We start from the raw sequence: 72089 nt of genomic DNA, 5'->3' as shown, positions 1-72089 counted from the left end.
TGTGTTTCCCACTCAGGAGAATCCTGTTCTGAGATTGTGGAACCTTTTTTCCCTCTTGATTGAGCTCAGATATAAGACTCAAGCTGATATTTAATTACCCTTTACCTATGAAATTCCTTAATATAGTACCTATTTGCAGAGTACGCCCACATTCTGTTAAATGCAGTGATCATTTTCTCCAGCTAGCTTCATGCCCAGAATGGTCTCTTTCTTTGTAGCTTTCCTACATCCTAGGCATCTTCACTCTTCCCAAATCTCTTTGAGTGCGCCTGTCCTGGACCAGTATCCACAGTGTGAAGGGTTTTGGTTTTGTACACTGAGGACCCTGATTTATGGGTCACATTTGAATTTACCTATTTTAAAGTTTCACATTCCTTACTGTAATAGTAATAGTATTTTAGGTCCACTGATTTATTTTCCTTCTGCTTTCTATGTCTTTCTAGATAATCTGACACTAAGTTGCTTAATTTTTGTAAGTGAACTTGAAAAAGGTCAATACTTCTAGGATAAAAAAAAATCCCTCAAAACTGTCTTTTCCTGGATAAAGTGTGTGCATGCATTTTGCAGATGCAACAGGGTAAAGGACACATGAGACATCAAAGAAACAATTCCTAGATGATATGTCAGACACGATTGCCTTTGAAAGAGCAAGGTGAGTCGTATCCTTTCTAGAGTTCAGTAACACTGGAGTTCAGTAGAGATCCCTAGGGTCTTAGCAAGGAAGCTTCCACTTTCCCATTACTTTAGTTTCTCTTTGGGGACTAATTATAGCAAGAGTGGCTTTAGTGCATTTAGTAAGAGAGCAGAGCGAAACAGTTGGCTTCTCTGCCAAGGCCCCCTCCTGTAACCCGTTCTTGACGGGTTGCAGTGGCCAGGTGGCATGCATTCCTGTGAGTTTCAGGGCAATGGTGGGGAAAGAATCCATGGGCTATCTTCCATGACCTGTTCAGTGAATGGATTCTATGTTGTATTTGATGATAGAAACAGTCTTGCGACCTGGTGTCAATCCAGACATGATGGAGAAGCATGACAGGATCCTGCGCAGAATCCTGGTGGCAGGTGTTTTTGTTGCCTTGTCATCCTGCCTTTAAAATGTTTGATGCTGTGTTTCCTTTTGGGGTTGCTCTGATCTCCTCAGGAAAGGGGCCCCATCCTAAATCCCCCCAGGACCGTGACTCCTCTCACACCTCAAGGGGGATCTATGCACACCAGTTAACATGCCCCTGTTACTCCTACTACAAGCATGGATGACAGCACAACTCGTGACTCAAGAAGCCAGCTATCCACTTTTGACTACCAGGAAGAAAAAAGCCACAAATCATGCCACAGTGATAGGGCTAGGGGCAGTTCCCCATCAGAATGTCATGTCGTCAAAAACTCAGGGTATATATCAGGATGGAGCGGGAGCAAGTAAAGTCCTCGAAAAAGAAGCAGTTGACCTTTGCCACCTTCCCTGTAGCACTTGAGTGTCCTCTGTGTATTCTCAAAGCCCCTCTAGTTACATCTCATCCCACGCTGGACTGCTGGAAAGGCACTTCTAAGTCATTCTCAGATGCCAAGCAGCATTTCAGACACATTCTGGGGCCAAATGCATCTCTGGCTGCTGCTATTTTTGTTGCCTTCACACATAGATTCATTTAGCTCCAAACTTTATTTCAGTGATATTATAACTGTAATATCATGATTATTTTATTCTTTGGGAACATAAGGATTATTTTCAAATATTAATGATGGAATTGGACTTGATGCCTCATAATTGATATGACGTTAATTGTGAGTAAAAGCTGTATGATTTAGTGCAACTAGATTTTTGGGGAGCTGGTCTTCTCAGAAAACACTGGGTGGGGAGGGGGAAAACAAGACAGGAAAGGGAGGGCACCCACCAAAGGGTCTGTCATCAAGCCAGGTTCCACTGAGGATAAATGGAGCTTAATGCCCCACGGGAACTCTAGGAGTCAGGAGCATGCACCTACCCAAGGAACAAAGGAGCTGGGGCATTGATACACCAGCTTCCATCTGCCATTGGTTGAGGGCTGCTGGGGGGTGGAGCTTAATTCCCTAGCTCTTCAGGCCTGCAGGTGCACATTCGAGTCACTAGATAGAGCCCTCAGGTAATGAGCTAGCCACTCATGAGGCTAAGGGGCTATAGATGGGACACAACTAGCATCTACTACAACTCCTTACAATAAGTCCCTCAATTTAAAGTTTTTAAAAAGTAGGAGAAGCATTGAACAAGTCAAAAAATGACTTGTTTTAATGAGACAGACTACAAATGGAAGTAGGAACTCTGCGAAGGGATTTATAATGACTGCAGTGTTTGCAAAGGCTCCTCAAGGAATGGACATTGGATTTGTGCTTTGAATGAAGCAAAGACTTTTTTCTCTGATTCAATGATGTATCTTTTATTGGAGTATAACATGCCTACATGGTAAGTACTTGATAAATGTGCTGAATGACCAAATGATTCCTAGGATAAACTAATCAGCTGAAAGTCCAAACATGGGGGCTTGGGCTGGTAAGCCACTTAGGCTTTGAATCAAACAGCTACATCTGAAAGTTTTGTTGGAATAATAATCCCATACATTACATTACTGTGGAATAAGTGAACCCATCTCTAGGTCCTGTCCCTACCATAATCACAGCAGTCAGATCAAGTTGAGGAGTTTATTAGGGAAATTTGAGAGGCATAGACACCCCAAGTGACAGAAAGAAATGTCTGAAAATGTCCCTTTAAGCCAAGTGGGAGCCTGGCCTTGACCTCCCCAAATCAACAGGAAACCGGCGGATTAGCAACAACATTCTCTGGTAGCCACATTGCCAGAGCATGAGTGTCTTGGCCAGGACTGCCTCACACTTCCCACCAAAGGTGGGGAGGAGACAAAGACTGTTCACAGAAGCAGTGCAGAGGCAATGAGAACTTTAAGGAAAATCTGAGAGAGAAAGAAGGATAGGGGTGGGGAGGACCTTCACAAAGAATCCCAGGCTTTTGGCTGTGAATGTCTCAAATACATTGACAAGTAATTCTACAAAATGTTACTGGAAAGGTAAAATACCTAATGTTGTTTCCAAGAGTTCCTCTAGACTTTTCCTCATATACCACATCACACCCTCAGATGTACCTGGAAGAACCCAAAGGCCACACTTTTGAAAAAGAAAAACAAGAATAAGCCCTGTTGCTCTTCAAGGAGAAAGGAAGGAGCTGAAGGCTGCTGGGGCCTTTCTCACGTGGCCTGTGTTCTGTAAAGCAACTTCCCAGCAGCAGCATGGCACTGTTCTAGGTAAGCGTCTCACCTTTTGTCACCCATGCTTCAATGTACTCTATTCTCTGTTCAAGGGCTGTCAATTTCTCCCTTAGTGTTGCAAATCTTGAATAAGACATATTGAACGAGTTGAGAAAGTCTGCAATTTTCTTGATGCTGCTGGTGATTATCTCAATGTACTCCCAGTTCGCCCAGTCCTACTGAATCTCCTGCTGCACCAGATCCTCTTGTCCTGCCATGGTGAAAGCCTGAGGAAGACTGAAGTAAAGACTTTGGATCTGTGAAGGGGACAAGGAGAAAACTCCAGGCAAGAGAAATGGCAAGAGCAAGGAAAGGAAAATGAGTGGAGATCTACTGACTTCTTATTGGGAAATATTAATAACCCTCCAAGGGTTTTCTGTGTTTCAGCATGTCCTGCACATGTGGCACAAAATGCCATTTTATTCCAGACTATCTTGGTGTTTATGTCCATTACAGTTTGGAAGATGAGATAGTGTCTCTGTCTAGAGCATGCAGCAGATTTGTTTGCTTACTCTGCAGTATTGTAGAGATAATGTCTCTCTCCAGGGCAAAGATCAGGCAGGTGTACTGCCTATTATAATATACTCAGTTTCTCTCTCCTGTAATGTAATGCACTGTGTGTGCAGGGGTCACATGGCCTTTGCATTGCCTCTTGAAATTGGAGATTGAGGAATAGGCTTAATTGATGATACTCTGGCCGCTGATATTGCTGTGAGTAGTAGAGTCATTTGTCTCTGACCCAGGAATTTCGTGTCTTCTGCCAGCATCCCTGAATCTGTGGCAAGCTAACTTGTTTGCTAAAATCTCAGACCCTTCACAGTGGTTGACACTTCTAAGTATGATGCTCAAATAAATACTCTAATTCAAGCCTCAGGTCATCCCCATGAAGTAGGAATTATTATTGTGGTTCATGTTTTATATCTAAGGAACCTGATATCGATCAGCTGTTTACCCATGTTCTCTCTTATTTTTACAGCTATGAGCAGGCACTCATGTTGCCGTGAACTACGCACTGAGTACTGGGTGAGTCAGAACAGGTACCTGTGTGTGAGGTTGGGGCTCTGTGCCCTTTCCATTCAACCCTGTTTCGCTGATTCCACTGTAGGTCCTGTTGACTCTCAGGCAAAGAGATTGACCCTTGTTAATTTTTTTGAGCAGCTGCCTAGGAAAGCAGAAATCTAGAACAACTTTGTTAGTCAGACCCTGAGTCTACCTTGGTCCCAGAGCAAAGGGTTTAAAGGATCTTAAATGATTTCTAAACCCTATTAAAAGTAATGGCAAAAACCACAATTAATTTTGCACCAACCTAAAATACGAATCAGATGCACACAGATCTAGGGATGCTCATGAATTTCAACTTTTGGAAGGACAGCTAGGATAGATCTCATCCAAACTAGACTTGCTGATGGGATTCTAGAGCTCGTTTCAAACACGGTCATAGAAAAACAGGCTCAAAACAAGAGAAAAGCCACAACCCAATGCAGACAATTTATCAGAGCATGGTGGTGGCCTGGGATAAGAGAGATGTGTGAGTAAGTCAGTCATGGGACACTGAGAAGGAAATACCACCTTGAATTCTTCCTTTGGTGATAGAATTGTGCATGATTTTGGATGTCTCCTTTTCTTTGGTGCTCACGTAACTGCAAGATATCTCAACAAATAAGACTAGCTTCATTTTTCTCCTCTCCCATAACACTATCTTCCTCCTTTGCTGTATTAGTGTGACACTGGAGCATCGGGTCAAAGGGAGAAGGAAAACTTCTGGTAATCATGTTTTGTCTGTGGCGCCAAAGATGTAGATACATGAAACTGATTGAGTGATGATTAACGTTTTTACTTTACATCAGGATGTTGGATATTGTGTGGACACTTGAGGAAGAATGAAGAATTTAGCCATGATGAATTTATACTAAGATGTAAGTCCTTGCAACTCAAATGCCTCAAAAACCTGCTAACATTTGCAAGATCAGTACTGAGAAGGTAACTTTTTAAAACGATGAGAACTATTGGAAATATTTGAGACTAACACAAGTACTTCAAGTCTAATGCTAAGGAATAACGTCCTCTATTTTATAAACAAAAGTTAAAAGAGAAGTATAATCACATATTCAGCAATGTTTCAAAAAGTGTGATTTAGTTTAAATGAAAACATTGATAAGCATAATTGTCTGTTTAAATATTAAGATATTTCAGGAATTATCTAATGTCAAATTTATATTGCCAGTATAAATATAGATACAAACAGAAAATGCATCAAAGGATTGTTCTTACAATATAACTGAATGTCATAAATTGACATTTTAAAACCATTTATCCACCCTTATGATTACTGATAATCATTATGTCTTAATCACATTTTATGTATTGTCATTTAATGACGTTTATTCAAATATCTGTTGATTAATTGCTCCTGAGTGACCTAAAGCCACTGATTTTCATCAGCCAATTTGTCTTTGCAAAAAAGAGAAGAAATATTTCTAACACTTTGGAATGCTATTTAAAATTTGATTAAAGTCTAAAAGCCAGCCAAATCAGTTTCTCAAGTGGATCGAACATAATTTATTAATTTGCAATTTTAGAATCATTAAATTATTAAAATTGGTAGTTTAAAGCTCACTATAGGATATTATCACTTAGCAGATTTAGGTTTGTTTTTTTTTTTTGAGATGGAGTCTCTCTGTCACCCAGGCTGGAGTGCAATGGAGCCATCTCAGCTCGCTGCAACCTCCGCCTCCCAGGTTCAAGCGATTCTCCTATCTCAGCCTCCTGAGTAGCTGGGATTACAGGTGTGTGTCAACATGCCCAGCTAATTTTTGTAATTTTAGTAGAGATGGGGTTTTGCCATGTTGGCCAGGCTTGTCTTGAACTCCTGGCCTCAGGTGATCTGCCCACCTTGGCCTCCCAAAGTGTGGGGATTACAGGCTTGAGTCACTGTGCCCAGCCAGCAGATTTAGTTTTAATCAAACAACTAATCTGAATGTTCTCACACTCCTATGCCCACTGACCGAGTTGTCTCTGTCAATGTACACACACTGAGTCTTTTGACCAAATTTTCTAAAAGCATGGAACTGACATTTTCCCTTTGATCACAACACATGAATATTATTGAGTCCCCGCTCTGTGCCTCATGCTATGCGAGGTGAGTTAAGAAACAAAATGATTGTGAAGTGAATTTGGAAAAACATGGAATAATAGGACAGTAATATACGCAGTGCTATAGTGCTAAATTGTACCGTTTGACCTCTCAGGTTAGAATATATTGCACATTAATTAATATTAATATTAATGACTATTATATTATTGATAATATTGCATATGAATACTGTGGCTCTCAGCCAAGGGCCATTTTACCCTCCAGGGGCTACTTGGCAGCGCCTGGAGACGTTCATGTTTGCCACAAATAGGAAGGGTGCTGCTGGAATCCAGTGGGTAGAGGCCAGGGACACTGCTCAACATTCTGCAATACACAGGACAGCTTCCTCTCACTCAACAAAGAATTCTCCTGCAAAAATGTCAGTAGTGGGGCTGGGCGCTGTGGCTCACGCCAGTAATCCCAGCACTTTGGGAGGCCGAGGCGGGCAGATCACAAGGTCAGGAAGTCGAGACCATGTTGGCTAACATGGTGAAACCCCGTCTCTACTAAAAACACAAAAAATTAGCCAAGCGTGGTGGCAGGCGCCAGTAGTCCCAGCTACTTGGGAGGCTGAGGCAGGAGAATGGCATGAACCCGGGAGACGGAGCTTGCAGTGAGCCGAGATTGTGCCACTGCACTCCAGCCTGGGCGACAGAGCAAGACTCAGTCTCAAAAAAAAAATGTCAGTAGTGCTGAGGATGAGAAACCCTGGGCTAGGTGGAAGGAAAGAAAGTAGAAATTCTAGGCAGGGAAGAAATTTGGATTCTGAGAATAAAAGTGATCCTGAGTGACCATGGGGCCACTTAGGAGACTTTCTGGTTTTGGGGAAACGTGGAGAAATAGAAGTAAGATCAGGAAGCAGATGGGTCATTAGTAGAGACATTTTAATTTCTTATTTGACTTGATTTTGGTTTTAGTTTTGGCAATATAATGCACTAGATATCAAAAAATTCCTTATTAAAAAACCTGAGTAGGATGGATAAATGAATGACAAATATATTTTAAGGCTGGTGTTTTAGTCTGTTTGGTGCTCCTATAACAGGATACCACAGGCTGGGTAGTTTATAAAGAGCAAAAATTTATTTCTTACAGTTCTGGAGGCTGGGAAGTCCAAGATCAAGGTGTTGGCATCTTGTGTGGGCCTTCTTAGTGTGTCATCACACGATGGAAGGTGGAAAGGCAAGAGAGGAAGTCTGTCTTCATACGGCAGAGAGTGGAAGAGTGAACCCACTCCCCAAAGCAGCCCCCTTTTTCAGGCGTGATTTCTTTTCTTTTTTTTACTTTTAGTTTAGGTTCAGGGGTACAAGTGCAAGTTTGTTATATAGGTAAATTGCGTGTCATGGGGGGTTGGTGTACAAAATTACTTCATTGCCCAGATAATAAACATACTACCTGATAGGTAGTTTTTCAATCCTCTCTCTCCTCTCATCTTCCACCCTCAAGTAGGCCCTCGTGTCTATTTTTTTTTTTTTTTTTTCAGACAGGGTCTTGCTCTGTCACCCAGGCTGGAGTGCAGTGGAGCGATCTTGGCTCACGGCAACCTCTGCCTCCTGGATTCAAGTGATTCTCGTGCCTCAGCCCCCCAAGTAGCTGGGACTACAGGCATGTGCCTCCACGCCCAGCTGATTTTTGTATTTTTACTAGATATGGGGTTTTGCCATGTTGGCCAAGCTGGTCTTGAACTCCTGATCTCAGATGATCTGCCCACCTCGGCCTCCCAAAGTGCTGGGATTACAGGTGTGAGCCACCACGCCCGGCCCCTGGTGCCTATTGTTCCCTTCTTCATGCCCATGTGTTCTAATCATTTAGCTTCCACTTATAAGTGAGAACATGCAGTATTTGGTTTTCTGTTCCTGGGTCAGTTCACTTAGAAGAATGGCCTCCAGCTCCAACCATGTTGCTGCAAAGGACATGATCTCATTCTTTTTTATGGTTTTATAATATTCCATGGTGTATATTTTCTTTATCCAGTCTACTGTTGATGGGCATTTAGGTTAATTCCATGTCTTTGCTATTGTGAATAGTGCTGCAATGAACATACACATGCATGTGTCTTTATGGTAGAATGATTTGTATTCCTTTGGAAATATACCCAATAATGGGATTCCTGGGTCAAATGGTAATTCTGTTTTAAGTTCTTTGAGAAATTGCCACTCTGCTTTTCACAATGGCTGAACTAATTTACATTAACACCAGCAGTATATAAGCATTCTCTTTTCTCTGTAACCTCGCCAGCATCCCTTATTTTTTATTATTTATTTATTTATTTTTTGAGACGGGATTTCGCTCTGTCACCCAGGCTGAAATGCAGTGGCATGATCTCGGCTCACTGCAACCTTTGCCTCCCGGGTTTAAGCAATTCTTCTGCCTCAGCTTCCCAAGTAGCTAGGATTACAGGCTCCCACCACCACGCCCAGCTAATGTTTGCATTTTTAGTAGAGACGGGGTTTCACCATGTTGGCCAGGCTGGTCTTGAACTCCTTACCTCAAGTGATCCACCTGCCTTGGACTCCCAAAGTGCTGGGATTACAGGCTTGAGCCACCACACCTGGCCAGCATCTATTATTTTTTTTTGACTTTTTAATAGTAGCCATTCTTACTGGTGTGAGATGGTATCTCATTGTGGTTTTGATTTGCATTTCTCTAATGATTAATGATGTTGAGCATTTTTTTTCCATATGCTTATTGCCTGCCTGCATGTAAATCTTCTTTTTAGAAGTGTTCATGTCCTTTGTCCATTTTTTAATGGGGTTGTTTGTTTTTTGCTTGTTAATATGTTTAGGTTCTTTAAAGATTCTGGATATTAGACTTTTGCCGGATGCATAGCAAATATTTTATTCCATTCTGTAGATTGTCTGTTTACTTTGTGGATCGTTTCTTTTGCTGTGTAGAAGCTCTTTAGTTTAATTAGGTCCCATTTGTTAATTTTTGTTTTTGTCACAATTGCTTTAGCCAAAGCCCTTTTCATAGCAGCATTAATCCACTCATGAGGATGGAGCCCCCAAGACCTAAACACCTCCCAAAAGTTCCCCCCCCCCCCGACACTGTTGCCTTGGGGATTAAGTTTCCAGCCTATGAATTTTGGGGGATACATTCAGACATAGCAGCAGGACTCAGCTGACAAGAAATGCTCAGAGTTCAAAACCAGTAAGATAGCAAGGTAAGTTGGTTAGTGACAAAAAGTATGAGTGGTTCTGAACAAAATGAGTATCAAGACAATTCTTTGATGACATCAGATTGCAGGAATTCAAGGAGAAAGTGGATGGACAGTTCAGAGAATTGACAGTAAAAGAAGAATACTGTTTTCTTGACACTCATACAACTTCTGATACCAATGTGTGGGTTTTTTCCCCACACCAACCAATTCTCCAATTCTTGGTGGACACCAATGGGTGTTCTATTACTTACTCTATTATGACACTAACTTCCCATAGTTGGCACAGACCCCACAGGTTAAGGGTTGAATTCCACAAGACTTTCCCCGACATCAGATGACAATTACAAGCTCCAGGTTGTCACCTGTGCTTCTGACCCACTGGCTATAAATTAGAGGTTCCTCCAATCACCTCCTCATGTTTGATAATTTGGTATAATGGCTCACAACACTCAGGGAAACATTTACTTATGTTTGCTGGTTTATAATAAAGGTTATTAACAAGGGATACAGATAAAAAGTCAGATGGAAGAGACGCGCAGGGCGAGGTGTTGGGGAGGGGTGTGGAGCTTCATGCTCTCTCCAGGAGTGCCGCTCTCCCAGCTCTTCCATGACTTCACTAGCCTGGAAGCTCTCCCAACCCTTTAGTTTAGGGATTTGTAGGGAGGCTTCGTCATGTAAGCATGATTGATTATTAACTCACTCTCCAGCCCTCTCCTCTCTCAGGGTCAACTGCATATCTATATGTTAACCACATAAGGCAGTTTCTATTTTGTCCCATTTAACAGATGGAGAAACTGAGTCTTAGAATATAAGTAGCTTGCATCTGAAGTCACAGTGAGCAGAGATAGGATTCGACTCAACCCCAATTCTCGGTATTGAACTCTAGGTTGTAAGACTCAACTGTCGACTGCTGCTTTGCTAATTTGATAATGAATGTTTTAAAAGAAATTATTAGAGGGCATTTTGTGCACAATAAACACTTCAGTGGAGCCTGAGATAACACAGCATGAATCGTGGGCAGGAGAAAGATTACCTGATCATTTTTTTTCTCCCTCTGAAGGTTTTCATTTTGTTGAATCATCAAGCTGAAAGAATCATATTGCCTTCCCAAAATCAATTCACATAATTACTTGGAAAGTAGCTTTTACAAATGCTGCTGGTCATAAAATACATGATTTCCTTCTTTTGAAAACTCCCCTTTGGTCTTGCTCTTTGCACTGTGCGTCAGGCGATGCTTCGCATTGCTGGAGTAAGATGCACTCAGGGCCAAGGGCTCCATGCACATTCTGAGGATGCTGTGGCTTAGTCACGCCTGTTTAATCAGGCAATCATTTTCCTGATGAGCTGTGAGAATTGCTAAGAGCAGAGCTATGTGATGGATTGGAGAGAGTTGCATTGTTCTTCAAACAAATGGCAAACATATATTTTTACAACTGGGAAATAAAAATGGTAATAATCAGACAGAAAAGAGGAATATAGCCTATTCAGGCAAAATCATTTTTAAAAGCTTACAATAATATAAATAAAAGCTTTTCTATTTTCCCATAGCATTTTTTTACCCCAGCAATGAGAAGGTTTACCTTCTCTCTGGAAGTAGTGAGGACAGTGTAATGACATGAAAATTATCCCTTACAAATAAATGTACAATGGGCCGAGGCTTCCCAGGCTCTCTGAGTGAAGAGAGGAGACGCCTAATGGTCAGGGGAGCTGAAGGCTGCTCTCAGTACGTCCACCCACCCCATGGCTGAAGCCTTAGCTTCTTGTGAACTTGCCTTCCTTAGTTATAAAACATCCTGAGTAGTGTTTGCTCCTGCCTCTGTGATTGGGAGGGTCAAATGGGAGTGCTTTCTAAGCAGTGAAGGGCATTGATGATGATGATGATAATGATGATAGCAATAATATCATCACTAGAATTTTGCCATGTTACTTTCACAATGGTGTATGGCGGAGTTCAGCAAACTACAGTCAGTGGAGCTGTCACCTGTTGCTGTAAATAAAACTTTATTGGGACATAGTCATGCTAGTTGTTTTGTACTGTCCATGTCTGCTTTCACATGATCACAGCAGAGTTGAGTGGTTGTGACAGAGACCCTGGGGCTCCCAAAGCCCAGTGTGTTTACCAAATTACTCTTTACGAAGAAAGTTTGTTTCTACAGGAGGCCAGGTAGATGTTTGGATTTCCTAGATAAGTTCAGAGAAGTTTACTCACTTCTTCAGGGTCTGGCAAGTGAGAAGTATTGATATCTAATTTCAAATTTAGCTACCTAGTGATTCTTAGTTGTGTGTGAGTGTATGCACGCATGTTTTACTATGGTCTACTTTGACAGAAAAAAAAAAGACTGTATTCATTCTCTCATCTCTACTACCAACCCTTACTTTCCAGTAGCGAGCAAACCAACCAGCAACCTCACCTCTTCCCCCTAAAAACCAAACACTGGGTGCCAATAGTGAGAATATGAGAATATTTTGGGAGATTGTGTGCATGTGTACTATAGCCATCAGAATTTGAATGATTCCCATTGGAACCATGTTATACATATACAACTTAAAACTAAATCGTTGGAAAATTATAGGCCAAAATATGATTGATACTATTGTTGTCCTCAGGTCCATTGAATGACTCTCAGTAAACAAAATTGATAATGATGAAACCAATTATAAAATATAAATCATCAAAGTTAAGAGTAACAACAATCAAAACCATCCCTCAGTCAAGACAATGCTGATGATGCTGTGATAACAAACATCCTTCCTCCAGTCTAGAAGATGCCAAGTATCTGTAGGCATGAGATGCAAGTATCTTGTGATATTGCCATGGGTTGTTTGGCAGCAGAGTCTGAGTAGAAAACTAATTAGAGTCATGGATAAAATCAAGTAATGTGCTAATTTTAGTTTGGTAACTCTTAATAACTCAGTCAATTACCAGTTGTAGCCCATAGTCATACATTAGAAAATGAAAGTCTATGGAATTGCACATAATTTGCTTTGATAACATTGCATTTCTGGATCTCCCAACAGGAGGCACTTCAGTTGACTTCAGTGGATTGCAGATGACACTTTGACGATACTCTATAGAATCCAAATTTCTAAGGAGGCTGACTTAGAAGCCTTGGAAAATGGCATGAGTCAATTTTTCTTTCACCCTCTAGGTGATACTTATTGAGGCCTTCCAGTGACAAGGCATGATTAAATCCTAGTAGCACTTTTTTTTAAGAGTCAGGGTCTTTCTCTATCACCCAGGCTAGAGTGTAGGGGTGTGCTCATGGCCAAATGCAGTCTCAAACTCCTGGGCTCAAGCTATCCTCCTGCCTCAGCCTCCCAAGTAGCTGGGACTACAGGCATGTGCCACCACAGCCAGCTTATTTTTAAAAATGTTTTTGTAGACATGGGGTCTGGCTATGTTGCCCAGGCTGATCTGAAACTCTTGGTCTCAGGGATCCTCCCACCTCAGCCTCCCAAAGTGCTGGGATTACAGGTGTGAGCCACTACGTCTAGCCCCTGGCAGTACTATTATTTGCACTTTGTGGATGAGCAAACAAAGGCAGAGAAAGGAAAAATACATGCCCAACGTCATACAGCCGTTAAATAGCAGTGCAAGGGTTTGAACCAAGGGTTTCCCTCAGGAGCTTGTGTTCTATATACCTGGAATCCTGAAATCCACAGGACTCAGAAAGCCCTTGAACCTCTGACATTGTCACCAGAATTGCGTATGTGGGGGTATTGCTATGGTTTGAATAAAGGTGTCTCCTTTAAAATTTAAGTTGAAACTTAATCCCCAATGCAAAGGTATTAAGAGGTGTGGCTTTTGGGAAGCAAGTCACAAGGGCTTCACCCTCATGGACGGGATTAGCACCCTTTTAAAGGGCTCAAGGTTGAAGAAGCACTCTCTTACTCTTACATCCTTTCTGACATGTAAGGACACAGTGAACCTCCCCTCCAAAGGGTACAGCAACAAGGCCCCATCTTGCAAGCAGAGAGCAGTCCTCACCAGATGCTGAACCTATTGGTGCCTTGATCTTGGACTTCCCAGCCTCCAGAACCATAAGAAATAAACTTGTATTATTTATAAATTACCTAGCCTCGGGTATGCTGTTACAGAAGCACAGATGGACTAAGACAGTATTTATGGTCTTGTTTTTGTTTAAACCTTTTCAAATAGAGTTATAGCTTACATCGTATTCTCAAAGGAGTACATCACCCTAAAAAGGTAAAAAACACTACATGAGAGATATTTTACTGGAAGTTTTTGGAACAAAAGAGATTGTAACTAAACAAGGAATTATTTGAAGGATCATGTCTTTCTAGACAGTCCAGATGTCACAAGAACAAGCTTTGAGGGAGAGAAAAGGATACGTAAGAGATGGTGTTTATCAATGATTTCACCTTTAAATAAAAAGGAAGTTTAAAATATGATCAGCAAAACTTAAACAGTGAGATATAGAAATACGGAAAAATAGACTGGTCTATTTTTCTATTAACTTTGCACTTCCAAATGAGAGAAAAATTAGAATGCCTGAAAGCTAGCTGAATTGTCAAGGAGATGAAATTCCAAGACATTATTTTTACACTCTTTTCAGGGTTTTCTGTCTCTCCACATTGTCTTTGTGTTATGAATTTCATAGTTATTCAGGTTTATCTTTCCTAAAGAAAAATTATAAGATTTTTTGTGCCACATGTAATACAAACCTATTCTAGTCCTTGGGAATTTATTACTATTTGTTTTTTAAAAAGTGAAAGAATCTTTTTTTTTTTTTTGAGACGGAGTTTTGCTCTTGTTGCCCAGGCTGGAGTGCAGTGGCCTGATCTCAGCTCACCACAACCTCCACTTCCCAGGTTCAAGCAATTCTCCTGCCTCAGCCTTCCAAGTAGCTGGGATTACAGGCATGCGCCACTTGCCCGGCTAATTTTTTTTGTATTTTTAGCAGAGACAGGGTTTCTTCATGTTGGTCAGGCTGGTCTCGAACTCCCGACCTCAGGTGATCCACCCACCTCAGCCTCCAAAAGTGCTGGGATTACAGGCGTGAGCCACTGTGCCCGGCCACAAAAAGTGAAAGAATCTTTATGTTTCTAGAACTGGAAAGGATCACAGAGATCTTTGATTGATGACTTCACTCTTCAAAGTGATGGATATGTTAATTAGCTTTATGGTAGCAAATATTTCACAATGTATATCAAAACATCACGTTGTACACCTTAAATATATACACTTTTTATTTGTCAATTATACCTCAAGAAGGCTGGAAAAAATTATTTTTAAATTTGCATACTATAAAATATGCGTTTGGTGGTATACAATTCTGTGGGTTTTAAAAATGCATAGATTTGTGTATCCAACACTACAATGATGACACAGAGCAGTTCCAATATCTTCTAAAATTTCCTCATGCTCCCGCTTTTTAGTCAACCTCTCTCCCTGCCCCAGTCCTTAGCAACCTCTGATCTGTTTTCCATTCCTTCAATTCTGCCTTTTCCCAGAACGTCATATACATGGAATCATGCACTGTGGAGGTTTTTGAGGTTGGTTGCTTTCACTCAGCATTGTGCCTTTGAGATCCACTCAATTTGATGCATGTATCAATCGTTTGTTCCTTTTTTATGGCTGCATAATATTCCATTGTATGGATGCATAATAGTCTCTTGCATGGATGTACTATAGTTGATGAACATTTGGGTTGCTTCTAGCTTTTGAAGACTAAAAATAAAACTGCTGTAAACACTTATGTACAGGTTTTTTTGTAAACGTAAGTTTACAGGGTTTTCTGTCTCTCCACATTGTCATTGTGTTATGAATTTCATAGTTATTCAGGTTTATCTTTCCTAAAGAAAAATTATAAGATTTTTTGTGCCACATGTAATACAAACCTGTTCTAGTCCTTGGGAATTAATTACTATTTGTTTTTTAAAAAGTGAAAGAATCTTATTATTTTTTTTTTTTTCGAGACGGAGTTTTGCTCTTGTTGCCCAGGCTGGAGTGCCTGGCACTCTTGGATAAGTACCTAGGAGTGGTATTGCTGGGTTATGTGGTATTGGTTAAGTGTATGTTTAACTTTATGAGAAACTGCCAAACTGTTTTCTAAAGTGGTTCTACCATTTTGCATTTTGTATAACAGCAATGCGTGAGAGTTCTAGTTGCTCCATATCCTTTCCAATCTGGTATTGTCAGGTTTTTTAAATTAAAGTTTTAGCCATTCTAATAAATGCACAGTGGTATCTCACTGTGGTTTTTAGGAATCTGAATATCCCTGATGGCTAATGATCTTAAGCATCTTTATTTTTGTTCCTATTGTTGAGTTTTGAGAGTTAAAAACATATATTCTGGATATAAGTCCTTTGTCAGTTATGTGATTTGCAAATATTTTCTCCCCATCTCTGCAGCTTGCCTTTTCTTAATGGCAGTACTCCCATCTTATCTAAGAAGAAACTGACACATCTACAGCTTTTGTTGGCTCTGCAGTAAACTGACTGCATGTGACATTGGCTAAGTCACTTAATTTATTCTGTGCTTCTGTTTCCTATTCCATAAAACAAGTGTGGAATGAGAATATTTCTGAGATTCTTTGCAGCCAGAATAGTCAATGATTCCAAGAGACTGGCCCAAGTTCACCCAGTTAATTAGTAGCAGAGTTGGGCTGGAGCTTGGGCTGCCTCCCACACTGCTGCCTTTGTTTGCAATATAATTATTCTCACTTTCTTAAATCTAATTTTTAAAATTAGGTATTCCATTTACATGGTTCAAAATTTAAAAAGTATAAAAGGATAAGCTGTTAAAAAGCATCCCTGTCACCCTGAATAAGCAATGCATGTTCTGGAGCTTTTAAAAATATCTATGAGCACATTTTTATGTGTTGTTATGTGTATGTGTGTGTGTGTGTGTGTGTGTGTTTCCCTCCTTTTTAAAGTGAATTATACACTGCAGCTTTTTTTTAACTTCTAATAGAAATGCAAGTTAAAACTACATGGCAATCCATTTTTTCCATTACTATGTTTGTAGTTGAGGATATTTGTATGGGACTAAAAACCATTTGTCTTCTGTTGAATTATTTGTTCGTATTGTTTTCCATCTTTTTCTTTCATTGTAGCTATAAGCTACTTATTTATTAGAGAAATTAACTTTATGAGATCTCACAATCTTCCCCCAGTTTGCCACCTGTCTTTTGAGTTTGCTTATTGTGGTTTTGCTTGAAGAGTTCTGACGTTTTTGTGGTTGAATTACTCAGTCTGTTATCATGTCTGGCATTTGAGTCATAGTTGAAAGGATTTTTCCCCCTTAGTATTAACAGAAGAATTATCCCATGGTTTCTTTCATTTATCACTGAATTCTACATATTTATATATATTTAAATATTTGATCATTTGGGAAGTTATCCTGGCATAAGGTGTGAGGCATAGAACCAAATATATTCTTCCAGAAGGCAGCTCATTTCTCTCAAAACTATTAAATAATCCATTTCTTCTCTTCTGACCTGAGTTGCCACTTATAACATATACTAACTTTCCATATGGGGGGTTCTATTTCTGAATTTTCTACTATGTTTCATTGATCTTTCTGTCTACTTAAGTTAAATATTAAGGTTTTATTTATGTTTCAGCATGTTATATACAGGGCTAATCTTCCTTCATTACTGTTTGAGTTTCTTCGGACTTTTTCCAACATTTTATTATACAGATTTTTAAGCATATGGAAATGTTGAAAGAATTTTACAGTGAACACCCATTACACACCACCTAGATTCTACCATTAACATTTTACTAACCTTCCTTTAACATGTATCTATCCATCTATTCGGCCCTCTATACACTAATCCATCTTAGTTTCTGATGCGTTTCAAAGTAAACTGGAGATACCAGTGTACATCCCATTAAATACTTCAGCATGCACATCATGCACTAGAGTTTAGTATTTGTAGTATTTTTTATTTCCAGCTGAAGTTTATATGCAGTGAAATGCACAAATCTTAAGTGCACATTCACTGGGTTTGGACAAAAGCATACGCTTGTGTAATGCTTATCAAAATACAGCACATTATCATCACCCTAGAAGGTTTCCCCATGCCTCTTGCCAGTTAATCCCTATGCCCACTCCCTCAGAGCCTACCACTGCTCTGACCTTTTACCACCATACATGAGTTATTTGTTCTAGAATTTTGTGTAGTATGCACTCTTTTTGTGGACGCCTTCTTTCATTCACTAAGCATAATGTTTTTGAGACTTCTTGTTGTTGCTTTTCACTGGCGAGTGCTATTCCATTACATGACTATCCTATGTTTGGTTTCTCTGTGTTCCTATTAAGCAACACCTGGGTTGTTTGCAGGTTTTGTTGCTTATGAATAAAGCTGTTATGAACATTCTTGCACAGCTCTTTTTCATGGTCCCGTACATTTTGTTTTCCCTTTTCCTTGGCACGGGATGGGGCAAATACCTATGAGTAGAACTGCTGGGTGATACAGTTTAGATATGTGTCCCTGCCCAGATCTCATATTGATTTGTAATCCTTGATGCTGGAGGTGGGGCCTGGTGGGAGGTGTTCGGATCATGGGGGCGGATCCTCCATATCTTGGTGCTGTCTTCATGATAGTGAGTTATCGCTGGATCTGATTGGTTGTAAGTGTGTGGCACCTGCTCCGCCCCCACTCCCCTTGCCCCTGCTCTGGTCATGTGTTGTGTATCCTCCTGCTTTACCTTCTACCGTGAGTCAAAGCCCCCTGAGGCTTCCCCAGAAGCAGATGCTGGAGCTATGTTTCCTGTACAGCCTGCAGAACTGTGAGCCAGCTGAACCTCTTTTCTTATAAATTACCAGTTGCAGATGTTTTTTCATAACAGTGCAAGAACACTCTAATACCATGGGTCATGGGGTAGGTTTTTAGCTTTTGAAGAAACTCGGACTTTTTTCCAAACTGCTTGTACCATTTTACACTCCTACCAACATGCATGCCTGAGATTCGAGTTGCCCCAATTCCTCAACGTCATTTGGTATTGTCAGTCTTCAATTTTTGTCATCTGGTGGGTGTATGGTGGTATCACATTGTGGTTTTATTTTGCATTTTCCTGATGACTAATGAGGCTGAACAATTTTCTTGTGCTTACTGGTCCTTGGAATATCTTTTTTTTTTTTTGAAATGGAGTCTTGCTCTGTTGCCCAGGCTGGAGTGCAATGGCGCAATCTAGACTTACTGCACCCTCCGTCTCCTGGGTTCAAGCGATTCTCCTGCCTTGCCTTCCTGCGTAGCTGGGACTACAGGCACCTGCCACCATGCCCGGCTGATTTTTGTATTTTTAGTAGAGACAGGGTTTCCTATGTTGGCCAGGTTGGTCTCGAACTCCCGACCTCAGGTGATCTGCCAGTCTTGGCCTCCCAAAGTGCTGGGATTACAGGCATGAGCCACTGTTCCCAGCCATGTATAAGTTTCTTTAGCTTTTGTTTCTCAGCCAACAAAGGCTAGTTTTTCAAATTTCTTTGCTAACAACTTAAATTTCTCCTTTTCTTGATGCCATAAAGACAGAATAATGCCTGCAAATATAATTCATTTAATTCACTTTTTCTGCTTCTGGAACCTAATTGGGTGCAGGAGGCTTCCGCTGCAGCTGGTTCACCCTGACTTCTATTCTTGCAAACACATGATTAAAGTTGTGTGCCTCTGGCTGTGCCCCTTGTATTTGGGAAGCGTGCTTCTGCTGCTCTTTGGCAAATCTCCAGCTGCTGTTGGATCCCCGTGATGTTTGTTTACCTCTGTCTCCTCTGCAGCACACCCTGATCAATCTCCACTGACATTTGTAGTCATTTTGACACTGAGGTCTGGGGTTTTAACTCCTTGTTTTACTAAAAATGAATTTAAGAAAAACTTTTTTCTTCTTCTCCTTTATTGCTTCTGTATTTCCATGAAGAAAATGGTAGAAATGCTGAGTTTACATTTCCTGTGAAAACTTGAATCCTACTCGGAAATGTTGGATTGTCAGGAAGTGACTAACAACACTTAGAAGCCAAGTTATTTTGTCTGATTATCTGAGATTTTAATCAGTCTTTTTTTCTTTTTCCAAGAATGATATACTTCCTGCTACACTCAATATAACTAGATTGGCTGGTGAAATAAATGGGCTTTAAGATTGTCCTCAATGTTTTTGAAAATTAGAGAATAGTTTTTTAACAAAATATTTAAACAACATTATCAGTTATCATTTTGGTACTTAATAACTCTTAGACATCAAGGTATTCTCATCGCCAGCACACTTAACTTTATTTTTCTTTTTTAAAAGTATATTTTATTGATACATAATAGTTGTACATATTTTCACACTTTAAAATGCTGACCATATATTTGCTTGGTGTTTTGTTGATGATGAATACTAGACTGATAATGCAGTCTCTTTCATATCTGCAGGCAGATGGAGTTATTGCCATGGTGTTAGGACAAGCTGATTGTGTTAAAGCATGTGACACACCTAATTTCAGAAACCAGAGGGGAAATCGCCGCTCATTAAAGTTCAAGGTAAGCGTGTGAAACTCATTGCCTGCTACTTATTTTCTATATCAAAGCATTTGCCAGTGGAGTTAAGGGGAGGCTTACATATCACAGCAACAAAGTCAAAATTCCCTTAAAACTGAAGCTGGAATGAGTGTGGAAGAGCTTTGGTTTTCCATACACCAAATTCACTGTGATAACTCCCTGTGAGCAGAGATGTTAGCCCCTCATTGATCATCTTTCGGCATACTTCTTTGATATTCATTTATCATCCTAGAGATGAGTTGGGGAAGATTCACAGCCCTGTATTTCGTATTTTCCTTCATGGAGGTGACATAGCACTTTGGTGAAAACATTTTTTTTTCCCTTTCAGGTGTAGATACTGGTTTCTAGTGATGACTAAATCACATTTGGAAGGCATTCCAAGGAAATAGGATTGGGAGTACAGGGAGGAGAAATCTACATCTTATCCCTGTAATAAGGCAGGCCCTATGTATATGTTGATTGCAGGATTTGAAGATTATCATGAAGAAATATTCCCCCAACTCCACCATCTGAATCACTGAATCATAGTTACTATTCTAGACTTTTGAAGGACTGTGTCTTCAAGAGGCCCTTGTTAAAATGCAAGTACCTCCAAAGTGGGTGGCCTTTTAAGTTTATATGGGTCATTACTCCTCAGTGGATATTATCATGACTTACCAAGGTTCTCAGGTAATAGAATTTGAGAATCTAGGGTATAGACAAGTGGACAATGAGGCTGAGAGGCAGGAAGGGTGCACAAACTAAGAACATCATGGATGGTTCTAACTGGACCCAGTGCATGGGATCTAGGTTAGAAAACAGGATTTTCTGTCAATTCAAGACTTGCCCAACTTAGTTGACTCTCTCTCTCTCTCTCTCTCTCTCTCAGAATTCCTGTTTGTAGCTTTGACCACCCTCGCTGGGTGAGAATCTGCACAGTTTAGAGGGAAAAAGTGTGGCACATTGGGATGAAAGCAATCCTAGAAGATAGAACTCTGGGAATTCTTGGTCCGGCTCCAACATGCAATGGCCAAGCAACCTTGACCTCTTGGTAGCGTGGAGATGAATGTACCTCCCAACCTAGCCCACAGACTGTTGTTAACGTCCTATAAAATAATAGGCAACGTGGTATATCTATTAGTTTGACCTTTACATTTATAGCTCTATTCTTGGAACCCGAGTCCCAGCCTTGATAGCCAACAATCAATCATCCCAATGTCAATGCCCCCATGGCATTCATTGTTGTATCTATGTACCTTCCTCCCTAGTTACTCCAACTCAAAATTGGAGTCATCTTTATTTTCTATTTCTGATGTTCACTTGGTGTCTTGTCTTTTAGACACAGTACTACCACCCTGGTGGTTCATCATTATACATTTAAGCTAATTACATGTTGTTTGGCCATTTCTTCTCTTTCTGATCCACCTCATGTACATGTCTAAAATGTTCTCCTTATACTTCTCTCTCTTTCCATACCATTCTCTGTCTCCCTGTTGCCTATGGGATAAAGTTCTAAGTTCTCATTCTGGTTGTTAAGGCCCATCACAAAGAAGTTTGTCCAGTTGCTACACCCTCCTCAACATAAATGCAAAGCTTTGGCAAGTCAGCTCGTACGACTGTCTCAGTCACAAGCATTATACTTATTTCAGCTCTGAGAATTAGCTTACTCTGCTTCCCACTTCCGTCTTATGCATAACATGGTTTTTTGTTGGTCTAAGTTCTACCTTTATTTCCATGCCCAAGTATGGCACCTCACTGATTCTGGTTTTGACTCTGAACTCTCATTTGGAATTTGGAATATCCCTGTTCATTCTCATGTTTCAATATGTAATGTTTTCAACTGTCTGTCCTGCCTTTTAAAGTGGATCTTTAAGAAAGGACCTGTGGCTTTTTCTCTACCATCCAGCCCTGCCCCTGTTGTGCTGTGTTTAGAAGGGTTGCTAGTCTGATGAATAATCATTTTAACAGATCTGCCTAATTTTTGTGCTCTTCTCAGGTTTATTCTTTTTAATGAGCAAGATACTGTGCTTGACTCTCCTTGGAAATATAATATTTGCTTGCTGTTGAAAGCCCTGTTTCTTTGCCTTCCAGCTTTTGAATTTGTCGACTTGGACAGTTTGCTAAGGGGTCAATTCCTTACCATTTGGGCATAAAGGAAAATGCATCTCCATGCTTCATTTGCTTCATCTCAGCTTGGTTTTATAATAAACAGAAATAGGGAAACTTTAATTTGTACTTCATGTATCTTTGATCCGATTAAATAACTTGGCACTTTTATTTACCCTATAAGAATATAGCTAATGGGTGCTTTTTGAATTTAAATTTACTTTGAGAGAACTGCTTATCGCAATGTGGGTTACATGGATAGAGACAGCACATCATCAAGGAAACAGAAGGAACCCCCCAGCCTAGTATTGTCCAGAGGGAAATGCAGGGCAGCCACATATGTATATTACATTTTGTAGTAGACATTAAAACAGTATAAAGGAAGAGATGAAATTAATTTTAATAATATAACCCTTCATCCAACCTATTATTTTAATATAAAATTTCATTATAAAATATTAAGGTATCCTACATTCTTTTTTCATACTAAGTCTGAAATCTGGCGTGTATTTTTTACTTAGAGTACATCTCAATGTGAACTGGCCACATTTTAAGGGCTTGATAGCCATATGTGGCTAGCGGCTGCCACATTGAATGGTACAGATCTAGAAATTACATCTGCTAACCTTCTATAAGGCAGGACTTCTCAACCACCAGCACTATTGAAATTTGGGCCAGGTAATTTTTTGTGGTGGCAAGGGGCTGTCTTGTGCATTGTAGAATGTTTAGCGGCATCTCTGGCATCTACCCACTAGATGCCAATAGCACTGCTCTTCCAGGATACAGCAACCAAAGATGTCTCCAGACATTCCCAAATGAGAGGTGCTGCTGCAAGGAATAGTCACAGACATCATGATAAACTGTCTTCTGTTGTGCTTGTTAAAAGTCATTGATAGCCTGAGTGTGGTGGCTCAAGCCTGTAATCTTAGCACTTTGGGAGGCCAAGGTGGGAGGATTGCTCAAGCCCAAGAGTTCAAGACTAGCCTGGGCAACATAGCGAGACCCCATCTCTACAAATAATTAAAAAATTAACCAAGTGTGGTGGCATGCGCCTGTAGTCCCAGCTACTCAGGAGGCTAAGGTGGGAGGATGGCTTGAGCTTGAGAGGTCAAGGCTGCAGTGAGCTATGGTCATACCACTGCATTCCAGCCTGGGCAGCAGAGCTGGTTCTGTCCTCTGAAGAAGCCAGTTGGTAGTGATGAATTAGTTATTGATCGGAAGGCACAGTGGATTGTTGCAGTCCTCTTGCCAGCTCCTTTCAAAGTGTGTTGGATTATCATATTGAAAGTCCCAGTAAATGCTTTAAAGAATAGAGCTGCCAAATGCTCTTTCTGAGAATCACTGTCATCGTGAGTTTAATATTCATTGAACTTATTGTAATGCATTGGGAAAATGGATATATTCTTTTGGAGAAAAGCAGGATCATTGGTTTAGTTTTGATTAATGGATTTATGATTAAATGCTTATTTTCAGCAATGGCACTATATAAACAAGTCCCTCAAACATAGTCTAGCTGCCTGTAATTTTACACAATGAACGGTGAAAGACAAATGTACAGTGTATTTGTATTATTAGGCAGCCATGGGTTTGCTACAAGCAATTAACTTACAAATGAGCATTCAGTCACCCTGTAACATTTTATTCTGGAGCTTTGTTAGGGGTGAGCCTGAGAAGGAAAGTTACCAGCTTGAATAAAACTGAGAGTTTCAATTTGGAGTAGTCAGTCTCCCATGGGGTGACAATGTTCCTTAAATGTTAAAAAATATATCCTGACCCACAAAATGCGCCAGCTACAATTTCTAGTTTATTTCTGGTCCGTATAATGCATTTTTTGCACTACAAAAATCCCAGAGAAAATCAGATGATCTCCAGATGAATGGGCAGATGGTGAAGATTGAGTCAGAGCTCACGTGTTTGATTTGAACTTGTAACTCTCCATGAGCAGAGCGTACACTAAGTTATATTTTTTAAACAGAGAAAAAGTGGGGAAAGAGAAAATGCCTACATAGTATGGTCAGTATCAGTGTGTCACGAAGGATGGGCTACGATGTCTAAATCATTCATCCAGCAGACATTTACTGAGTTTTTGCTGTATACACCTGTCTAGGGATTAGGGGTGCAAAGGTGAGTAAGAAGAACAGGGTCTGTGCTGTCAGAGATTATAATGTGAGAAGAAAGACCAAAGACAGTTTCCCAGTGTTTAACAGGTGCTATGCTGGGAGAATTCAGGGGCATGGAGACCTAAGGGAACACCTGGCATTCTGGGTTATGGAGACACTTCTAGGATACAGCAGTTTGGAAGAATGAGCAGGAGTTAGCCCGGCACCTGATAGAGGTGGGTTTATGGCATAAGGGATGAGAAAAGTGTGGGAGGTTACTGTTGGCAGAAAGACGACATGCTTCGGCGTTCAGCAACCCCGGAAGCTTGTTTTGGTGCCTACTGCTGAGCATTGGCTTTAGCCATTCTTGGAGGTCAGCAAAACATTCGCCTTTCAGGCTTTCTGGCATTAAGAATAACAAGAAAGATTTTATGTATTCCTACGAAAGGATGGGCCCATTCAAGGAGGTATTCCTACTCCTTTACAATTTATTTGCCACTTATGTGTTTTCCTTCCAAATATGATCAGTTTAAATGTTTTAAAGAATGAGAACCAAAAAATTATTTATTGATGTATTTCAAAGACCTTAAAGTTCCCTTTCTCCTGTAAAGATATATTTGATTTTTTAAAATTTTTTTCTAAAAATGCCCCCAGTCATGACTTAATGTACAGAAAATTCAGTTTTTTTTTTTTTTTTTTTTTTTTTTAACTAACTTGGAAAATACTGATTTGGCTAATAGTTGATAAATTTAATCAAGCAACTTTATTTATAAAATGCAACCATTTTGACAAAAAAAGAGCTAATCTTGTAGCAGCCAAGTCAAGTGTAGACAAGAAGTTGGGGCCATGCATTAAGATTTTCTGCTACATTAGAAATTCCAGCTGCTGGAGAACGGTGTGAACCCAGGAGGCGGAGCCTGGGCGACAGAGCCAGACTCTGTCTCAAAAAAAAAGCAAAAAAAAAGAAATTCCAGCTGCCTAGGGGTCAGACCACCCCCCACTAATCTTATTCTTTTTGGTTGAATATGGCAATTGATTTTTTAAAAATAACACTAGTTATTTCAATTGTATTCTTTCAAATTTACAATCAGTATTGTCATTCTGTAAATCCTAACAAATTGTGGATTCCACTGAGCAACTAGCTAAGGTTAAGCAGCTATTTCTTAGGTCAGGAAATTTCCTGTTTTGAATGCCATTTTTACCACGAATTCATGCTAACAGAGTTAAAGTTCAATCTGATTACGTATCAGATGGTGGAGTAAAGGATTTCTTAGTAATTTATGCTACCACAGCCTTTAAACATTACGAAATTTTGCTGAAGAATTCTTAACTTTTTATTCGGAAAGACTAAAATTTATAAAGGAATCACAAAAGGCCTAGAATGTATTCGCAGGAACCCTCAGCAAATTCGCCAAATGATAACATTTTGCCCCATTTGCTTGTTATCTGTGCGTTTTCTGAACCATCCCACCATCCTTTTGAAAGTGAATTTTTGACATTATACCTTTACCCCTGAATATTTTAGAGCATATTTCCAAAGCCCACCATGATTATCAAATGAAAGAAATTTAATATTGATACATGACTCTTTTTATCACAGCATAGTATAGTACTGTCTAATCTTTTTAAAATTTTTAATATTTGTGGGTACATAGTAGGTGTATATATTTATGGAATACATGAGATGTTTTGATACAGGTGTGCAATGTGAAATAATGACATCATGGAAAACTGGGTATCCATCTCCTCAAGCATTTATTGTTTGAGTTAAAATCAATCAATCCAATTTCACTCTTTCAGTTATTTTAAAATGTACAGTTATTATTGACTATAGTCACCTGTTGTGCCATTCAATAGTATGTCTTATTCTTTCTAACTATGTTTTTTGTACCCATTAACCTTCCCCACCTTCCCTGATACATTACTATTGTCAGATATACAGTTGATATTCAGATTTCACCTATTTTCCTGAGAATATTTTTCATGGAAAACTTTTCCCCCATTTAGGATTCTCTGATCCACATTGTATTTAGTTTTTGTGTTTTCTTTGTCTTTAATAATATTGGCATTTTCAGAAGGTACAGGCCAAGTGTTTTGAAAAATACGCTCAAGTTGGGCTGGCCTGAGGCTTCCCAGGATTAGGTTCCAGTTCTACATTTTTGGGGCAGACATGCCACCGACACGCAGCTGCATCCTTTGCAGGCATCACATGGGGAACAGCAGGCCATTAAGTCCAGTTGTTGGTGGTGATACCAACTGATAATTTTCTTTTCAGTAGGCTTCCTAATGCTTCTTTTTGCACGAATTGCGAGTACACTCTTATTGACTATATAAGTAAAAGAGTAACTTGCATGTCACGACGCCTTCTTTAACATCTATGCCTCCATTACTTTTCTCTTCTACTTTCCTGGAACACATCGGGTTCTGCCCATTCACTTTCACTTCCCTTGAACAAAGTGGGAAGGGATAAGTAGACTGATACAGATGGTTGTCAGTGTGGTGATGACTGCAACTGAGTCTGGGTCTACAATAATATTCCACTTGCTAAACTTTCTGTAGGAAATGCTGCCTGTGTCTGATATGCCAAAAGCAATTGGACTTGGAGGATATTTTTAGAAATCGATTATTTTAGCTTATTTCTGAAAGCAGACTAGCTGCTACAATGGAATACACATTAAACAATCCATTAATGACCTCAAATGTAGAGCCAGCTGAATTGAAAATGGGAAACAAAGCCCTGCCCAGGGATAGTCATTTTTTCAGAGACCAACCAGAGAGTCAGAGGCTCTTACAATTACTTGGTTCTGCTCTCCAACCTCCATGGGGCAGAACTGAATTTCAAACTTTTCCCCAAGGCTATTTTCATACCCATTGCCTACATATCTCCAAGAAAGGGATGTTCACAGCTCTCACTGGGAAGTGCTTCTGGAGTCTCAGGATACTTCTGGGCATGCAAATTTAATTTGGGGCACCAGAAATCTCTCCCTTTTTATTTTCTCTGGTCTCAGCCTGTGAAGAAGTAGAGACTGATTGGTCATTGCAAGAAACACAGTGATAAGAACACAAGGTGGGGAAAGAGCAAGGGGCTGGAGCATGGAGTCCAATCCGTTGAGTTTAATTTTTCTTTAATCCTTATGAAATTCTCACTGCAAACCTCTAGATCCTCTGTTATTACCCTCACGAGGATAGGATAATGTCTATCCCATGACTGTCTTGCTGGTTTTTATCAGTATTGGTTGCATTGTATTTTTCTTACCAATAAACATTGTTGAATGAATGTATAAATGAATAAATACCTTATTTTGCATTCTGACAGTACTATTTGTGACCACTCAAATTATAACCTTATTATCCTATTGCCTTAACATATTCATTTTCCCCTCTTGTCAGTACATTATTTGTTTTATGATGAACTTTGGGCAATGTACCCATGACCTTAAACATGCTATCTGTACACTATGGAATTTATTTTTGGATGAGAGATGGAAATAATCAAGTGATTGGCTGAATCATAAATCAGCAGTCTGGTACTCTAGTGTATCAGTCAGCTGCTGCTGTATAACAACCAATCACAAAACTTCAGCAGCATACAATAATGAACATTTACCAGTGCACAAGTCTGTGGGTTGATGGGGGGTGGTGTTGGGGTTGGCTGATCTAACTTGGATTCACTTGGGTGGCTCTGCTGATTTCTCTGGGCATATCCACAAGTCTGGGAACCAGCCAGCACACGTTTATTCTTTCAAGCCTCTACATATCATGTCCGCTAACCTCCCATTGGCCAAAGCAAGTCATATAGCCAAGGTTAACTCCAATATGGTGGGAAAGTATGTTTCCCCTAAGAAAGTAAAGGGATAGCTGTGCATGGTGGCTCACATGTGTAATCTCCGTGCTTTGGGAGGCCGAGGTGGGAGGATTGCTGGAGGCTAGGAGTTTGAGACCAGCTTGGGCAACACAACAAGATCCTGTCTCTACAAAAAATAAAAGATTAAAAAACAAAAAGAAAGTAAAGGGACAGAGTGAAAGTATCTGGAAAATAATTCAACTTATAACACCCTAGCAACACACAAACTGGCTCCTAGGTTTTTTTTTCCCACTTCTTGACTATAGAACTCAACTTCAATTTTCCAAAAATATCATACTCTTTCTAACCTTTGGATGAGTTGATAAATAACCACTGCTTCTAGCTCCTGTGTGCCCATCCATAACCCTGGCTTGTCCCTGGGTACCTTGGACCTCCCTAAAATCCAGCAACTGAGGAGTTTGAGCCAGGCAAATCAGGGAACCTCTAACACCTAACGGGAATACAATCTGAGGTGTTGGTGCCCTCGTTAAATACATTAAATATGATACCTAACTCCAAGTGAGTTCCTACTCACTTCAGGGAATGGGGGAGGATGAGAAATAAGACTTTCAGAAGGGAAGAATCAAATTAAGGATTTAGTTTGAATCTTTGGATGACACAGGCCTCCAGAGAGACTTTTCTCTTTTCAGCCAGCATGAGAGAAGGGATTGTTGCCAGCCAGCAGAAGCAATCTCTTTGCGAACTTAGATGGCAGCAGACAGAATTGCCTCTTAGGTGAGGCGGGAGGAAGATGACCATCCAGAAAGACAACGTGGCTCACAGCTGGAAGCCAGTCTGGCCCTCACAGCTAGGCCATGATGCTGTCCAGTTGAACAGGACCCTCACATCAGACAAGGCTACTCTATGACCATGATGGGTCAGGAAATACAAGGTCACTCCATAATCTCATCCGAATGTGGGGAGAGACATGAACATTGTCCAAACCACCCAAATGACCAAACATCCCACTTTCCCAACTGCTGCTTCTTTACTAATTATAGTTGTAGCCTTACTTCCTGCCTTCTGGACAAGATGTATCAAGATGCCTAATTAGGTAATGGCCTCTGCCTTCTGATAGCATCCAGCCAGAAGCAAAGCCCTGCTTTCTCGAATCCTTCCCTAAGTCACCTAACATAAGCCTGTGTTCTATAACGAGCTTTTTCTAACCTTTTACTGGGATGCTCATGGTCCCCCAGGATGTGTGTTCTTCCTGCTTGCAGTGAGTCAGTCAACCCAACCATAATTATCTACAAGTGATTTCCTGGTGAGTCTTTAGCTGGAAGACATTGACATCATTGTGGTTCTGTAATGTCCCCAAAACACATTCTTAGAGCCTTTAAACAAATGAAAGGTACAAAATTCCTTTCTCAAGCACCATGTGACTAGGAGATTTGTAAGGTAATGTCTTCTGGCCACTCAGAATCAGCAAAAATAAAGTTCAGTGGCCACTGGCTTGTAATTGCAACTTAGGTACATAGAAGATTTGGAGATTTACTGACTCATCTAGGCTTGTATTTTTGGGAGTTGTAGGAAAGTAAAAGATATATTGATTGTTTTCTTACCTTTTTATCATTTCCATTATTTTAGCCAATAAATAATAGTGGAAATTAGACATATAAGAAACAAGTTTTGATTTCTTATGAGTGTTATAAAAAATAAAGATTAAACAATTAAAAAGTAATTACATTGTAACATTCTGCTAGGGGTTTGGTTTGCAAACAAATAAATCATCTTTTACTGTTTATGAAATATAGATTTAGTAAACAAAACACATAGTAGAAATTAATATTTGAAGTTTACCTGTTTAGAAAAATAAATCTGATGTTAGTTTATGTAAAAACATTGTAGTAAAAATGGAAACAAATGAACCCAGGGAACTAGACTGATGCTTTGAAATGATCATTGTATAACACTTAACTAGTCATTAATGCTGAGCATTTGGGAGCAGCTACTTGTGTTAAAAATATTCTGATTATTTGAAAAATAATCAAGTTGTAGTTTATGGCATTTTGAAATGGAAAACACCTCAGCATGCCCTAATGTTGCAGATTGCAAATTGGGGCAGAGAAAGACTGGCAGGTGTGACACCCTGTTTTAATTCATTGATCTTTCCACTTTGCCAGTATGCAAACATTTTAGTGAGAAGGTGTGTTTCAGGAATCCACATGGACCTTTTCTTCGATTGGTCCAATGGCAAATCTTATTATATATTATTGTTTTAGATTTGATGATATAATTATGTAGTCTAGGTCATGTTTTCTCAACCTTGCCTCTCCTGATATCATGGGCTTGGTAGTTCTTTCTTGTAGGGATGGGGAAGGGCAGTGCTGTCCCGTGAACTGGAGGACATCTAGCAGCATCCCTGGCCTCCACTCTGTAGATGCTAGGAACATCCCTCACCCCAGTTGTAACAACCAAAAATGTCTTCAGGCTTTGCCAAATGTCTCCAGAGGGGCACAAGTGCCCCCAACTGAAACTGACCCAGTAGTCCCATAGATAGTTTTTTTTTTCCTTTATAAACATAGAAATGGACCCTTATGGTCTTAAAGCTTGAAACTTGTATTTGTTATATCTGAGATCCTTCAGGAAACAACCTTCAGATCTCTAAATATAGTATCAAAGAACTGAAACTCACCAGATCACTGCATTGTGAGATGCTGCACCCGTTATTCATCATGATTGCTTCCTTGCCCTTCCCTAGTTCCTGTTTCTCACACATTGTTACATTTCTTCTCTGCTATGTAAACTCCTAGTTTTAGTCAGGGAGATGGATTTCAGATTGATCTCCCATCTCTTTGGCTGTAGCACCCGATTAAATCCTTCTTCCTTGGCAATAATCGTCATCTCAGTGATTGGCTTTTGAGCAGTGAGCAAGTGAACAACAGGACCTAGATTGAACCCCTGGTATTTCTGTAACAGTATCTGCCTCAATTTGCAGACCAAATATAAAGAGAAGACAGAAATCATTTACTTCTCTCCTATTTAAGGTCTCATGTTTGCATACATGGTTTAGGATATGTCAATTCAAAGAAGTGTAATTTTTACATTTCTGCCTATTTCAGGTAGTGTTATACAATGTTGGCAATAAATAAACACATACATACCACATGGTTCATGGAAAGGGACTGGGGTCTGGAATTGGGAGGGGTCTGGTGGGCTCCCCTTCACGAGTCCCCATGTTGACTGGTCATATGCTCTTGAGAAAACCCTTTACCTCATGGACTCTGGTTATAGGTTCACAGAAGACAAGTGCTTTGGAGAAATATGCCATTTATATTAAGCAGGAAGGTGTCTCCTCTTGGGGATAGTTCCCAAACATCTTCACTTATTACCATCCATTTTGCTTTCATTTCAGTTATTGCCTGATGCCTGATCCTATTTCCTATTAGGCTGAGTAAATGCTTCTATCTCTGATCCACACTCCTTTTTGTCTTGACCTTGACAAAGTTAAGGCACAGAAATTGCCATCTAAGGACTAAAATGTAAAAGCAGTTGGTGCATTGTTTCTTATGTGACAGGGGAATGTGATGGGGAATGGCTGGGACCAGGTGGATGGAAGGCTGGCATGTCCTACTGCCCATGCAATGCCTTCATAGTTTCCTTCTGCTCCTGCATTCCAGAGTAGAGTTTCCACCATAGAGTGATCGGGTGGTTTGTGCTCTTCAGACACTGCTCCCATGGCCCAATATCCTGTGGTCTTTAGCCTGCCAAGTTATCACAAAGGACTTTTAGGGTTGCATACCGGGTTTGAAAACCATTCCTCTGGCAAGCCAGAGATAGAAAGCCTTTCTTGGCTTCCTTGGAGTTTCAAAACTAAAGTCATTATTTAGCCCATATGAAGGCCAGTTACTTAACCTTCCTTGAAGAAACCACAGGCTTTACATCTCTGATTTAGGAAGGACAGTGGAGAAATGGCAGATATTTCAATGACAAGCCCTCTAAAGGAGGGATACAGATCATGTCCATGCTTCAAGACCCAGCCAGCTGTAACTGAATTTGTGTGACGGGGTTGACTGAGTGAGGGCCAGATCTGTCTATGGTGCATTTTCAGCTCCTCTGTGCTCCATGAACATTAGATTAATTAATCTTCACATCGTCCTTTTGAGGATAGACTAGTAAATGTGGATCTGAGAAGTACAGAATGTTCTATTGCTCAGTAAAACTCCGAGTTATGCAGATGTTCCGATAGGCAGGTCTTCCCCTTGACAATTTTAAGGGCATAGAAATAATAATCCTGCAATTCTGGAGCTCAGAGAGAGGTCAGATGTTTCCATGGACAAACCCTGTCCAAGTGCCATTTGCTCCAAGTTGCTCTACTGTGGATATTTCCATTGTTGCTTTAGTCACTGGTTTCCATGAAAGGCAACATTATAGATAAAATGGATCCATGCTGCCTGCAGAAAAACAAACACCTCAAAATCTCTTATGTTCCTTTTTTCAGGAGTGAGTCTCTATGTTGCACAAGGGCACCAATGCTTACAACGGTGCTCCTGCTTTTTCAGGCTGTGGGTTGTAACCTTTCTGGCTCTTTGGCCTTTAGTTTTGTGCCTGGACCCATTGTGGACCAGGATTCCAAGTCATTGATAAGATCCTAAGGGCAGAGTCGAGTTTCATACTTCTTTGACTCCATCACCATGCATAGTAGTCTTAAACATAGTTTGTTGTTAATCCGATACTTATATTTGATGGCACCATGCCATGCTCCTTTTGGAGTGAGTGAACCAAGAATTGCCACATTGTAAAGTTGTGTTTCCATGACAAATATGCTCACAGGGGCTCCATTCTTTGCCTCATGTGCTTTGTATTTCTTGTCTCAAGTCTGTCCTTGACCTTGTCCCACCCCAGAATTTCCATTGCACTTTGCATGGTGTGCAACAAAACGAAATAGGAGAGTCAGGAAGAAGTGTTAAAAGAAAAACTGTAGCTTCATTCAATTTAAGAGGGTTTAATTGTGCAAAGAATGATTCGTGAATTGGGCAGCCTCCCAAGCCAGAGTAGGCTCAGAGACTCCAGCACAGCCACGTGATGGAAGAAGATATATAGACAGAAAAAGGAAAGTGACGTACAGAAAACAGAAGTGAGGTATGGAAACAGCCAGATTGGTTAGAGCTAGGCATTTGCCTTATTTGAACACAGTTTGAACAGTTGGTCACCTGTGATTGGCCAAAACTCGGTGATTGGCACAAGAGTAGGTTATAGTCTGTTTACAATTCCATTTAGGTTATAGTTCACGATTGTACAGAAAAACCTTTAGGCTGAACTTAAAATATGTAAGGAGGCAGCTTCAGGCTAAACTTGATTTAACAGAAGCAACTCAGAGCCCGAAGTACATATGGGAAAGAAGTTGGTTGGGACCATGAGGATCTTCTATAGACAACTTATAATGAGCCATGAGTCTCTTCAGGTGATATTGGTGTTAGGATGTGCATTTTTACATTACAGAGGCTTACTTTTCAACGTGCACTCCTTCCCTGGGCACTTGCTCAAAATGTCAATGCTTAGCCCCATCCCAGAGCCAATGAGTCAGCATCTCAGGCATGAGCTCAGGAATCTGCCCCATCACAGGCTCTCCAGGGGATTCTGATGCATGTCAACATTTGGGAAGCACTGCTCTATCTCCTGCTTTGTGAATCTGGGAAGAACTCTGCCCTTTAAAGGCCAGGCCTGTTCCCTCTGAGGACTCAGCTCCTTGGGCAGGGAGCAACTTTATTACCTAATTAAGGATTTCACTTCTAGTTCTCTTTTGTTCAGGTGATGTTGTGGTGAGATATATTCTCTTAAAATTGAAGAATGACCCAAATAAAACAAAAACCCTGCAATTTCATTGCATGAATCTCATTTATCTCTTAAAAAAAATACCCAAACTGTACTGCAGGAACTCGGCCTGACTGCACCATCGATTATCCTAGGAATAAACAAGCAGACTTTCCCTCCTATCCTAGCAACTTCCCGAGCAAAACAAGGAAGGAATGTGCCCAGAGGCTCTGTAGCAACCCGCGGTGCAAGTCCCAATTAGACTCAAGGCAGAAACAAATTCAGGAATGAAAACATATGTAAAGAACGAATAGATAAGAAAAATTTCTATGAGTTATGGTTTTTTGTTTGGGGGGCAGGGAGATGAATGTTTAAATTATTGGGGTGTTCCTCTAAGTCAAGGTTTCTCAGTTTCAGCATAATTGACGTCTGGGACCCCTAATTTATTTGCTGCAGCAGGATGGGGTGATCCTGTCCTGTGCACTGCAGGATGTTTGGCAGCATCCCTGGCCTCTCCCCACTGGATGCCAGTAGCAACCCTCCCTCCCCAATTGTGACAACCAGAAATGTTTTCAGACATTGTCTCAGATCTCCCGGGAGACAAAATTGCCCCAAGTTGAGAACCACAAATTGTAAATAAATCTAGAACCCTTGTGATATTTGCTCAAAATGCTTCTTATATTTAATAGGGCCTGTAATCCCAGCTACTCGGGAGGCTGAGGCAGGAGAATCGCTTGAACCCGGGAGACGGAGGTTTCAGAGAGCCGAGTTCGTGCCACTGCACTCCAGCCTGGGCGACAGAGTGAGACTCTGTCTCAAAAAAAAAAATTTAATAGGAACACTACACTGCTTATTCCCATTAAGCCTGGCAAACTGACAGTGGCAAGGAAAGCCTTTGATAACCTAAGTTTAATGAGAGCTGCCTACAAGAGCTGAGGCCTGACCTCGGTGAGCTATTACAGGAAAAGTTTTTAAAAACAAAGCCGGCTTCTGTCAGTTGATGGGACGCATTTGAAAGGGGCAAGCAAAGGCTGTGTTCTGCAAATGCGGGCTGTGGCTGGGGGTGGGGGAGGGAGATGAAGGGGGCTAAGGTGGATGGGGAGGCGGAAGAAGGCTGCTGCCTGGACAGCTTGCTGCCCTGCAAAGATTTTCCATCTTACAGGCGTTCATGGGAGACATGAGAAGGTTCAAAAAGCCACCGTGAAGTTTGGCAGTCTTAATCCCTTTGTTTTCTCAGCTGGCTTAAGGGGGTACACTAAGTGTGACTGCAGCTAGCCCTTTATGAAGACCACAAACTCAGCCAAGTATGTTTGCAGGGCTGCAGTTGTGGAAGAAGACAAAGCATACGTGATCTGTTGTTTCAGCTTCTTTTTGAGATTCTTGCTGTCGAGTTTTTTATAAGACAGAAATTTTGAAAACAATCCCACCAGTTAAATAGAGGCTGAATTCTCACAGTGAGTCCCTTGCATGATCTGAAAATATTGTTTGAATATTATTATAGCTATGCTTGTGGTCCCTCAGTTAAGCATCAGGCTTTTTTACGCTCTATAAGTGAAGGTTACACTTAGCGGTATGAGTCCTTCACCTAGAAAACCATGGCGAAAAAAAAAAAAAAAGCTGCAGCAGATTTTTGTTACATTCTGCAAATGGTGAGCATGTAATAAGGCTCCTGCTGGCTATGAAGAAGAGCTCGGTATGCTGCTGAGTGGAATGGAGCCACCGAGGCCAGGAGGGCCGCCTGTGAGCACTGAAGGGCCTGCTGTGTGCCAGGAGCTTCCATCTGCCTCATTCATTGTCTCTCAGGACAATCCTGGAATGTACTTTGCAGAAAAGGAAACCCAACTGTAGAAAAATTAACTTCTCCATGCTCACCTCACTTATACGTAGTAACTAGGATTTCAATCCAATTTGCTTAAACTCAGAGATTTTTACTGCATTTTGCTCTCAGCAGTGTGGGAACACCTGGCCCTCGGCTCCCAGAGTAATCTGATTTCCCAACACCAACAGAGTTCTTTTTCTTTTCTTTTTTAAAAAATGGGGTAAAATACACATAAAGTTGACCATTTTAAGCATACGAGTTTCCGGCTCAGTGGCATTAAGTACATTCACAAGATTATTCCTCTGTCTAGTTCCGGGGCATTTTCATCATCCGGAAATGAAATCCTTATCCACTAATCAGTCACTGCCCTTTTCCTCCTCCCGCAGCTCCCGGTTACTACTCATGTGCTTTCTGTGTCTATGCATTTACCTATTCTGGACATTTCATATCAATGGAATCATACAACATGTGGCCTTTTGTGTCTGACTCCATTCACGGAGCATGATGTTTTCAAGCTTCATCCATGTCGTAGCATGTGTCAGTCCTTTATTCCTTTTCTGGCTGAATAACGTTTCATTGTCTGGGTAGACCACATACTGTTTATTCATGTGTAGATGGACATTCTGCTGTTGCATATGTGAGTGTGACAGAGTATGCGTGCATGCGTGTGCATCCAGATGTGTGTGCATGTATGAGTGTGTTTGAGGGCATGTATCTGCATGGGTGTGCATGTGTGTGCATGTGTATGTGTATGTGTGTGTGTGCATGTGTGTGTGTGTATGTACACATGTATTTATTCTATTGTTCTGTCTACAGACTCCACTCAGTCTCCGTATTCTCTGCTCCCTCATTCCTTCCATCTCTCTGATCTTCTATTGCACAGTAGCATCCCTGTTAGACTTTCTCGGATGCTCTGATGTGCAGCTTGCCTGTCTTCTGCCCTGTGGTACCCTCTACAAGTGTTCTAGGCTGCAGCCTTCTCTTCTCAGTTGTGTGAGTAAACATTCCTTCATTTTCTCTCTGTCTTTAGACCATTGGTTCTTCACGAGGGTGATGGTGCCCCCAGGAGCTACTTGATAATGTCTGGAAGAGATTTGGGGTTGTTGTAGTTGGGGGTGAGGGAAGATGCTGCCCTCATAATCTAGAATTATTCAAATGTCAAGAGTGTGCTGGGATTAGGAAACTTTGACGTAGAATTTTGTTGGAATTGCATATCTGTCAATAGCTTTACACCATAACATTTTTGTTGTCATGGATTTGTTATTTTGATCACCCATTTACCATCAATTTAAGAAGTCTTAAGAGAGAAACGATGTAAAATATGCGCTAAGTCTGCTTTCTTGAATGGGAAGCCTGTGAGCTATATTGTTACTTATTTCAGTTCATATTTCTAAAAAGGGGCATGGAGTTCTGCAAGATTATAAATAATCTAATATCTCTGTCTTAAATATATGCAATGAACCAAATAGGACTTTATAAATTCTTATTTTTCACTCTTTCTTATTTTCATTCACATTATCATTCTTCTGTACACATTAGAAGGTAAGAATTTGGGGGTATGGAATTTTGTGTATGGAAATATGTCAGACATAAAATTCAGTCGTACTCCAATGCACCAATGCCATCCCAAGAAAAAATAGTTGTTTATAAAAATGTGCATGAACTAGGCAGCAGTATATTCCTTCCAAACAACATTTCTGTGAAACTTTTTTTTCCAGTGCCACAAAGAAACTTGGACATTATCTCAAAGCATTTGTAACGAGAAGCATTTGACCTTTCATTTCCTTTTTAATTGCCAAGATATTGTTTTCCTTTTACATTATTCCACAGAGATAAACTTAGTGCTACCCTTCGCGCGTGAGCCTCTCACTCCACCTTACATTCAGGGCTCCAAATAGTATCACCATGAGCATAGCTGATTTCCAAGCGCTTCCTCATCATGGTTTCTGATAGGGAAATTCCCTCTGTGCTTCCTCCTATTGGGAACATCTGTTTTGTGTCTCTCTGGTGTTTGGTGACATAACATAATAAGATGGCAGGAGGCAGAAAAAAAAACAACATGTTGCAATAAAAATGTCCTAAAAAGACACTTAGTTCTATTTATTGCTTCACAGAACATGCAGGAAGAGAAGTTAGAATGAGTGCTAGCATGGAAAGTCAGAGGAAGACGTCCTGTGGCTCAATTATGATTTGGATTTGGTTTTGTGTGGTGTAAGGCGCTGACCAGGACACCAAGCGGAGGAGTGTAGCCCGGGGGTGTTTCCTCACGCAGGTCAATTGCTTTATTTCCGCTTAGGAGTCACAGAAGCGAAGTCCAAGCCCCAGTGTGTGGCTCTTGTCAGGCAAATCGGATGCATGGGTAGAAGTTCATCGTTAGGATCAGAGAAGCAAAGCAAGTGCTCATTCTGATCAAAGGGTATGCCGCCGACAGGCAGGAATGAAACCGAGCTACCATCAATTAAAATGCCCGGAAACCACGGATGTGTCTTAATAAGTCAGCTTTGGTCGTTTGACAACAGCGGAGGCAGGTTTGTGAATTGTTTGCCAACAGGGACAATTTAGGTGAGTGCTTTGGAAGAAAACTTGATCTTCAGAGAAGAGCTTTACTGCCATAGGTAAAAAGTAGCGCACAGAAATGGATAGCAAGTCAGAAATGGTTTTCTGAGTTTCTGAGGTTATCTGGGATTTTTTTTTAGAGTTAGGAGAAAAGCCTCCTTTCTTCCCAAAATACCTGGACCTACCTGGAAATGTGAGACTGGCATGAGACTATTTTGGCTTAATTTTTTCAGAGAATGAGCCTGAGGTAGGACATTTTATTGCGGAGAGTAACCCCCATGGGCAGGAACCACGGACAAGGTGGGTTGGGCAGGAAGAGAGGAGGATCTAATTCAGGAGCGATTTACCCAATGGGTCACTACCATGGGCTACTGGTTACTCCATTCAATGACACTGTCTCTGAAGGGTAGGAATGTTTTTCAGACCAGCCAGCCAGGGTGAGGAAGGGAGAGCATCTGTCACCTGGCTCCAAACCCCTCTGGTCAAACATTCGCCCTCAGCAGGCAACCATTCCCCTGCATCGCGGAGTGTGCAGTCAGCTGACACCCATGACCCCAGCAGAGATGCCCTTAGGGAGAAGGAAGGCAGGAGGCTCCCGGCATGAATCTGACAGGTATCAGGGTGCAGCTGCATGGAGCTTCTCAGAGCCTGTGCAGAGCTGGGTGATGGCACAGGAGACCAGAGAGGCCAAAAGCTTCTGAAGAGCTGTGTAAGAGACATCCTACCCAAAGACACAAGTGCTCAGCTTTATTCATCACTTGGAGGACCTGGAGCTCTTAGATCAGGCATGAATCTAACAGTCAAGCAGGGACCATAAGGGCAATATGAACAGAAATAAGCATTAGCTCTTTCATAGTTACAGAAAAATCTTGTATCATTTTATCTTACCAAGTTTTAAAATAATATATTTGTTTTCTAGAATATGCTCTAGGAATTACAAAAACCATGGATTAATATTTCCAGAATGGTCTTCTCCATGCTGTGCATAAGGGACAGATTTCCTTTTGCCACTATGAGGCTAGGAGTGGACACCAGGCTGACATGATGCATCCAAGGGCTCCTTGACCTATGCCCTGGGCTCTGTTTTGTAGAGAATCATGTGCGTTCTGCAATGCACATTTGGTTTTACATTTTAAAAGTGGTAGAGCTAGTTATTATTAGAGCTTTTTACTTTTTCATATATATATATATATATATATATATTTTTTTTTTTTTTTGAGACAGGGTCTTGTTCTGTCCCCAAGGCTAGAGTGCAGTGGTGCAAGCATGGCTCACTGTAGCCTTGACCTCCTGGGCTCAAGCAATCCTCCTGCCTCAGCCTCCTGAGTAGCTGGGACTACAGGTGCATGCCACCACACCTGGTTAATTTTTTATTTCCTCTTTTGTAGTGATGGGGGGTCTCACTATGTTGCCCAGGTTGGTCTTGAACTCCTGGAATCAAGCAATCCTCCCACCTCAGCCTCCCAAAGTACTGGGATTACATGTATGAGCCACCACACCTGGCCCTCATTTTAGTACCATTAAATTATAAAATATGTGTGTGTGTGTGTGTATGTATATATATATACGTATATATATGTATGTATATATGTGTATATATATACGTATATATATATACATATATATATATATAGTATTTCAAGAGAATATGTCAAGACTACAAGCCCTTACCTCTAATTTTGGAAGCTATAGAGACTCAGAATTCAGAATTTTCCAGATTTTAGAAAGATGAACTATGGGCATAAACCATTGAGTAGGCCACGCTGCTGGCGGGGCTGGGGAAGCACACCATAATCAAACATCTTCATAGTTATGCATGAAATGTTTGAATAGTCACATAAAGTGAGGCAAATAAAGACTATCAATAGCTTCTCTCATTTCATTTTAGGTTTTTGCCACTGTAAAATTTTTGAAAGAGAATTAAGAACAAATCTTTCAGAATTGCATATAAAGACTGTGGATCTATACAGCAAACTTCTGTACCCAGCTGATGGAAGGAACACATGTTAACATTTTTACATATTTTCATAAGATTTAAGAAATTCTGCTTCAGTTCCTCCATCCTGCTTCTCCTGAGTTAAGCATTATCCTGAAGATTATATGTCAGTGCCCGTTTGTATTTTACACATGTATATGTGCTCAAAGCAACACGGATTTTATGGAAGTGCTGGATATATCATTTTGTGGTTTAGCTATGTTCACCTAAAAATATATTATTGATTAGGAGGCTGAGGCGGGCAGATCACGAGGTCAGGAGATCAAGACCATCCTGGCTAACACGGTGAAACCCTGGCTAACACGGTGAAACCCCGTCTCTACTAAAAAATACAAAAAAAAAATTAGCCGGGCGTGGTGGCGGGCGTCTGTAATCCCAGCTACTGAGGAGGCTGAGGCAGGAGAATGGTGTGAACCCAGGAGGCAGAGCTTGCAGTGATCCGAGATCGTGCCACTGCACTCCAGCCTGGGCGACAGAGCAAGACTCCATCTCAAAAAAAAAAAAAAAAAAAAAATATATATATATATATACATAGATATGAATATATATGTATATATATGTGTATATATGTATATGTGTGTATATATGTATATATATGTGTGTATATATGTATAAATGTGTATATATATATGTGTGTATATATATATTATTGAAAATTTTTTTTTTTTTGAGACAGAGTCTCGCTCTATCTCCTAGGTTGGAGTGCAGTCGCGTGATCTCAGCTCGCTGCAACCTCCACCTCCCGGGTTCAAGTGATTCTCATGCCTCAGCCTTCTGAGTAGCTGGGCTGACCTTTGTATTTCATTTTGTATTTCGAGTAGAGATGGGGTTTTGCCATGTTGGCAAGGCTGGTCTCGAACTCCTGACCTCAGGTGATCTGCCCGCCTCAGCCTCCCAGCGTGCTGGGATTACAGGCATGAGCCACTGTGCCTGGCCTATTATTGAAATTTATCTGTGTGGATACCTGCTGTTTTAATTTATTTATTCTGTTCTTTGGCAGCCTGTTGTATAACCACTTCAAAATTTTATTTACCCATTTCTCAAGAACTGAGGAGGGTCTAAGATTTTACCCTACTTTCATGTGAGGAGTTTTGCCAGCCACAGTACCTTGGATACTGACAGCAATCATGAGACTCTTGGATCAGACAATGGACTCTGTTACTCACGGCACAGTGAACAGCAGGAGCTTCATGTTTTTACCAGTTCTCTTTGTGCCTGGAATTCCATGGAGGTGATGTGGAGGAGTCCACGTGTTTGCTACACATGCAGTCAGTTGGTGTCATAGCAGAGGAACCCTGAAATTAGAAAACTCAAATCTTTTACAATGGCCAGTAAGCCAGTCTGCTTAAACTTTGCTCCAGAGGGAGACACTATTACTATCTTCTGAGGCTGTTCACCATACAAATACTCTTGAAAAGATCATCCAGAACAAAAGCTGCCAGCGCCTCTGCTGAAAAAATGTGCAGACATCTGAGAGAGCCTCATGGAGAATTGTCTCCTATCCCAATACAGTAATTGGCACACGTCTAGTTTGTTTGCAATTTTCCCCATTACAGAAAGTGTTTAATGGACATTTTTCTGTATGTTTCCTGGCAAGAGTTTTTCTGTGATGTGTACCTAGGAATGGAAGTGCTGAGCTCTGTGTATACGGCCCTTCCTCATGGTTCTAACTACTAGAGCTTTATAGTAAGTCTTGGTATGTGGTAAGACATGCCCTTCCTCCCTCTTTTCAAAGTGTCCCCAAAAGGCTATACCTAGGTCTTTATTCTTCCTTAAGAATTTTTCAACTGCATTAGATGTTGCCACCTTATCTTCCAAAGCTGTTGTTGCAGTTTGTCTTTCTCCCAGTGATATATAAGAAGCCCATTAATTCATAATTGCCAAAACTTGTAAGAAACCAATATGTCCTTCAGTGGATAAGTAGATAAAGAAACTGTGGCACACTGGGACAATGGACTATTATTTAGCAGTATAAAGAAATGAGCTATCAAGCCACCAAAAGACATAGAGGAAACTTAAATGCATATTGCTAAGTGAAAGAAGCTGGCCTGAAAAGGCTACATACTGTATAATTCCAAAGATATGTCATTCTGGAAAAAGGAAAGCTATAGAGACAGTAAAAGGATCAGTGATTACCAGGGTTTCAGGGGGAAAAAGGGAGCAACAGTCTGGACACAGGGAGTTTTCAGTGCAGTGAACTTATTCTGCGTGATATTGTAATGGTGGACCCAAGTTATTATACATTTGTCAAAACTCATAAAAACTATAACACAAAGAGTGAACTTCAATGCAAACTATGGACTTTAGTTAATAAATTTCTTAATATTAATTCATCAGTTGTAACAAAAGTACCAAAATGTTGACTGTGGAGGTGGTGGAAGGTAACAGATGGGAAGTCCATACTTCCTGTAGCTTTTCTGTTAATCCAAAACTGCTGTGATAACGTCTGTTTAAAAAGTTCCTTTCTTCATCTTTGCCAGTGTTTTGAATGCCAAACATTTGCATCTTCACATATTTGATGGGTGTGAAGTAAAATTGTATTGCTTTAATTTTTATTTGACTGATGGCCCTTGGGGCATACTCTTTTCATATCCTTTATTTTTTTCTGTCATATTTTTTTCTTCTGGATTTTTAGTACTTTTTTATGTTTTGCATTTCACCTTTAGGAATTTAATCTGATTAGAATTTATTTTTGTGCCTGGGGTATGGTTAGGTAGATAGATAGTTGATAGAAAATAAATAAATGATACATAGATGACAGATGATAGATAAGCAACAGATGATTGCTAGATGATTGAGAGATGATAGATAGATGATAGATAATAGAAGATTGATAGATGATGAGAGATATTTGAATCTATGTAAATGAACACCAATTTATATATTTTTTTAACTTGTATTTTAAGTTAAGGGGTATATGTACAGGTTGGTTACATAGGTAAACTTGTGTCATGGGGATTTGTTATACAGATTATTTCATCATCCAGGTATTAAGCCTAGTACCCATCAGTCATTTTTCCTGATCCTCTGCCTCCTCCCACCCTCCACTCTCCAAAGGCTCCAGTGTCTGCTGTTTCCTTCTATGTGCCCATGTGTTCTCATCATTTAGCTCCCACTTATAAGTGAGAATATGCGGTATTTGGTTTTCTGTTCCTGCATTAGTTTGCTAAGGATAATGGCTGCCAGCTCCATCCATGTCCCTGCAAAGGACATGATCTTGTTCTTTTTTATGGCTGCATAGTATTCTGTGGTGTATATGTACCATATTTTCTTTATCCAGTCTATCACTGTTGGGCATTTAGGTTGATTCCATGTCTTTTCTATTGTGAATAGTGCATGAACAGCAATTTATAAATTTCCTGGTGTAACCGTACACACTGTCAGGTTTTGTTTATCTATCTCTATCCCCCTTTCTCATGGTTCTAACTACTAGGGCTTTATAATATTTCTTGGTATGTGGTAAGCCGTGTCCTTCCTCTCTTCAAATTGTCTCCAAAAGGTTATGCCTAGATCTTTATTCTTCATTAAAAATTTTAATATAAATTTGTCAAGTTTTATTAAACTCTGCTGGGTTTTTGTGAAATTCATTTAATTTGTAGATTGATTTTGAGGAAAATGTCATCTTTACCATATTGAATTACCTTCCCATCACATCAGATCCAGTTTTTTTAAAAACTGGATTTAAAAAAAGTTCTTGTACTTTATTTATTTATTCATTTATTTTTTGAGATGGAGTCTCACTCTGTCGCCCAGGCTGGAGTGCAGTGGTGTGATCTCGGCTCACTGCAGGCTCTGCCCCCTGGGTTCACGCCATTCTCCTGCCTTAGCCTCCCAAGTAGCTGGGACTATAGGCGCCCGCCACTGCGCCCAGCTAATTTTTTGTATTTTTAGTAGAGACAGGGTTTCACCGTGTTAGCCAGGATGGTCTCGATCTCCTGACCTCATGATCCATCCGCCTCGGCCTCCCAAAGTGCTGGGATTACAGGCGTGAGCCACCGCGCCCGGCTGTTCTTGTACTTTAAAATTTTATTTTCTCAATTAACATTCAGTGAAATTTACTTTTTAATGCACACAGCTCTATTAATTTTATACATGTAGCCACCAGTCAAATGAGGATATAGAACAGTTCTGCCAGCCCTGAAACTCTTGAATGCTATTCCTTTGTAGTTACGTCCTCTCCATCCCAACTCCTGCAATGGCTGATCTGTCTTCCAGCGCTACAGTTTTTTCTTGGAGAATGTCATATAAATGAACTTGTGTTAAGACTGGCTTCTTTAGCTCATAATGCCTTTGAAATTCACCCAAGTTGTATCAATAGTTCATTTCATGTGATTGGTGAATAGCACTCTGTTGTATAGATAGGCCACATTTTGTTTATTTATTCACCAAGATGAAGGAGATTTTTGTTGTTTCTTGGTTTGGGTGATTATGCTTAGACCTGCTCTATACATGCATATACAGAAGTTTTCATTTCTCTAGGGGTATAACCCAGGAGTGAGATTGCAGGATCTTCTCTTATGTCCATACCATATTCTCCGTATAGATCTTGTACCTTCTTTATGTGATTTGTGACTAGGTAACTTACACTCTTTGTTGCTATTGTGAATGGGATTATTAACATATTTTTTCTGGTTGATTGTGGCTGGAACCCTGTTGATGTTTGTTTAGTGACCTTGTATCCAAAAATCTTGCCAAACTCTCTTATTAGTTCCAAGAGCTTCTTTGTAGATTCAGTTAGAATTTTTGTGATTTGACAGTCATCTTGTCTGAAAATTATGAAGATGTGAAGTCTTTTATTAAAACTATGTGTGTGTTCTGATTCCCAGAACAATGGTGAGTAGAAAAGGTGACAGAAGGTATCCTTAGCTTATTTTTTCTTGAGCAAGTTAGAGTGGGTCAGTGGTCACAACTTCCATGTGTGTGTCCTTCTCTTTTGCTTTCTTTCCCTTTTCCTTTCCACTCAGATCAAGTCCTCTGGACTAAGGAGCGGGCAGTAGAGTTAATTTATCTGTTGTCTGTTCTCACCACTGTACAGGGCAAGGTCTTCCGTGAGACCCATTAGATTTCACTTAGAATGAGAACAAAAGGCCAGGTGTGAGTTCCTAGTGTCACAGTGACGTGAAGGCGTGCACGAAAGGTTTGGTGTCTGATACCTATTTTCTTCCCTAGTCCCAGTGTGTGCCTAAAAATCAGCCCGGGAGGCCTCCACAGCTTCTGAGGTCTTCCACGTTTCCAGGTGATTTGAGATACTACAAGCAAGCCCGTTCTTTTGTTGCTTTCAATGGGAGGTTGACTTTAGCCTGTATTATTGGAAACTGGAGCTCCTCCATTCCTCGATGGAGTTTTTCATGCCAATGAAGCTATGTACGTTTCTGTGTGTGGGCATGCGTGCGCATTTCTAGAATTCTGTGTAGCGTTTCTCTAAATAGTTCTTTTCTTAAAAAAAGAATACCTTGTTATTGCACTGTGCTTTCTATCCTTTCTCTTTCCTCTTCCCTCCTTTTTAGAAGCTTATTGTGTTGTCTTTTTTAGGTGGCATGATGATTCCCAGTCCTCAGCTGCTCATTCTCCCTGCTTGTCATGTTTGTGTGCTCTCTCAGCTCCTTTTGTGCTTGCCTTCTTTCTTCTTTGTTTTGCTCCTGCTGGTCCCCCTTGAGTTTTTAATGTTAATTTCTTGGTTTCAGGTTCCAAACGAAATGAACAAAGCTGGGGGCCTGTACCCTCAACATAGCACGATGCCAGATTTTCTATGTCATATGAAGCCTCTTTGCTTCCACCTGTGTCACGCAGGCCCTGGGGATTTGAAAAGCCTCCGTGTCCCTGGGCCAGTGGATAGTTCTTCCCATCTCTATTTCATGGGTGGGTAACACATGTGGACTTCTGGATTTCCCTGAGACCAGTACTAGCTTAGTCACTTTGTATAGGCCCAAGGCCATGCCTCCTGTCTTCTTGCGAGCACCGAGACCCCAGTCCACAGATCCGATCATACAAGTCACACACTCCACTGTGGTCTTGTTACTGTCTGCCACTTATGACTCTACTTTGATCGCTTCGTTGTGTCTGGTACCTAGGACATTCCCCACCCAGTCTGCCCTCTGCCCCAAGCTGGAATATGCATATATTTTGTCCAGTTTTGCAAAGTCTTTGCAGAACGAGTAGGGTCTGTCTGTGTCAGCTTAGTCTGCCGTATTGCCTAGAATTCCCTTTTGCCTTACCAAGTGGCTCAGCAGCTATTTTAGTGACGGGGCAATGGCTATATCATAAATGAGGATAACAATGGAAAAAATACGGCTGTCTCCTTAATAGCTTCCTCCTGGTCTTTCAAATCCCTTGGGAAGAGAAATGGGATGTAAATAAACACCAATTTCCCCTTATAGTTTGCTCAGGCAATGTGGACACGGTGCCAATTTGGTGCTAAATAGACATTTTCGCTAATGAAATAAATTTCTACTTCACTTTAGAGGAAGTTTGCTCTTCAAGGACGCTGAACTACTTTCATTCTTAATAAATGTATTTGTTTGCAGATACTGTCATCGCCCGAGCTTAAGCCTCTTTTGGTTAATGGGCCCCACATGCCTCTTGGGTTTCTAAGCCCTGCCTGGGGATTTAGCTCTTATCATGATTAGTGTTAGTTTAATATTTGGAAATGAAAGCACATTCATTTCAATTATCTATGCAAGATATTTTCTCTTTATTTTGAGTATCTTTCTCATTTCCTTGTACATGACATCTCTATCTTCAACACTGTTTGTTATATGGATATCTTAAAGACTTCGGCACATTCTGGGCTGGCTCTTTCTTTAAAGCAATGAGTCACCAAGTCTCCATCACAGAGCCATTTGGCAAGATTGTACTATATAAATATCTATTTTAGAGTTTTGTCTAGTAGTGTAATAAATAGAAGAACATTTTTAGATTTTGGTCAGGAAACAATATACTTTATAAAGATTTATTTTCTGGAATTTCATAGGTTTCAATGCTTTGAACATTTGATACCTAGATCCATACATTGATGTTCATACTCAGTTTTACAATTTGACTTATGTTTTGGTATATCCTTTTTTTTTTTTTTTTTTTTTTGAGACCGGGTCTCACTCTGTCGTCCAGGCTGGAGTGCAGTGGCACAGTCTCAGCTCACTGCAACCTCTGCCTCCCAGGTTCAAGCGATTCTCTCACTTCAGCCTCCCTAGTAGCTGGGATTACAGGTGCCCTCCACCAAGCCAGGCTAATTTTTGTACTTTTAGTAGAGACGGGGTTTCACCATGTTGACCAGGCTGGTCTCGAACTCCTGACCTCAGGTGATCCACCCGCCTCTGCCTCCCAAAGTGCTGGGATTACAGGTGTGAGCCACTGCGCCCAGCCGTTTTGGTATATCCTTATACAGATATATGCCTGATGTGCGGACTGTTTTTTTGGTAGTTAATCTGTGCTGAATCCAAATGGATTTATATTAGAAAGCACTTTCCATCAGTCCCAGGATTAAGGAATGTAAGTCAGAATTGGGAATGTGCTTGCCCCACCCCCCATTTTAAAAAACAATTTCCTTGTTAAGCTCAGCAGAACAAGTAGCTTGCTCACTGTGTTAGGCCTCAACCTCTAAATCACAGGGAAGTTCTGAGTGTTAAGTGTGGCAGTGAACAAGAAGTCTTCCGCCCAGTGAGTGGTGCAGAGTAAGGCTTCAGAAATATCCACTGTTATTATTGATCATCATCTCCTCCTCCTGCTCCTCCTCCTTTCCCTGTCCTTCTCCCCCACCTCCTCTTCCTTCTTTTCCTACTCTTCCTCTTCTTCCTGTGTTCTGTTTCATAATGCATCCTAGAACTCTGCCTAGCATATAACAGAAACAAACAAATGAAGATTGGAATATGTCTCTGATTATAGAGATGAAAACAAAGGAAGAATCAAGTTCCTCAATGGGTCTTTCCTCAGTCTCTCGGCTCACACACAGCTCCTTTCCATATGCCTGGGTTGACTGTACCGTGTGGCAGTTTCCACAGACAAACAGAAAGACAACTCTAATGACTCACCTAGACCTTCTTAGCCCTAGAGAGGGAGGAAGACAGTGAAGGCTACAGGATTAGCAGTGTCTTGTCTCTTGGGGCGGTCGTGGGTGTACTAGAGGAGGGCTTGGAGTAGAAACCTCTCCTATTCCTGTTGGAAACTCTACAACAAAGTCATGCTTCTCAAACTGTCTGTGGTGAAGGAATGCGGTTTGATTGTTTTTGTTTGTCTTTGTTTTTAACTTTGCAACTCATCCCATGACTTTCCATGCAAGGTCAATAATGTTTGAACTGGTCTGTACCCTGCTCAACGAGGTGGGTGCACATAATTGGATATTGTGGTAATGACTAAGAGTTTCTCAACATTTACTGTCACTTTCTGTGCTTGCCCCCATCCTATGTAGCCTGGGAACAAACATCTGTGGAGTGATAAGTTAGGAAGTCAGATTTTTTGGTAGCAACATAAGAACCATTTAATGTAAACACCAACTGAATCCTGGCTGTTGTAACAACTGTTTGAGTAAAGTGATGAATTTCAATGTCTATTCATTAATCTATTCATACAGTGAATACTGACAACTTATACATGTTACACAAGCTTAAGGAACAGAGTAAATGATTCTGAAAGGAATACTTGCTTTAGTGGACATTTAGTGCCGCACCCTGAAAGAGGGGGCTTGTGAAAAGTTATTTGAAGGTCAAGATGAGACAGGACAGGGCATCATTAAATTCAGCAAACATTTTTGGAGGGTCATGAGAAACATCAAGATGCTGCTGCTGCAGTGCTGTCTGTCCTTGGAGACTTCAACTTCTAATGGGGTCAGAGGGAGGAAGAGTGGAGACTCACACTCAAACTCAAATGGAAAGCAGAGCTGGGTAAGTTATGTAAATAGGAGGGGCACCCAGACCAGGGGGAAGGATGTGCATGGCAAGGAAAAGTTGGCAAGTGCATGGTACATCGTGGAAGTGGTGAGGAATCAGAGGGTTGAAAATTTGGGTAAATGGAGGCATTAAGAAGCATGGCGTTGGGGAGTAGGATGGGCTGGCATCCTGGGTTCAGATGTGGTGGACCTTGAAAACTCTTGGCTCTATTCTCTAATGCAGAACAGACACAGATGGTTCTTGAGCCAGGAGATGAAAGCAAGGGAAGGTGAGGGCTCAAATGCCCAGGCTGTTGCATCTTGCAAGAGGATGGGGGCAGGCTAGAAAGAAGGCAGTAAGGGTTGAGGCTGGAAAGGAGGCGAGTTGGCAGGGCCCCAGTGATGGAGGACAGAGCTCCACATCTTTCCCTGTGGTTTCTAACTTAAGCAATATCATCTCAAGTATACAGCTGGAGAAACAGATGTTTGGGGGAAAGAGACATTGTGAATGGGAGTGATGGTACCAGCAGGAAGTTAGGAATGCATCTGTGCCTCAGTAGAAGAACATTGGAAAAGATAGCCTTGCAGGCTCAGATTTAAAGGAATTCTCTGCCATTCATAAGACCTGTACTGCAGAGAGCTTGGAGGGACTGGCTGAGAGCTCGAGGCTGGGGACCATGGCAACCAGATTCATCAACACATTAATATTGTAGGAGTTTGTTCATGCACGAGCACAACCTAAGACCCTCTTTCAACAATGACCAGGTGAGGAGGAGACTCATGCTGCCTAGGGAGGGGAGAGGAGACCTAGAGGCATTTAGGTGAGGGAGAGCAAATGTTCTTGCTAGTCTGTCAGAGCATCACCCTCCCTTGCTGCTTCCCTTGAGCCTGCCCACACCTCTGCAGACACTTCATTTCTCATTCATTAAGTCTCTGAAATTGCCCTTGAACATGCCATCTTTCTATACTGGGACCATGACTGAAACCCTGGATGGCTGGCCTCTGAGTCTACTTTAATCTTCATGACATCACAATGCCTTTTTAAAAAATATTATTTTTAATTTTTGTGGGTACACAGTAGGTGTGTATATTTATGGGGTGAATGAGATATTTTGATACAGGCATGCAATGTGTGATAATCACATCACGGTAAATGGGGTATCTTAACTTTAAACATTTATCCTTTGTGTTACAAACAATCCAATTATACGGTTTTAGTACTTAAAAATAAATGATTAAATTATTATTGACTATAGTCACCCTGTTCTGTTATCAAATATTAGGTCTTAGTCATTCTTTTTAATGATTTTTTGTGCTCATTAGCCATCCCCATCTTCTCTAACACCTCCACTACCCTTCCCAGCCTCTCAGCCTCTGGTACCCATCCTTCTACTCTCTATCTTCACGAGTTCCATTGCTTTGATTTTTAGCTCTCACAAATAAGTGAGAATATGTGATGTTTGTCTCTCTGTGCCTGGCTGATTTCACTTAACATAATGACCTCCAGTTCCATCCATGTTGTTGCAAATGACAGGATCTCATTCTTTTTTATGGCTGAATAGTACTCCATTGTGTATATGTACCACATTTTCTTTATCCATCTATTGATGGACACTTAGGTTGCTTCCAAATCCTAGCTATTGTGAACAGAGCTGCAATTAACGTGGGAGTGCAGATATCTCTTTGATATACTACTGATTTCTTTTCTTTTGGTGCATACCCAGCAGTGGGATTGCTGGATCATATGGTAGCTCTATTTTTTTTTTTTTTTTTTTAGGAACCTCCAAACTGTTCTTCATAGTGGTTGTACTAATTTACATTCCCACCAACAGTGTACGAGGGTTCCCTTTTCTCCACATCCTCGCCAGCATTTGTTATTGCCTGTCTTTTAGATATAAGCCATTTTAACTGGGGTGAGATGATATCCCATTATAGTTTTCCTTTGCATTTCTCTGGTGATCAGTGATGTTGAGCATCCTTTCATATGCCTGTTTGCCATTAATATGTCTTCTTTTGAGAAATGTCTATTCAGATCTTTTGCCCATTTTGTGATCTATATTTTTTCCTATAGGATTGTTTGAGCTCCTTATATATTCTAGTTACTAATCCCTTGTCAGATGGGTAGCTTGCAAATATTTTCTCCCATTCTGTGAGTTGTCTCTTTGCTTTGTTGATCGTTTCCTTTGCAGAATTTTTTTACCTTGATGTAATCCCATTTGTCCATCTTTGCTTTAGTTGCCTGTGCTTGTACAAGAAATCCTGCTCCAATATCGAGAGTTTCCCCAATATTTTCTTGTAGTAGTGTCATAGTTTGAGGTCTTAGATTTAAGTCTTTAATCCATTTTTATTTGATTTTTGTATATGGTGAGAGATAGGGGGTCTAGTTTCATTATTCTGCATATGGATATCCAGCTTTCCCTGTACCATTTATTGAAGAGACTGTAATTTCTCCAGTGTATATTCTTGGCACCTTTGTTGAAAATGAGTTCACTGTAGGTGTTTGGATTTGTTTCTGGGTTCTTTATTATGTTCCATTGGTCTATCTATGTGCCACGGTGTTTTGGTTACTATAGCTCTGTAGCATAATTTGAAGTCAGGTAATGTGATCCCTCCAGTTTTGTTCTTTTTGCTCAGGGTAGTTTTGGTTATTCTGGATATTTTTGCAATGTCTTTAAACGACGCCACCTGCCGTTAAAGTTGAGTCAAAGAGTAGAACAAGTAACAGTGGCTGAGAAGGACTAGTTTTGAAAGTAGGAGGAAATCCAGGAAGTGTGGCATCATAGCACTGAGTAAAAGAGAGCTATACAGTGGGAGTATCAAAAGCTATGATAAAGAAGTGATGTTGTTAGAATAGGGGTCTACAGATACTTATAGCCAGCCCTCATAGAGCCCTTTCTGTGTCTCAGGCACTATTGTAAGTGGTTTACATGTTTTAACTCTATAAATCCCCATGAGATAAGTAATATCACTATGTTCATATTGCACACAGGAAACTGAAGGGGTTATGTAGCTTACCCAAGGTCACACAGCTAGTAAGTGGTGCAGCAGGAAGTTTAATCTGCTCTTATTAATGCTGCACCATTGTTCAATTTAAGCAACATTAAACTTCCCAGAAGAAAATAGCTAATATTCATTGGTTGTAACTTCTTATTTTAATAGTAGAAGACACTAGAACAGGGGAGGGTAGGATGGAAGTTTAAAGGTAAAAACAGAAAAGGAGGGATTTGTATAAAAAATGAGTTCATCATCTCTGTTTAGTTCGTGAGTCTATGTTATGGAACTTTTTTCTTTTCTTTTTGTGAATAGAACAGAAACTTAAACTCGTGAAAATAAAAGCTCATAGAGTTTAATGAGGGCAAAGGTTTTTTATTGACCTACTGGGACTTTGCTCGGGAGGAATGTCCACATGCCTTCTACTCTCCTTCACTGAATCTGGGTCCTATGGAGACCCAGTTTTTCTGAGTACCACTTTACCAGAAGCGAGCAGGTGAAGTCACCTTACTAGAGCCTAAGCACATAGATCAGTAGAACTAGAGATTTCACCAATTCTGCGTTCCCTTTTTATTCCTCTTGGAGATGTTCTTAGGGAACATTTGCAGCAGCCATGCAAGACATATGAGATTTGCAGGGGCTGAGGGTAGGATGAATGCAGGGGGAGGGGAGTGTGGGGAGGCTGGAGAGGTGACACAGCTGGCTGCGTGATTTCAGCAGGGGCTCTGAGGGGTTCCTAGATGCCCACATTACTAATGACAAAGTCGGTTTCTTTACCTTTTCCAGGACAGCTGGAATATATGGAGAATCTTCAATTCTTTTTTCCTTTTTAAAAAATATTTTAATAGACAAATAACAATTGTACATATTCATGGGGTGCATAGTGACGTTTCAACACCTATAGTGTATAGTAATCAGATCAGGGTAATTAGCATTTCCGTCATCTCAAACATGGTATCATTTCTTTGGGTTGGGAACATTCAATATCCTCCTTCTAGCTATTTGAAGCTATGTATTATATTAACGTTAACTATTGTCATCCCACAGTGCTATAGAGCACTAGAACTTATTCCTCCTGTCTGGTTGTAATTTTGTAGCCTTTAACAAATCTCTCCCTATCCCTTCCTTCGCCCTTGCCTTCCCAGCCTCCAGTATCCTCTGTTTTCTTTACTTTCTTGGTGTGAAATGACGTGCATTAAAAAGGCAACAGGGAAAAGAACATAGCATAAAGTTTCACAACGAATAGTAGGTACGGAACAGTCTTTCTGAGCCCAGAAGAAATTTTGCATTATCTTTGCTGAATAATTCTTCCCTACCACTCACAACACCCTTGCTTAGGATGGCTGAGAAGATAGCCTTGAGTTGATGGGTCAGGAGATGTTGTAGAGATTTTTTGAGAGAAGAGCCAGTGTGTGTGTGTGTGTGTGTGTGTGTGTGTGTGTATTAATACTTATTTAAGTAATCTGAATGCAAACTGGATTTAAATGGATGGCATTGTAGGCAAGGATAGATTTTATAAACCAAAGAGCCCTTGAAATAATCAGCTATTAAAAATACATTAATATAATCATCTTTCACATATGCTTTCTTAAGTTTGATTAACTGCTTTCTAAAAGTGTATTCGATATTACAGCCACATCAAACAAGCTGTGCTGAAATGTATCTGAGCTTATAAAGCACAAATCAGATTGTAGATCACTTGAGAATTGGGTATATGGGAGAAGAATGTAAACTATTTCCTTTAAACAGTGGATGGAGAAGTAAGTCCACAAGTAGTTAATGATGACCTTGGCCGACCTTCAATTATGTTAGCCTAGAAGGGATTTCTTGAATGTATTTACCTTGTTATTAACTTCTTGGTAATTCTTTCACAATTCATTTTTCTATTATGTCAGCTTTTATTTACCTGTAAGGACACTTTCACGTAAATTTCATCTCATCCAAGGATGATAAAGAAGAACCTTGAATGAAATGAAGTTCATCTTGAGTTAGAGCCTCCCAAAACTTGAACCAATTTTCCTTTGCGACCAATGTCTGGTAATAAGTTTGGGGCTTTAAAAACTGTAATAACTTTCTCAGGCCGAGAAAGGTAGTAAATCTAGTGCAAATCCATTTAAAGGTTCTGGGCAAGACATGCTTAAGAATCCAAAAATGGATGATGAAGTAGCTATAGTGGCTGAAATTAGATGGTATTTCGGGTACTAAAAATACACACATAGATGTGGAATAATTAAACATAAGTACAATATTACAACATAGCAGACAACTGGAAGTCTAAATTAATGTCAATTAGATAAGAATAAGTTTAAATATGTGAAAAAATACAGTGCCATATAATATAACTCTGAAAAGGACAAAAATGGGAATTCCTTAGTTATATAAAATGGGATACTGAAGAACAAACAAAAATGGAATCAGAGCAATGGATAAAAGAAATGCAAATCTCTAAAAATTTATACAGAAATATAAATATTGAGAGAAAATAAACTTCTTTTTCCCGAAAAGCGATTTAAAAGCAATCTTCCTGATTGGTCACCTACACATTAAAGATACCGTAAGATATTGTTGCTCAATGTGTCAACTTGTGCCCTGGAAATTCTCAGACAGGAAAAATCACTCTCGGAAAGAGAGTGTATGGCTGGAAGGTGGGTTTGCACTTCATAAAAAACACAAAGGCCTGAAGGAAGTCTCAACATCATATGCATGTTGAGGAGACAGAAGGGGACATTCCAGGAAAGGAAAGTGGTGAGAGTCAAGGGGTGGGGGCAGGGATGGTCTGCATAATCCCTGCATGAAGCATTGCACCAGGAGGTTTTTGTAAGACTCCTTTCTGGAAGCTAAAAAGAGGTCTGGCAAAGAATAAAAAATTGAGGAGAGGACCGAGGAACTCTTTTGAAGTATATGAGCTATCTGTTGCTGTGTGACAAATGGCCCCCACTTTAGAGGCTTTATCTCAAGTTTCTCTGTCAGGAATCTGGGGGTCATTTAGCTGGGTCCTCAGCATCTGAAGATGTTGGCCAGGACTGTGGTCATCTTTAGACTTGACTGTGGAAGGATCTGCTTCCAAGCTCACGCACGTGTTATTGGCAGGATTCCTTTGCTTGTAGGCTTATTGGCTCGAGGGCCTCAGTTCCTTGTTGGTTGTTGTCCCAAGGCTGCCTTCGGTTCCTTGCCATATGGGCTTCTCTACAGGGCAGCTCACAACCAGAGGCCTAGGATAGAAATAAACGAAACTACCATGTGAAAAGAAACAGCAAGGAAACTTTCATGTCTCAATCATAGCACTAGGTAGAGGGAGGGGAAAAAGATTTTGAACCGCAAGCAGATTTATATTCTGAGTTGACACCACCCATGTGGTCTAAAATCTCATGAAGAAATTTTAATTTAAAATGCTCTTAGTCTATCCCAACAGTGATCAAAAGACATTATTGATTGTAAAATGCAAACTGATTTAAGAGACGTTAAAATGCTTTTTACAGTTACCTTATATTTAATAAAATGTGACCAAAGTTTTGCTATAAAAAAGAGATATAATTTATATACCATACTATTCACCCATTTAATTTGTACAATTCAATGGTTATTAGTATATTTGCAGATTTATGCAACCATCACTACAATACATTTTAAAACATTTTTGTTACCTTCAAAAGAAACTTCATATCTTTTCATTTTTATATTTATTTATTTTTTAAATTTTATTTTATCTTATAAAGCTTACAGCACCCGGCATTCTCAGGTGGTCTCCCATCCAAGTTCTAACTAGGCCCAACCCTGCTTAGTTTCCAAGATCAATTGGGATCAGGCATGTTCAGGGTGGTCTGGCTGTAGATAGACACTTCATATATTTTTAGTTATTACCCCCCAACCCCTAGCCCTCGGACCCCCATCCCAGCCCTCAGCAACAATGTATCTGCTTTATGTATTTATAGATTGGTCACAGACATTTACAACTGATGTTAGAAGTCACATTGCTTTTGTCATATTCATTGCTTAAAAGTGAGTCATTAGGTCCAGCCCACAGACAGGCAGAGAGGCTTCTACAGGGAGGTGGGATTCTTGGAAGCTGCTTTAGAAGCAGCCTACCATAGGAGGGAACCAGGAATGTGTCAGGAGCCTTGAGTAGATTTAATGTCCTTGCTTTTAAATTGAGAGCCCATGAATACTTGGAAGGAAAAGCTTCCCAAATGGTCAGGCCTCCTACTGAGAACTTGTTAAGTGGCTGAGACCATCTTATCTCTTGATAGTTATGCATATATGAGGGCAGAGAGACCATAAGGGATGAAAGGATGACATGGCTTCATTCTCTGCAGCTCATAAGGCTGTCTTGTGAACAAGGCAAAATGTAACAAACCTGCACGTTGTGCACATGTACCCTAAAACTTAAAGTATAATAATAATAAAAAAATGAGATACGGCAAGGCACAGGAAGGGAGATGATATGGTTTGGATGTGTGTCCCCTCCAAGTCTTATGCTGAAATACGATCCCCAATGCTAGAGGTGGTGGAGCCTGGTTGGAGGTGGTCATGGGGGTGGATCCCTCATGAAAGAGTTGGCGCCCTCTTCATAGTAATGAGTGAGTTCTTGCTCTGAGTTCGTGTGAGATCTGATTGTTTAGAAGTGTGTGGCACCTTCTCCCCTACCTTGCTCCTGCTTTCACCATGTGACACGTCTGCTCTCCTGCCTTCCGCCGTGATTGGAAGCTTCCTGAGGCCCTCACCAGAAACAGGTGCCAGCACCACACTTCCTGTACAGCCTGCAGAACTGTGAGCCAAAACAAACCTCTTTTCCTTATAAATTACCCAGTCTCAGGTGTTTCTTTATAGCAGTGCACCTGGACAGACAGAGGGAGATCCTCTTGAGCGTATCCTGTGCTGCATCTGCCTTCCCCCTCTGGGTGTGCTCTCGTTAGCCAGAATAACTTGGAATTTTCCAGGCCCTCAGAACTGACCTCTGCAAGACAGAAGTCTTGTGTCCAGGGCAGGTGACCTTTGACTTTTAGCTTTTTAAATATAGACATTGCATACTAATGAGGACAGCCTGGTGTTGGGATAATTTAGTTTTTCCCTGAGTGCTTCCAGAATCTAGTTCCATGAAATTCTCAGTGAAATCATTGTCCACCCTTAGATATTCAAAATACATGCTGACATCTGGAAGGATTACAGTAATGAAACTTGCTTAACTTCATTTGACTGGACACTTTCCACACATATCTGACCATGAGACACCCGCCCCCCCCCACACACCCATTTATCCATCTGTTCGCATTGTAGGGCACAGGCAATGTCCACTGCTGTAACTCTCTGTAGACTGTGGATTCTCCCTGTTGGCTCTTGTTAATACTGTGCCTTAAGGCCATTAGAACTATTGATGTTTGTCACATGAAAGCTGTTAAGCCAGGGATTCCTCATAGTGTATTTCCTTGGTGGAGTTCTGAGCCTATATAGAGGAGTTTACTTCGATCTCTGTTAAATAGTATTGAGTTAAAGGTCAACTGTATGCGAGGCAGCATATGATATGAAAGCTCAATTGATTTTACTGCTGCCAACTGGCTAAGCTTGTAGGGATGATATTGAATCTCCAGGCCGTGATTTATTTTATGGACCATTGTTCCCAAAATAGGCAATCCACAAACATTCCAAAACATCCGTTTTAGTATTGAGTGGGCCAGTGCTGAGTGCACAGTCCTTCCTCTCACTGCAAAATGCCATTCTTCAGATTAATATCCATCCCACTTTATAGCTGACCCACTTCTAGGTAAAGCAGTTAAAAAAACAGCGAGCACTTTACTTCAGATAATATTTCTTCACTTTCCCCACAAAGAGCACCTCTGTGAGTTATCTTACAGTCAATGGGGATCACGTTTTCAGTATTTTCTCAGCTATCTACTGAAGGCTGCATCAAGAAAGAACTGGGTTAGACTGAAGGGAATTGTTTTAGTGAATCAGCACTAGCTCCTGGTAATCAATATAACATTCCCTAGGAGCTTGAAAAAAAATTTGTCTAATGTATTTTAGAATTCACAACTGAACCGTGAGTCTTTGGTTTGGAGTCTACTTCTTTGCCTTATTTTCAAGTTGGTGGCAACTCCAGACTTGAGGAGATGTGCCTGTATTTCAGGATGACTAGGAGTGGTTCTCTGCAGTTTTTGGGTACAGCCTTTCAGTGAACTTGAATGGATCTAGAATTCTCACCTGCATCTAGAATGCTGCACTAAGTTTAAACTAATTGTAGATTACATCTTGTGACCGTTCTTGGTTTTGGCCCTCTTAATCATGTTGTGTCTTCCTGTCTAGCTATGAGAGGCTGAACCCTAAGCTCCTCCGGTGATTGGTATATGCGTCATGCATGCCCTGTCTAATCATCTCCCATTGAGTGTGGGTGAGACCGGTGAATATGATGAATGTCATTCTCTTGATTACGTTACCTTAGATGGCAAAGATGAGTTGTCACCCACTCATGATTACATTATGTCATATAAGACTCCATGGTAGCAGGCTGGAGAAAGAGAGAGAGACACTCTCCTGGAACAACTGAAAGGCACTGCAGAAACAAACTATCATTTTGTGAGAGGGTCACAGGCTAGGGCCTGAGGGTAGCTTCTGGAAGCAGTGACCCCTGCCTGACAGCCAGTGAGAGCACAAAGGCCTCAGTGCTACAACTGCAAGGACTTAATTCCTGCCCAAAACCATATGATCTTGGACAAGGACCCCAGCTCCAGACACCACAGCCTGACACCTTGATTATAGCCTTGCAAAGCCCTGAGGGCTGGACTTGGTTAAGCTGTATCTGAACTCCTGATCCATGGCAACTGTGGGCTAACAAGTGTGTGTTGTTTCAAGGTCCTAAGTGTGTTATTTGTTGCACAGCAAAAGATAACTCACACACCAGCTTAAAACATTCTCCTTAGTAGCAACCATTTCTTGCTCTGATGGGATAATATTGTGCCACCTATGCCACCCAAGGTATCTGTTCCGAATGCTTCCACTTCGTCTCTTGCCTATCCTTGACAAAATCTCTGTAGATGCTGCAGATGGACTTGGCACACTTCACAAGTCCCAGCTCACTGTGGCCCTGCTCATCTCCATTTGCAGACTCCTCCTTCCTCATGTTCCTTTAAAATTGGAGCTCATTAAGGAGATCTCTGCAACCAGGGATGGCACCCTTTCTTTTTATGAAGACATTTGAGATAATACTATCAATGAAAAGGCCTTTTTAAAGGCAATCATGCTGCTCTTTCCATGTTGTATTAGCATTTGTGATGTTGCCCGAGACTTTTTTCAATTTGCTGCAATTAATTTTTTAGTGGCCTCCTACGCTTACCGAAGAAACAGAGGCTTGCTCTGAAGGGAAGTGGTGTCATCCCCTGCCACACCCACACAATGTATTAGAATCCGGGAGTGGTGAAGAGGCAGTTTATTCAGGTGAATTAAAAGGGGGCGTTTTTCATGGGGAATCACAAGTAGGTAGAGGAGGCACCGGCAGTGAGAGAAGTGGGACTGAGACCTGGCACAGACACAGCCACCTTCTACCCTGCGAACGTCAGCAGTCTGTTCTTGGAAAATCAAAGATCTGCAGGAAAATGCCAACAAGGAGCCTAAAATACATCACAAATGTTGCATTGGAGAAATGTGAACATTCTCTGAAGTTTGGGTACTCAAGGTTAACAGGCCTTCTACTGGGAAAGTGTTAACCAGGAAGACATCTGCTGCACATGCCTCCAGTATGCTGAGCTTCTCTCGGAGATGGATGGAAAATATGTGAGCTATAGATGCAACTAGTCCCCTGGCTAGAGGAGAAGGGAAATTCGGGTTCTTGCTTTTAAGTAAGAATGCAGTTTCCATACCCGGAAAGGAATACGTGATTTAACAGGGAAAAACAGAAAACAAAAAGACCTGGAGTCAACGAGTCGTCGAAACTTGTGTGGAGATGATGATGAGCAGAAGCCAATTGTGCAGAAGCAAATCTCAGAGAGAAGAAATTCCCTGTTAGGGGGAGCATAAAAATACAAGTAAGCCCTCCCCACGGGGATGCATCTGTAGCTACTGAAAAGCCACAGATGTCTGGCAGGGAGGATGCCCGGACCCTTGCAGATTGAGGAGACATGTTGCCAGCTGCAGATGTCCTGCTTTGAGATCTTTACTGAGAGTCTGGGGCTGCACACATTGAGCTAGGAGTTTGTAATCTTAATCCAGGACTGAGAGAAAGTAGAGCAGTTTCCAAAGGTGTGGTCCGCACAACATAGATGACACCCCAGAAAGCCAAAATGACACTGGCAAATGTGGCCTCCTGACCAATGTACCATTAGTGTGTCAAATAAAAGAATTAACATATTTTCTTCTATAGCACACAGTTTCTGAATAGAATTTCTTTAATAGTGCAAATTACAATTTGTGACTGTATTGTGTATTGGCTTACTTTTATTGCAGTGGGCTGTTTTCTCAATATAATGTAATCGCTATTAGGGCAGGTTGCATGTGTCATTTGTCCAACACTACATCCTTAGGAACTGAGTCAGTTCAGCCAGTTCTAGGCTCAATAGGTCTTCCTTAAACATGTACTTAATAAATGCATAGAGGAAATGATTGTTTTTAAAAATATTTATTTATCATTATTTTTTCAGCTTTTATCTTAGATCCAGTGTGTAGACATGCAGGTCTGTTACCTGGGTATTTTGCATGGTGCTGAGATTTGCCATCTTTATATTGTTGAGCATCCAATGTTTAGCTGCCACTTATAAGAGAGCATATGCATTATTTGGTTTTCTGTTCTTACGTTAATTCACTTAGAGTAATGGCCTCCAGCTGCATCCATGTTGCTGCAAAGGACATAATTTTGTTCTTTTTATGGCTGTGTAGTATTCCATGATGCATACGCACCACATTTTCTTTATCGAATCCACCACCGATGGGCACTGGGGATGATTCCTTGTCTTTGCTGTAGCGAATAGTGCTGTCATGAACTTGTAAATACATGTGTCTTTTTGGTAGAACGATTAGTTTTCTTTTGGATATATACCCAGTAATTGGATTGCTGGGTCAAATGGTAATTCGGTTTTAAGTTATTTGAGAAATCTCCAAACTGCTTTCCACAGCGACTGAACTAACTTACATTCCCACCAACAGTGTAAGCATTCCCTTTTCTCTGCAGCCTCAACAACATCTGTTGTTTTTTGACTTTTTAATAGTAGCCATTCTGACTGCTGTGAATTAGTATCTCATTGTGGTAAAAAATGGTTATTAAAAAAATGTGTTAGTCCTTCTTCCCTCCATCCTTCCCTCCTTCTCTTTCTCTCCTTCCTTTCTTCCTTGTCTCACTCTATATCAGTGAAACAACGGACAATCCCCTGTAGCATTCAGCATTTCATGGAATGCCAAGAGTCTACCAAAGCCTCTACGGCCCTAACATCTTCCCCTTTCTGCTGATTCAGATGCACCCAGATGGCACTGCCAAAAGTGATCTGCAATGCATCGCTTGTGACTGAGTTTCTGCCAAGAAAACTAAAGGGCTTGAAGCCAGACTTCTCTGTTTTCCACTTGGATATTGTGGTGGTAGAAGAAAATGGAAATTAGTTGGGCAGAATCCTGAGGCGGTCCCAGAGAGTCCCATTCCCTGGTATATACGCCCTATATAATCTCCAACCCTTATGCATGGGCAGAGCCTTCGGATATGATGGGATATCACTCCTGTGATTAGGTCACTTGTCAATCAACTTTAATTTAATCAAAAGGGAGTGTCTTGGTCTTTTCTCTGTCGCTTATAGCAGAATACATGAAACTGGGTAATTTACAAAGAAAATGAATTTGTTTTTTACAGTTATAGAGGCTGAGAAGCTCAAGTTGAGGAGTCACATCTGGTGCGGGCCTTCTTGCTGGTGAGGACTCTGCAGAGTCCTGAATTGGCACAGGGCATCACATGGTGAGGGGGTTGAGTGTGCTAGCTCAGGTGTCTTTTTCTCTTCCTATAAAGCTACCAGTCTCACTCCCATGATAACTCATTAATCCATTAACCCATTGATTTATAAATGGATTAATCCTTTCAGGAGGGCAGAACCTTCATGACCCAATCACCTCTTAAGGCCTCCTCCTCTCAGAATGGCCTCATTGGGGGTTAAATTCCAACGTGAGTTTTGAAGGGGAGAAATATTCAAACCACAGTGGGGATACTATCTGGTAGGGTGTGATCCAATCAGGTGAGCTATTAAGAGGAACTCAACCTTTCCAAAGTCAAAAAGATTGGAAGTGTGAGGAGGGCTATAGAGTGGGCCAAGCACCAAGGAATGGAGAACAACCCCTGGTCAACAACTAGCAAGACAATGGGAGTCTACAGCTACAAGGAAATGAAACGAGCTTGGAGGAGAATCCCAAGCTTCAGAAAGAAACACAGCCCAGTTAATATCCTGATTGCAACTTTGTGAGACATTGAGCTAAAACTGCAGCTAAAACAGAGCTAGACTTTTGACCTACATAAATGTGAGATAATAAATGTGGATTTTTTAGCCATGATATTTGAGGTAATTTGTTATGCTGGGATAGGAAACCAATATAGAGATGTTGACATTTGGTTCCATTGATGGTGTCAAGGAGTAGAAACTGATTTTCAGGATGATGGCTTACTCTCCTTCTGGCAAGGGAGAGCCTGAAGAACAAGGTCATGGTTGGCAAGGAAATTATTCACAAACCTGGTCCAGTAAGACATTTTCTCTTGGGGCTTAATGACAGTGCTAATGTTTTTTCCATGATCCATTTTTTTCTTCACTGGGTTTATGTTTGCTTTTCAAAATAAGGCAATGGTTCACTGAAGAAGATAAACCACCACCACCACAACCACCAAGTACAACAGCATAAATCAAACCAGAAAATGTTCCTAGGTTTTAGTAGGGAAGTTTTGATCCTCAGGTAGAAAGGTAGGGCTATGCTATCTACTTTCCCCTTGAGATTTATTTTTCATTGGGTGCATTTCACTTTGACTTTCACAGTCATAAACTTGCCCTGAACCAAGGAGCACAAACTTGAAGAAAGGAGCACAAACTTGGACAAAATCCCTCTCCCGAACAGGCTGGGATTTAAAAAAGTAACTGTACTGAGTATCATGGCTGAACCAAAAGGAAGTAATTATTTAAAGCAATCATAAAATAATTTTTTAGATTAAGTTTTTTCATATTTAGATTACCTTTCTGGTCCTCTGAAAACTGAGCTTTAGCCACATAGACAGAGCAGCTTTCTTTTACACAGAATCCTTCATCCTTGTCTTTAGTTAGGCGTCTACTGAGCGTAAGCCAGAATTCTCGCCCCCGAATGAGCACAAAAGGCCCACTTTTGAAAAGTACGTATTTTCTTTTTCTTTCTTCTTTCTTTCTTTCTTTCTTTCTTTCTTCTTTCTTTCTTTCTTTCTTTCTTTCTTCTCTCTCTCTCTCTCTTTCTTTCTTTCTTTCTTCTCTTTCTCTCTTTCTCTCTTTCTTTCTTTCCTCTTTCTTTATCTGTCTCTCTCTCCCCCCCTCCCTTTCTTCTTCAGGGTCTCACTCTGTCACCCAGGCTGGAGTGGAGTGGTGTGATTACAGCTCACTTCAGCCTCAACCTCCTGGGCTCAAGTTTTCCTCCCACTTCAGCCTTCTGAGCAGCCGGGACTACAGGCATGTGCCACCACACCTGGCTAATTTTTGTATGTTTTTGTAGAAATGGGGCCTCACTATATTGCCTAGGTGGGTCTCAAACTCCTGGGCTCAAGTGATCTGCCCACCTTGGCCTCACAAAGTGCTGGAATTACAGGCAGGAGCCACCATGCCTGGCTGCATTTTCTACTTTGAATAGATAATACTCTCATGTATTTCAAAATAAAAATAACACAAAGTACATATAGGGAAAAGTATGGATTCCACACACTCCCTGTCATATCCCCAATCTCTGGTAATCACTTTTCTCTTTATCTTATATATGCTTACTGAACTTCTCTATGCAAATAAGATATATGGATATGAATCTTTTTTCCTCCCCTTCATTCATTAAAAGTAATTTCGAGGGTGGGCACAGTGGCTCATGCCTGTAATTCCAGCACTTTGGGAGGTTGAGGCAGGTGGATCACCTGAGGTCAGGAGTTCCAGACCAGCCTGGCCAACATGGTGAAACCCCATCTCTACTAAAAATACAGAAACAATTAGCCAGGCATGGTGGTTGGACCCTGTAATCCCAGCTACATGGGAGGCTGAGGCAGGAGAATTGCCTGAACCCAGGAGGCAAAGGTGGCAGTGAGCCAAGATCGTGCCATTGCACTCCAGCCTGGGCAGCAAGAGCAAACCTTTGTCTTAAAAAAAAAAAAAAGTAATTTTGAGAGAAACAGAAATGAAATTAGCTTTCATAGGAACTATGCAAATTTGTGCTCCCTGTGTCAATGTGCAAGAATCTAGAAGACCCCTCTAACTGAAAATTCATTTATATTAGTCTTTTGGTAGGTTGGCCACTCCCACACAGATCTTACTTCTGATCTGATACAAAGGAGAAAGCAAAAAGGAGAAAACTTGAAGCTACAATAGGCTAGGCCATTCCTGGGTGATTATATATACATACCATCTCTTAAGTCTTCCAAACAGTGGTATAAGATGGGCCTGGCTAATCTCATTGTACAATTGAGGATACTAGGCTCAGAGAGAGTCAGTAATTTGCCCAAGGTCCTACAGTTAGGATATAAGTGTGTTTGCCTTCCAATCTATGGACTCCCCACATGGCCCTGAAGGAAATGCCCAGTTCATAGGAATTAGTCCCTGTTGGACTCAAAGAAATAATTTAATTTCTGAGGGTCCTGGGTTCTACTCCAGCTGCTTTTGGAATCTTTGTAGTTGCAAACTTTGTGTAAGACTACAGCACATGTTGGAAAGTGGTCTTATCCAGTGCGGACCCATCTGTGACAACACCTTGCGCAACAGTGGCTCCAATGCATGGATGATAAGTCTTTGCAAGTGCCTAAGGTGGTTCTTTCTTGTAGCTTCTTGAAAGATATAGTAAGTTATGGGTAGGAAGGGGTTAGGAGATATGACCTATATTCTTTTCTCTCTCTCAATGTCTACAATGACACATTCTTCTGAAGTTTAGAAGGAAAAAAGAAAGCAAATTTATTCTTTTTACATTGACAGTTTTGATAATTAGACATTCACATTGTGGAAGAAACATTTAATTTGTGGACCCCACCTCTATCCACAGCTTGCATCCCTTTGGTCTCCTCCAACTAGAGCCATGATATGATGGTCCTGCCCAGGTCATGTAAGTGAGAGTCTGCCAGGTGGGGTCCTGGAAACCTTTTTCTCTCTTGATAAAGAGAGACTCCACTGATGTCCTGTCATGTTTTGCCCATCCTTCTTTATGCATGGAAGCCTAGACGCGAATCAGCCTTCAAGTCTCTAAGGTCACAGCTGTGATGGACATGGAACAAGGTGCTATGGGTTGAGGGACAGATGCAGAGAGAGCACAGGACCCCAGAGGCATCATTTTCACCAGCTCTTGGCTACCTGCCTCCTGACTTCTTGGTATATGAGAAAAACAAACTCTCATTGTTCAAGTTATTACTTTCTCCTTGCCGTATTTTTCTCATCCAAATACAAAACTACCTGAGGCTATTATAGACTTGTAATTTCTCCCACCCATGGAAAAATGTGATGATTGTTAAATCTTTAGAAATAATGAATAATGGTAAAAAGAAGTCATCCAAGTTTTAGCATCCATTATGACAAAAAAATCAGAATATGTGTTGCTGTTCTAAGAAATTTAGTATTAAGAGAGCCATATGTTTATGCCTATGTTTAAAAACATAGGGATTAAAATTAGTCTTACTTTCATAAGGCAGCCATTGGCACCTGATTTCTGATGAAACCACTGGTTATTTGCTGTACCAGGTTAAAACAAATTACTTTTATTTGTATATTATATATATATATATAACATCAGGACTGCTTGTGAATTGCCATCTGTAATGAAATTTTATTCTATGTAAATGATATCTAATTATTAAGAAGAATTGTTGTCAAGATAAATGAGTAAATAAAGCTGTCTATGATCTTAAATTTTGAGAAATATACTTAATCTGAGTTTCTATTACTTTCAATTATGTCAGTGAAAAATAACTCTAAAATGTTATATTCCGGGATGGTTTCGTGATTGGCTTCAAGGCTACCATTTCTTGTGGAAAGAAATCAGTGAGATTAAAAGGAGCACAGAAATATCATGATAAATATTTTAGAGCTTTTAGTAGCTGAAAGACACAATTTGAAGAGAGTTCAACAGAAAGAGAAAGAAATGATGAAATAAATTCAAGGGCTGACATATGATGGAAGATCAAAAAGATGCAGTCCATGTGTTTTGGTGGGGCCATAACTCAGAATGATATATCAATCTATAATTATATGAAAGGCAACACCTGGGAGAGAAAGAAATAGAAATAACACTTTTACTAGGTTTTGATGTGTCTGGGCACAACTCTCATTCATTTCTTCAATAGTATTTATTGAATGCCTGCTGTGGGAAAGCACTGCCTTAACCATTGAGCATACAAAGAATAAAGACTCAATCCTGGCCCCAAGGTTTCCACAGTCTGGTGAATGAGTCAGAGAATGAACGGGTAATAAAAACAGACGGAAGAGGAATGTGTAAAGTGCTGAAAGATGCAGAGGCAGCAGAAGGCTAATCCAGCCTGCGGGTGTCAGAGAAGACCATGGGGGAGGTGAGGCTACGTGGGGTCCTGATGAACTGTGGAGGGACTAGCTAGATGGGAGAAAGAAAACACAGGTTGTCAAGGCACGGGAGGTAACTCACATAAATGTACCAAGAGCATGGTGCCTTAGACAAATAAGGCACCATTGCAAGTAGTTTCAAAAGGCTAGAATAGGGTGCCTGTGGGTAGGTAGTAAGAGGATGTGCTGGGAAAAGCAGAAGGAAAGTTGCTAAAGGAACCTGCACATGATGGTAGGTCATGACATATTTTCAGCTGGGGAATTGCACAATCAGATTAATGTTTTGGATAGACCACACAATCATATTAATGTTTTGGATAGAATAGATTCTAGATACCCAAGAATCCATGTGTAGAGACACTAGGTGGAAGCCCAGTCCTGTATTCCAAACAAGATTTAGTTGGTACCAGGAACAGTGCGGCTGGAGATGAATAGATGGATTAGAGAGATTACTAGGTACTCTGATGAGGGGTGAGAGAGGAGCGGGAACTTAGCACAAGATCCAGTGTAGACGGTGATGCCTTTTAACACCCACCTGTCTTTTGATCGCATTTTTGGATATATCGAGTTTGACGTGAGCATGCCCCCTTGGTGCAGTTGTGTTTATAGACCTTCTAGCACCATTGAGAGATCTGGGATGTGATATGTGTGTGTGTGTGTGTGTGTATATATATATATTTGAGAGCTATCAGCATATACAATGTATACAGTGGATGGGATCCCCCATGGAAAGTACCCAGAGTGAGGAGAAAAACAGGCTAAAGATGGGATGCTCAGAATCACCAGGAGAGCATGTAAGGAGACTGTGTGGCAGAGGAAGTAAGAGAACTATGAAATAGTGATTTCATGACATGAGTGGAGAGTGGAATTTTTAAGAGGAAAAGAGCTACAGGATCCAAAGTGACCTTGCCGGCAACACTTGTACTGGAATACGAGGGGTGGAAGTTGGTGTGAAGATTGTACATCCAAGGTAAAGTAAGTATCTTAGTCCATTCAGGCTGCTATAACAAAATGCCATAGACTGGGTGATTTAGAAACCACAGAAATTTATTGCTCACAGTTCTGGCAGCTGGAAGTCCAAGATCAAGGCACCAGTAGACTTGGTGTCTAGTGAGAACCTACTTTCTGGTTCGTAGATGGCACCTTCTCACTGTGTCTTCACATGGAGGAAGGAGTGAGGGAGCTCTCTGGGGCGTCTTTTTTAAGGACACTAATCCCACTCATGAAGGCCTCACCCTTATGACCATGTCACCTCCCAAAGGCGTTACCTCCTAATACCATCCCTTAGAAGTTAGGATTTCAACATATAAATTTTTTGGAGTGGAGATGCATTCAGACCATACCAACAAGTTTATTTATTTATATATTTTTTAGAAATCCCAAATTTTGTTTTATTATATTATCATTCTCTTTGAAACATTCTGGAGTTCAGTGAGCAGGGATACTTATGAGGTAATTCGTAAAATGTCTTAAAAGTGGTGAGATGGTTCACACTACATTTTTTCTGTGTTTGTATCTTTTTTTTTTTTTCTTTTTTGAGATGGAGTCTTGCTTTGTTGCCCAGACTGGTGTGCAGTGGTTCAAGCGATTCTCCTGCCTCAGCCTCCTGAGTAGCTGGGATTACAGGCGCCCACCATCATGCCCAGCTAATTTTTGTATTTTTAGTAGAGACAGGGTTTCACCATGTTGGCCAGACTAGTCTTGAACCCCTGACCTCAAGTGATTTGCCTGCCTTTGCCTCCCAAAGTGCTGGGATTAGGCATGAGCCACCACACTCAGCCTGTGTTTATACCTTTTAACAACTTTTTTGCAGGTATAATTTGCATATCATAACATTTACCCATTTTAAGTGTATAATTCAATGACTTTTAGTAAATGTACTCAGTTGTAAAGCCATCACTCTAACTCCATTTAAAACATTCCCATCACCCCATTGGGATCCCTCTCACCAGTTTACAGTTATACCCCATTTCCCCTGCTCCAGCCCCTGACAACCACAAATCTACTTCCTGTCTCAATGGGCTTGCCTCTTCTGGACACTTCAAATAGATAGAATCATACAATATGAGGACTTTTGTGGGGGGCTTTGTTCACTGAGCCTAATGTTTTCAAGCTTCACCCATGTAGCATGTGTCAGTACTTGGTTCCTTTTTACCACTTGTTCACCAAGTATTGACTGCTTGGTTTTGTTTCTTGGAATCCAGAGCTGGATAGAGGTGGATTCACCACTCTCTGGCTACACAGCTCAAATGTCTACCCTGACTCCATGTTGAACTACTGCCTGTGGTCTCTGGGGACCTCAACTATTCTCTTCCCATCCGTGAATCACTGTGCTTTTCTCTGGCCTTGCAATCATGCGGGTATGTTCCCCTTGCTGGGCTGGGGAATGAAAGTGATACTGAAGCTCATGCCCATTTATGCATTTATTATTGTTACATGGTTTATGGAGTACAAGGTGTGTGAATATTGGGGAGGGGAGCACTGTCTTAAATGCTTTCTATTCATTTGCTGAACAGACTCACATGACGCTACAGACGAAGAAACTGAAGCTCAGAAAAATTAAGTACGTAGCCCAAGATCTCAGAGCTAAGTGTGGGGAGTCAAAATTTGAACCCAGATTTACCTGTTTCCAAAGCCTTTGCTTTTTCTGCATCACTGTGCCATTCTGCTTAAACTTGTTTATAGGAGATTGCATTTTAGAAGGGGAGGTGGCATCCATACAAATATTTACAGCACAGAGTACCATGTAACAAGTTTTCACAGCACTATGGAATTCCAGAGGATGGAGAGTTCCCTCCTAGTTGGGGAATAAGGGAAGGATTAGTGAAATGGGTGTTATTTCAACTAGATGTTGAAGGATGGATTGGAATTTTCTCTGTCAGAGAGAGAACAAATTGGAGTTTAGTAAGATGCCTAACTGTGTAGTTGCTGGCACCATATACTAAGAAAGGTGCCATGCAGAAGAACACACAGCAATTTGGGGTTAGATTGTGGACATATGGAGTTCAAGAAGAGCATTTCAGCAGAAGATAGACATAAAAGCAGGAGACGCCAAACCCTGCTCTATATTCCAGTCTTTCAAAAAAAAAAAAAAAAGGGCCAGGTGCGGTGGCTCACGCCTGTAATCCCAGCACTTTGGGAGGCCGAAGGGGGGCAGATCACTTGAGGTCAGGAACCTGAGACCTGCCTGGACAACATGGTGAAACCCTGTCTGTACTAAAAATACAAAAATTAGCTGAGCATGGTGGTGTGCACCTGTAATCCCAGCTACTCGCGAGGCTGAGGCAGGGGAATCACTGGAACCCGGGAGGTGGAGGTTGCAGTGAGCTGAGATTGCACCACTGCACTCTAGCCTGGGTAAGAGTGAGACTCTGTCTCAAAAAATACATATTTCTAGATATGTTCTATAGACCAATCCTGTACAGGCACCTTCACCTATGTCCTGTGGATCTTAATAGCTCCACATCTTTCCGTCCCTTAAATGGGCAATATCCCTTCTCTGTTGGATAACTCTGTTGGTCTCCTTTAGGGGTCCTAAGCTCAGTAGGGCTCTTGAGACCAGCAAGGAACATGCACTGTCTGCTGTTTGCCTATCAGAACGCATTCTTCTGCACTCTTCATGGTGCTGACTATGCAAAGGAAACTCAACGGGTGCAAACTCAATAGGTGAGCTCTGTTGGGATAAAGATGGTTTTCGTTGTCAGAAGGATTTGCTAGTCTTAGAATCAGAAGTCTTGGATTTGAGTCCTGGCTCCACATGTATTGTCCTTGTGAGAACGAAATAGGATGGTACCTTTAGAAGCAGTAAGCATGTTCACTGCAGCTAGCCCTGCGGAGTGTTGATTCCTCTGAGTCTTCAAGCTATTTCTACACTTTTCAATGTATTTTGGTAATTTAAGAGTTCTGACCAAATATTTAATTCTGCATTTAAAAATGTTAAGTGTTTAGTTTCCTTTTTCTTTAAACTCACTTGAGTGCTCTGATTTTTGGAAGTTTAGCATGCTAAGAAATTTGCATTCATGGGACACATATTCTTGGGCATGTTGATAAAAAATTGATCACCACTGTATCCAACTTGTTTCCTTACACTGAGAAACCTATGTGATTACCTACTGGAAAAATAATGGAACACGTGGTTTTAAAAAAATAACAGTGAGGCAGCAACTCTGCCCTTCCTGCTAATAGACTGCAGGAGACTTCCATAAAGGGCCATATCAGGCAGTTAAGTGATGGCTGTGCAAGGAAGGGAGACAGGCAGAAAACACACAACTCTAGCATATTCAGCTTCTTTCCTGCTCTTAGAATATTTTATTCACAAACCATTTATTAAAATGTCAGGATGTAAGATTCAGAAGGAGTAGGCAGTTTGGTGGCAAAAGTTGCTCTGGGTGATTGAAAACAGTGGTTTCCAAACTTTGATTGTGTACCCTATTAGTAAATGAGACAAAGAGACGTATCAGTACTATGAAGAGCATATATATATATTTCTAGTCTTCCAATATAATGTAACACTCGATTATACTGATTCAAGAGAAGGTTTTAGTGTGTATCTGGAACTCTTTTTGAGAGTAGCAAATGGATTTTTTCTTAGTTATGTATCTTTAATCATTCCACTGTTATTATTACAGCTGCATGAATTTCTCCAGGGATTTATGTCCTCATTCAACATTTATTGATCCAGAACTAGGCAGTGTAGATTTAGGGGTCTAAAGTTTATAATAGAGTTAGGAAAGCTTGGAGTCTCTTGAAAGTAACTAGTAGGGAAGGGTAGGGCTGGTGACCAGCTTAAGAGATGGAAGAGATTCAGAGTTAGATAGGAGCAAAGAGTCTTCAAGTTTCTTCTCCTACTCACTGAATGCCTAAGGCATGACTTTATAACTCAAGGCAGGCATGGTGGGTTGGGTCGGTGACAGTAGCTGTCTCTTGTCCAGATCCTGGCTGTTGCTTCTACCATATATCAAAAGCTCAGATGGGCTAGAACACCTATGAATTCAGGGCTCCTTTCTTAGATCTGGAGAAATTTTCCTGATTCCCAGTAGGCTCCATGGTTTATCACAGATAAGGAACAACTTTCCATACCAGCCAGGGACAGGAAGGCTGGAAGAAGCAGACTATATTGCCTTGTGTCTCTGATGGGCTTGTAGCTTGTACAGTAGTTACTGTTGGAAGCCAGGATCAGTGAGAGAAATGGCACTTCATGCCTGGGAATTTTTGAGGCAAGGAAGAAAGTCAGAAAGAAATGGGAGTTAGGAGAAAAGCAAAAAACTCTTAAATTACCACAAAGCACAGAGGAAA

At 40.8% G+C, this 72089-nt stretch overlaps 2 pseudogenes; both read right to left on the bottom strand.

Annotated features, from left to right (window-relative positions):
* Positions 1-3274: 3274 nt before the first annotated feature.
* LOC129138788 (protein BRICK1-like) lies at positions 3275-3499 on the bottom strand (annotated as a pseudogene).
* Positions 3500-55791: 52292 nt separating this feature from the next.
* LOC112207273 (5S ribosomal RNA) lies at positions 55792-55910 on the bottom strand (annotated as a pseudogene).
* Positions 55911-72089: the final 16179 nt, after the last annotated feature.

This window comes from Pan troglodytes, chromosome X (genome assembly GCF_028858775.2).
Source record: "Pan troglodytes isolate AG18354 chromosome X, NHGRI_mPanTro3-v2.0_pri, whole genome shotgun sequence".
NCBI lineage: Eukaryota > Metazoa > Chordata > Mammalia > Primates > Hominidae > Pan > Pan troglodytes.
The sequence above is the reverse complement of the archived record's forward strand: the minus strand, read 5'-3'. Positions and strand labels throughout refer to the sequence as shown.